Source organism: Bubalus kerabau, chromosome 1 (genome assembly GCF_029407905.1).
Source record: "Bubalus kerabau isolate K-KA32 ecotype Philippines breed swamp buffalo chromosome 1, PCC_UOA_SB_1v2, whole genome shotgun sequence".
NCBI lineage: Eukaryota > Metazoa > Chordata > Mammalia > Artiodactyla > Bovidae > Bubalus > Bubalus kerabau.
This window is the reverse complement of record NC_073624.1, coordinates 165401415-165471800: the sequence shown is the minus strand read 5'-3', so window position 1 is coordinate 165471800 and position 70386 is coordinate 165401415. Positions and strand designations below refer to the sequence as shown.

Below are 70386 nucleotides of genomic sequence, written 5' to 3'. Positions count from 1 at the left end.
AATACATCAGGCTCCACTGCCTGGTTCTGCCTCTTACTTAGAGCGAGATGTTGAGTAAGTCATGTTTACCTTAGCTTTCCCAGTCTGGAAAAGGGGTACCCTACTGCCTTACCCTCCATGAAAGGACTGAGAGTGCCCTCAAGGTAAGGGCTGAGGTGAACCACACGCGCAGTGCCATGGCACCAGTGATAATCCCCTGACTTCCCCAACACCTCCGTGTGCAAGACTCAGACACTTTTCTAAAGGGCTTGTCTTGAAGCACAGGACGCTCACACACAGCTGTGGGAGGCAAATGTGCTCCCCAGCTGGGATGTGAGGGTGCTGAGAAAGACTCGGAGGGCTGGTGATACAGCTGAAGAGTCTGAGTGTGAATTTGAGTCCCGGTCCTGCTCATCAAAGCCTATGCTCTGGACTGCAAAGCTGTATTTCCGCCACTGTGACTGCTGCACATCAATGGCACTACCCGCGGGGAGGCCCGTGGCCCCGCTGTGCACTTCTGGGGGGCCTCGCTGCTCCTTATGCCTGAGGAGCGGCCTGAACCTCCTGGGTCCACGACAAGCCACAGGGCCGCCTGCTGCTCCCACCTCAGTCCCGCAGGACCCAACAGGCTAGACTATCTGACAAGGGAAGACCGCTGTGTCCCTCAGGCCCCGTCAGCACACGGGGTAGGGGGCAGCAGCAGACACTGAGAGGCCTCAGCTCCAGTCTAAGCCAGAGCCTCAGAGCATGAGCAAAAGCGAGCTTCCCCAGAGCCCCTGCCAAGGAGGGCAGAAAGAAGAGGTCCTACTAGGCCCCAAGGATGGAACATAGAATCAGGAGGGGCCTCCTAGGATGCCCAGTTCAGTCTTTCTGCCCTCTGGGAAGCCTCACCAACAGCAGGCAAACACTCAGGTCTCTGTGGACTTACAGGCCTCCGGGGACTGGGCTGCACCATCACGCATGGAGCCAGTCATAGCTGGTCACCACTTGTAATGAAGCAAGATGACCAAAGGGCCTCTCCACCCAGCAGGACCAGACCTTCTTCTGGGGATTCCAGGGAGCCTCCTGTCCTGGGCCCTCCAAGGCCTGGGCCCACTACAGGCTGGACTCTGCTCAGCCACCCAGCCCAGGGCAAAAGCCAGCATCTGCTTCATGACCCAGCTCCTGATGCAGCTCAATAAAAGCCCAGAGAGCGTCTTGCCGGTGTGTCATGGAAGCGGAGCCACACTCCTCCTGGCTACTGCCCTGCTTATCCTCTGGGAGACCCTTGGAGCATTACCTAATTTCCGAGCTTATTCCCTCAGAGGCGCTGTGGAGTCAGCGAGATGGGAGGGCTGACAGCAGCTCATGGACTCAAGCTGAAGCTCGTGCTGTGGCCCCGAGGGAGGGGCCTCGGCAGCTGCAGCACCGGGACGGGCCCAGCGCTCGCTGGGCTGGGCTTGCTCTGTGCCCAGAGGTCCAGGCCTCGAGCCACACACCGTGCCACAGTGAACTCGGCTGCAGCCTCCTTGGGACAGCTTGGCAGGTGGACCTTCAGGCATAGCACAGACCCAAAATGTATATCCAGGGAGAGCACTTCGAAGCCAGACTTTGTGAGAAGGGAGGCCTAGCTGCAGTCCACACAGTGTGGATGTGTCATTGGAAACAGAGACTCTAGACCAAAACGTCATTTCTGTTCTCTGTCAGGCTCCCTGGGCTTTTGAAACAATCCTCCAGGACGATGCAGGGTAGGTGGGGTAAAAACACAGACAGCTCTCAGAAGGGCAGCCTCTGCCTGAAGGGAACCCCACCTACCCATCCCATGTCCTGACCCCTGAACTGGGTGACCCCAAGCAAGCTCCTTAACCATTCTGTGCCTCAGTCCTCTTGTATGATATTAAGCCAGTAATAACTCCAACCTCATGAATATTCAGCTCTGAGTTAAGTGAAATCTTTAGAACAGCTCCAACTATCATCTGTCTATTTATCCATCCATCTATCCATCTATTCATCCATCTATACATCTGTCCACTCACCCATCCATTTTTTTATCCATCCATCCATCTATCCACTCTCCCCCATCACCCTCTTTGAGAAGGGGCCAGATGCAGGAAACACATGGGTTCTAGCCCTACCAGGCTGTCCAGTCCCGGCTGAGTTGCCTGGGAAGCAGACTTTAAGAGAGAGTTAGAATGTAAAAGATTGGCAAGCAGGTACCACCTAATTTGGGCAAGGAGAGGTCAGGCTGTGATGTAGACATAATCAAATCTCTGCCAGACCCACTGAGCTCCAGAGCAGAACCATTAGAGGAAACCCACTGGGGAAAGAGCTTTGCCCTGATACCTCACCTTGCTCAGTTGTTGATGGAGGCTGCCCCAGGGAGAGGGTGATTAGGTTAGGAAGCAGCCAGTTGCTGCTGCTGCTGCTGCTAAGTCGCTTCAGTCGTGTCCGACTCTGTGCGACCCCCTAGACAGCATCCCACTAGGCTCCTCTGTCCCTGGGATTCTCCAGGCAAGAATACTGGAGTGGGTTGCCATTTCCTTCTCCAATGCATGAGAGTGAAAAGTGAAAGTGAAGTCGCTCAGTCGTGCCTGACTCTTTGCGACCCCATGGACTGCAGCCCACCAGGCTCCTCCGTCCACGGGATTCTCCAGGCAAGAGTACTGGAGTGGGGGAAGCAGCCAGTAGCCATCAGCTAACCACACCTCTCACAGCTGAGCAGCAGAGAAGCCCTCTCTTTAAGGCGGAACTGCATCAGGTCTCAGAGCCTACAAAACTCTCTGGGAGTCCTACAATGGAAGCTGAGACACAGTTATGACAGAGCTTCACGTACAGACAGGAGCTGGCAGGCCAGGGTGCTCTGAAGATGCCAGAGGAACCTAGAGGGATAGTGAGGCTTATTGTGAGTGACATAAGGGATAAATGGTGACTGACAGGTGCCTGGGAGGGACCGGGAAGGAGGCCACTGGCCTAGGAGCAGCAATTACTGGTAACAAGGCGGTGGCTAGACACAGCTAAGGCCTCGGGCTGTGGCTGCAGGACTGCTCTGGAGCCCAGACCTGATCCATTCCAGGAGGCTGCTGGAAGCTTTCTCCTTCAGGCTTTTCTGCTGTGCCCGAAACCATAAGTGCCTGGGGCTGTCCCACGCCCCCCTCCTCTCCATCCTATCACCTTCACTGGGAGCGGGGACCAGAGCACGCCAGCCCCACGGTGGGGCTCTTGTTTCTTTAAGACAGTCTTGACCTTGTCTTCCCGGGGCCCAGAGGTGCTGGTTACAGAGGCAGGGCAGGGCTGGCAACAGGGTGAGTTACCAGCTAAACCCAAACCGCTCTGCTAACTTGGAGCAGGAGGACCTATTGTTTTTGGCCTCAGGAGCTGGCTCAAAAGCCAGGGTTGATTATGGTCATATCCAGCCACCGAATACCCTCACGCTCAAGTTCCACGGGTCCATATCGGGTGAGCGAAGGGTCTGAGCGTCAACCCTGATGGGCAGAGTGAGGGTGGGCGGGGGGAGGCATCAGTACCGTAGAGGGCTCTGCACTTGGCCGAAATTCAAAAGATGCACCCAGCCCCTCAAAGGAAATTCTCCGGATATCCTTCCCCTAGAGTGTTATCAGACCCAGGCTGGCCCCAAACCCCGGATGGGAACAGTTCAACCCTGAGATCCTCCTGCCTTGGGCACAGCCAAATGTTTGCACTGCGCCTGGTTTTTCTTCTTTAATTTGATTCCCTCTGGTAGCCCACAAGGCTGGGGCAAGAGTTATTTTCAAACAAGAATCTCTTTTGTTTGCTGAGTATAAGCTCCCATTCCAATACAAAAAATATATATATGGCTCCTTCCATCAGATTTGTCTTGGAAACCTGGCCTCTGTTTTGAGGCAAAAGCATTTTCAGAGATTGAGTTCCCGAGACTCTTCCTGCTCAGCCCCGTTTTAGCAGACACGCAGCTGAGACCCCATGCAAATCAATGGGCCCATAGCAGCCCCTCGTCCTCTGCTGTGCATGTAAATCTCCAGGGGCTTGTCAACACTCACATTTTATTCTGGACCTGAGGTGGGGCTCTGACCCTGAGTGTTTGACCAGCACTTCAGTGATGCCCATGCCGCTGCCCCATGGGCCGCATATGGGTGAGAGTTGAAGATCTGGGTTCTGGTCAGAACTCTTCTCCAGAGGGTCCTCTGCTCAGAACTTAGAAGCCAGAATCTTCATGACACTCCTGGTAGAGCCATCAGAACGCCCCTGTCCAGCCACCACGCAGGGCAGGCCGCAACCCACACGTGGAAGGAAACAGACATCTCCTCCAGACCTTCCAGAGGAGACCTCACAGTGGACCAGGTGGCCCAGGGAGGAGAGAGGCACAGGGAGAGATGAACAAGGACAGAGCCGGAGACCCAACATCTAAGTCACCAGCAGGCAGGTAGGGAGCCTACAAAGGAGCTGGAGAAGGAGCCCACCAGGAGGGTGGGGAGCCCCAGGAAGGAAGTGTTGCCATGGAAACCGAAGAGGAAACGATCACCAAACTCCAGTGTTGTAGAGAAATCACAGAAGTTAAAGACTAAAAGGTAGTTCCAGGTTGGGTTCAACAGTAAGGCCCTCACTCAGCTCGTAGGACTACAACCCCAATCCTCACACACCAGAGGCACTGGGGGGATGGGTGGGTGCCAGGGAGCAGAGGCTGGGAAAGGACAAGAAGTTTAGTCAAATAGGGAGAGAGTCAAAGCAGTGATTGAGGGTTCATAGGAACAATCGAGTCTCTTTTCTTTATGAGAAGGAAGAGTGAGGCAGAAATCAGCAAAGAAATGATAAAGAAAGAGAGTAATGGGAGCAAAAATGGGCCCTCAAATGGCAGAGCCCTGAAAGCTGGTGCAAGGAGGTATAGAGGATACAGGGAGAATGGGGGGAGGACAAGTGTCCCCTGGGGCACCAAGGAAGGTGGTGGTAGAGGGGGCAGGAGGGCCACCTACTCAGAGGGATGGAGACGTGTGAAAGTGGCCACTATGGAGAGTGGACTTCCTATGGCTCTGACACACGATGCCGGACTGACTCTCTCCAGCAGCATTAAACTGCCCAATGTCAGCTCTCAGAAAGGAGTGCTTGGCTCAGTCCATGGCTGGGGTGTTGCCTGGGGGGACTGAATCCAAGAAGAGTGATGCAGGAGATGTGACCATACCTGCAAGAGAGAGGTGGCAGTGATGCTTTGTGGAGTCTAAGCAGGAGAGGCAGAGAGGAAAGCAGGAGGGAGCCCAGAAGCAGGGAGAAAACAGGGGTCTGGGATGTCCTGTGCTGTGTTTCCAGCATGATTGACTGAGATAGGCACAAGGGGAAAATTATGGAGAAAGTGAGAACATTCAATTCTAGACAATGACATACGTGGGTGGTAGAGAAACAATGATAATAATTAGAGGTGACTGGGTAAGGCAGTGGAATCGAGGATGGTGGACATCACTGCCAAGGGTGGCCACAAAAGATAATTATTTCCAAAGTCCCACCGCTCAGGGGAGACCCATCCAGCACCCTGTCCCTGGGATGTGGACACTTAAGAAAATTACATTCTCAGAACGGCACTCTCTTTGTGCTGATGAACAGCCAGAGACGTGGTGGTGACATCTGAGAGCAAGCCCCCCGCTAACTGGGTGAGAACCAGGGCTGGGACCACAGCCAGGCACTAGGCACTGTGGTCTCTGGGGAAAGCTCCAGGGCGGCAGCCTTGACTTCCCCAGGGCAAGGGGTATCTTTGTGGGCTGGCCTTGTCCATCCAATGACCCAGAAACAGAGGAGGCATCCCCAACACACACAGAGTGAATGGGAGTGGAAATAAGGCACAGGACTTTGCAGCAACATTGTCTCATAAACAAACAAAGGGAACATGGTACAGGCAAGCCAAGCTCCCCTGTAGGGAAGGATTCCTTACTTGTTTTTCCTGCTAACGAGTCTAATAATTTATGTCACCATCACACTGGGCTTCAGTGCCAACATTAGGTACCAATCAACTCTGCTATGTAAGTATTACATACATTATCTTATTTAATCCTTATGACAACTTTGAACTTCAAAAATGTGAACTGGCTTCCATGCAATTCTATGTGAACACTTCTGCTTACTCAAATAGGGAAATGCATAAGGACTTCGGCAGAAAAATCAGTTTAAAATCTCCTTTACTCAACCAAACATCTATTCAAGTAGGTCAACTTGACATCTACATGCAAAGAATGGATTTGGACACTTACCTCACAACATATACAAAAAATTAACTCAAAATCTATCATTGACCTAAGTATAAGAGCTAAAACTATTAACATGTTAGAAGAAAACATAGAGGTAATTCTTCACGATCTTGGGTTAGGCAAAGGATTCTTAGATATGACACCAAAAGTATGAGCAATGAAAGAAAAATTAAATAAACTAGACTTCATGAAAATTTAAAACTTATGTGTATCAAAGAACATTATCAATAAAGTGAAAAGACATCCTATGAAATGAGAAAATTTTCACAAATCTTATATCTGATAAAGGTCTAATATCCAGAATACATAAAGAACACTTACAACTCAATAATAAAAAGACAGACAATTTAAAAATGGGCCAGGGACCTAAGTAGACACTTCTCCAAGGAAGATATCAACAAATGGCCGGTAAGCACATGAAAAATGATTGACATTGTTAGTTATTCAGATCAGATCAGATCAGATCAGTCGCTCAGTCGTGTCCGACTTTGCGACCCCATGAATCGCAGCACGCCAGGCCTCCCTGTCCATCACCAACTCCTGGAGTTCACTGACACTCACGTCCATCGAGTCAGTGATGCCATCCAGCCATCTCATCCTCTGTCGTCCCCTTCTCCTCTTGCCCCCAATCCCTCCCACCATCAGAGTCTTTTCCAACGAGTCAGCTCTTCGCATGAGGTGGCCAAAGTACTGGAGTTTCAGCTTTAGCATCATTCCTTCCAAAGAAATCCCAGGGCTGATCTCCTTCAGAATGGACTGGTTGGATCTCCTTGCAGTCCAAGGGACTCTCAAGAGTCTTCTCCAACACCACAGTTCAAAAGCATCAATTCTTCGACACTCAGCCTTCTTCACAGTCCAACTCTCACATCCATACATGACCACAGGAAAAACCATAGCCTTGACTAGACGAAACTTTGTTGGCAAAGTAATGTCTCTGCTTTTCAATATGCTATCTAGGTGGGTCGTAACTTTCCTTCCAAGGAGTAAGCGTCTTTTAATTTCATGGCTGCAGTCACCATCTGCAGTGATTTTGGAGCCCAGAAAAATAAAGTCTGACACTGTTTCCACTGTTTCCCCATCTATTTCCTATGAAGTGATGGGACTGGATGCCATGATCTTTTTTTTCTGAATGTTGAGCTTTAAGCCAACTTTTTCACTCTCCAGTTTCACCTTCATCAAGAGGCTTTTGAGTTCCTCTTCACTTTCTGCCATAAGGGTGGTGTCATCTGCATATCTGAGGTGACTGATATTTCTCCCGGCAACCTTGATTCCAGCTTGTGTTTCTTCCAGTCCGGCGTTTCTCATGATGTACTCTGCATATAAGTTAAATAAACAGGGTGACAATATACAGCCTTGACATACTCCTTTTCCTATTTGGAATCAGTCTGTTGTTCCATGTCCAGTTCTAACTGTTGCTTCTTGACCTGCATACAAATTTCTCAAGAGGCAGATCAGGTGGTCTGGTATTCCCATCTCTTTCAGAATTTTCCACAGTTTATTGTGATCCACACAGTCAAAGGCTTTGGCATAGTCAATAAAGCAGAAATAGATGTTTTTCTGGAATTCTCTTGCTTTTTCGATGATCCAGCGGATGTTGGCAATTTGATCTCTGGTTCCTCTGCCTTTTCTAAAACCAGCTTGAACATCAGGAAGTTCACGGTTCACATATTGCTGAAGCCTGGCTTGGAGAATTTTGAGCATTACTTTACTAGCATGTGAGATGAGTACAATTGTGTGGTAGTTTGAGCATTCTTTGGCATTGCCTTTCTTTGGGATTGGAATGAAAACTGACTTTTCCAGTCCTGTGGCCACTGCTGAGTTTTCCAAATTTGCTGGCATATTGAGTGCAGCACTTTCACAGCATCATCTTTCAGGATTTGGAATAGCTCAACTGGAATTCTATCACCTCCACTAGCTTTGTTCATAAATGCAAATCAAAACCATAATGGGATATCACTTTATACCCACTAGGATGGCTATAATCAAAAAGTCAGATAATAATGAGTTTGGCGAGGATGTGGAGCCATTAAAACTTTCATATACTGCTGATGGGAATGTAAAATGGTACAGCTGCTTTAGAGAATAGTCTGGCAGTTCCTCAAAAAGTTAAACAGAGAATTACCATATGACTCAGCTATTCTACTCTTAGGCATATACCCAAGAGAAATGAAAACATCTGTCCATACAAAATCTTAAACATGAATGTAGCTGCATTATTCATAAAAGTCAAAATATGGGAGCAACTGAAATGTCCATCAGTGGATGAATGAATAAGCAAAATGTGGTTTATTTAGAATAGTACTCAGCCATAAAAAAGAAAAGCAGTACTGATCCATGTTACAACTTGGATAAATCTCATAAACATTTAGCTAAGTGGAAGAATCCAGACACAAAAGATCACATAATGTGTATTTCAGTTTATAAGATATATCTAGAATAGGCAAATCCATAAAGACAGAAACCAGAGTAGGGGGAGAGCAGAATGGAAAATGATTATTTAGTCTGTATGGGGTGTTTCATGGGATAATGAAAAATTCTGCAGCTCGAATGAGCTGATGACTGCCAAGCACTGTGAAAACACAAGAGAGCACCGAACTGCGCACTTTAGAATGGCTAATTCCAGGTTACATGAACTTCACCCGTCAGCAGTGTGGTGCGGGGCTGCACAAAGGTGGAAAGGGCGTGCCAGTTGTAAGAGGGACACGACCACTACTCTCTTCTGGGCTGGGGGCGGGTGGCTCCGGCTGAAGGTGAAGAAGGGCAAGGCAGGCCTCGTCATTTCTCCAGGGTATGGTGGCGAGTGAAACCTCAAAACAGTGCCCTGGGCTTCCCCGGTGGCTCAGTGGTAAAGAATCCACCTGCCAACGCAGGCGACTCAAGTTCGATCCCTGATCCGGGAAGATTCCACATACCATAGGGCAGCTAAGCCCGTACACCACAAACGCTGAGCCTGCGCTCTAGAGCCCGGAAGGCGCCACTGCTGAGCCGCGCTCTAGAGCCTCGAAGCGCCACTGCTGAGCCTGCGCACTAGAGCCCGGAAGGCGAGACTACTGAGCCGTGTACTGCAACTCTGAAGCCTGTGCACCCGAGAGCCTATGCTCCACAACAAGGGAAACCACTGCAATGAGAAGCCTGCACACCACAATTAGAGACTAGCTCTCGCTTGCTGGAGCTAGAGAAAAGCCCGCACAACAATGAAGACCTAGCACAATCAAAAAATAATTAATTAAATTGTATCTTAAAAAAAAAGCACAGTGCCCTGGTATCCTCTTCCTGTCAGCAGCTACTGGTGTTGAAGGTGACCAAATTCAGATCTCATAGTGCTGTAACCCTAGGCCTGCAGGTTTAGGGAAAAGCATCAGGAAAGAGAGAGCAAAGAAATTCACAAAGGAAAGGTAAAGTTTATGTTTCTTATCTTTCCTTAAATGGAATACTTTGTTGCTTCCTTTGCCAAGTTTAAACATATCCTCCTAATTAATAGTCTTCTACAGTTCATCTTCTAAACCCCAGACATTTCAGAACAGATAGTCTCTCTAAGAACATCTCATCAACTCCTCGTTTTAAGGGTGGGAGATGTGAGGCTCAGAAGGAGAAAGGAGTTAGTGACGAAAACAGGATGAGAATCCGGTGTTTTGTCGTCTAGGCCCTTTCATATTTACTGATGCACAAGTCATTGCCTCAGTGCAGAAGGTAAGGATGCTGGGAGGAAGGAACAAGGTTTCAGGAGGGTGGGTTAATAGAAAGGGATGAGTCAGGAAAACTCTTAAACTTGCAGGAAAGGGAAATGATGACATCTGTGAGTGTTTCTCATGTACCCTATCCGTGTGCTGGCTCAAAGCTTGAAGAGAAGAAGGCAGGCAAAGTGCACAGCGAGGAAATTACAAGACTTGGGGGCAATGTCTAGGCCTCCAAGCTACCCCCGAGTGATAGCACAGGAACTGTAGCTCATTTTAGCATCCTGACATGCCTTAGTCACCCAGGAAGGGCCAGCAATGGAGAGGCACAGGTAGGGTAGAGAATGACCTTGAAGACTGTGCCAGCCTGTCATCATCGCAGGTCTGGGAACAGGTTGATGGCATGGAGGGGCCAGACCATGTCCTCACGCCAGGCAGACCAGTCATGGCCACGGTGTTTCTTCCCATCTTCCCTCCTGCCCCTGTAGTGCTCCCACCATGGCTGACACCTTCCGGCACCATGGCATGACGTGTGGAGCCACCCTGCAGACACCTGCATGTCCCAGGTCTGGTCGGGAGCAGCAAGCTGGCCAAGGATGTGTTTTTCTCTGGCAGCCGGGAGCCCCAGGGGGGACTCACAGCTGGCAGGCCACTGGCCCAGTGTTATTTTGAGATCCGGCTCCGTGATGAGCTCTTGTGACAGCTTTGTTTTCCCGGGCCCCTTTGATTTGTGAATCTCCCTTTGTGGTTCACGGGGGACGCCCAGCCCTGCTGTTTCTGGGCTCTGGCATCCCCCTCAGCTAGGCAGGCTGGGCCAGCTGCCATGGGGGTGGCAGACAGAGGGTGGGAGCAGCAGGACTCGGAGCTGAGCAGCCGCTGGCTTGGGCGGCTCGAGGCTTCGCTTCTAGGCAGCATGGGGCTGACTGGGTGGTCGTGGAAGAATGATAAGTGCCTACTCAGAGCCAGTTCTGAATGGCCAGATCACAAACCACAGGACTGGACAAGGGCTGCCCTGCTGTGCTTGGGCCTTGGCCCAGAGCTCTCCGCAGAGTCTGTGAGGCTCAGGGCTGGACCCCAGAGAAGCCACCGGAGACTCGCAGGGCAGCCAGCCCTTGGGAAAGAGTATCTGGGGCCTGGGAGGGCTCTGCTAGCCAAAAAAGACTCCAGGCCTGTCAGACAAGGTCTGTGGGAGCCCATTTGTGGCACTTAAGTTCAAGGCAGGCTGCGTCACAGAGCAGAGAGAACGGCAGAGCTGAGGCCAACGGGGTGTGCATCCCAGCTCTGCTCCCAGCTGGTGCTGAGACCCTGGGCCCGTTCCTGAACATCTCATCTCTCACCTGTAAAAATGGAATTCCAAGATGCTCTTTGAGTTGTGAAGGCTTTAACTGAGCTGTAACACATACAGACGCGCTCAGCAGTGTACCTGTTTGGTAAGTGCAACCACACACACATACCCAGAGCTGCCTGTCTCCTTCTGTGATCCATGGGGTAGAGATGGCTTGTTTTCAGCTGCTGCCTGGCTAAGTGTTCCCTCCATACTCATGATTCCATGAATCCTCCCTGAAATTGATACATTCCCAAGTCACTGAGGGCCAGACTCCAGACACCAGACTGAAGGCAGCTGGATTCAGCATATCTTGACTGCTGACTCCCCACACCAACTCAGCAGACACTTCAGTCAACAGAGCCTTTTTTGGCAGCTGCAAATTTCATAGTCATGGGTATTCCTTCTAGCTAGACAGTCGACTTCCACGGGGCAAAGCCTCCTCCTATAGAATGGGTGAAATGTAGACCCCAGATCAAGGCTTGTTGACTGAAAGGAGGGGCCTGAGGAGTTTTCTATGTCCTGCAAGGTGTGACTCACCCCAGAATTTCAGGGTCTCATCCCCAAGGCCTCAGCCACCTGGAGGAAATGGCATGACAGTAACACCTTATGATGCATGTGTCTGGGTTGGAAGCGGGCTCACGTGTCCTCCTGCCTAAGCCGCATAAGGTGATGCACATCCCCACTGACAGCTAGATCAGCTTCCACTGGGACTTCACCAGGGACAGCATTCACTCCCCTTTGGATAGCTCACTGCATCAGTAAGGCCTCCCAATGGAGAAACCCTGCTGCATGCAGCCTGTATCAGTTGAACTTTATTCCCCTGCCTGGGGCTGCACAACACAGAGCCCCTCCTCCTTCCTCAAGACAAGCTGATGACACTGCAGATTCTGTGAGTCTTCTCATCCCCTCCCCAAACGCTGACCAATCATTGATCCATCTTACCTTTCAGGGAAGGGTTCCAAGAGCCTCATTCCCTTCTGCTTTTACCATTGTTGTTTAGTCGCTAAGTGGTGTCTGACCCTTTTGCAACCCCATGGACTGTAGCCCACCAGGCTCCTCTGTCCATGGGATTTTCCAGGCAAGAATACTGGAGTGGGTTGCCATTTACTTTTCCAGGGGATCTTCCCAACCCAGGGATCAAACCCAGGTCTCCTGCATCAGCAGGTGGATTCATTACAGCTGAGCCATTGGGGAAGTCCCTGCTTTCCCTAGAAAGGGACAAATGCACCTTCAGCTTTACACTGAAATAAGAGGGCTCTGACGATGTCTTGTGGAAGCCGGTGCTGACAACCCTTCCCTGAGCCACCTCTCCTTGAGGACCTCTTTAAAGCCTGGGCCCCCCTCCCTTTGGGGGCTGGGGAGCTCTCTTTGATCCTGCCAGGGCTGGGGACTGTCTTAGGTGTCTGAGAGCTTCACCCTCACCCCTAATCACACATGGCAGCTTTGATCCGGTAACTCTCAGCTTTTCCATCAGAATTCAGAAGGCAATAATAGTAACTGTTTGCTTGTAAAGTGCTTGGAGCTCAGAGGAGAAAAGGTGTCAGACAAGTGTGAAATGTTATTACTGGCACAGGTCAGAGAACGGAATGGAAATTCACCAGCAGAAAGTAGGAACTCAGAGGAAGCCATTCGTCAGCTCCTTCTGAACAAATGGATACAGGAAAGGGGGTCTCGCCTCTGCAGCTAGGCACACCCCAGGTCAGCCAGAGGGGCTGGAGGAGTGGCAGGTGAACCGAGAGGAAATTCCTGCTTTCTGGTGTCAACACCACCAAACTCATTTACTAGACATGGCTTCACCCTGAAGATTTGCTCTCCATTACATGCTAAGAGAGGCCGCCAGCCCAGCCCAGGAACCCAGAGCCCCCATGCAGCTAGTTCAACCAGAGAAGAAGCCTCCAGAAGAAAGAGGCCTTTGTACCCATCTTCTTGAAGAATCAACCTGATTTTCAAACAGGGATGCACCAGGCAGATAGAGCAAGTCAACGTGTGTGATGTGGAGACAGACAGTCCAATAGACGCCTTTGGACATACAGATAATTCAAAGAACAAAAGAAATTTTTAAAACTCCAACTGGTACTTTCAGAAATCCAGGAAAGAATATCTTCTTCGACACATAAAAGATGATCTACCATTCCATGTCCTCAAAATAAACCAAGATGTAAAGTCAAATCAGCCAGAACACACAGCAGAAAGACATGAAGAAGGAACTCTAATTGAAATGACCCATACATTTTACTAGGATGAGCGAAAAAAAAATCATATAATATTTTACAACACGAAAGATAAAGAGAAATTCATAACCATTGAAAGAGAAAACAGAAGCACCTATAAATGAATAAGACTGGCATTTTATTAACAATTGTTGGCAACATGGGAGATTTTTAACATATACTATGTTTCTTAGACCCCTGGAGAAAGAAATGGCAACCCACTCCAGTATTCTTGCCTGGAGAATCCCATTGAGGGAGGAGCCTGGGGGGAGCTAAAGTTCACGGGGTCGTTTCTTAGAGAGCTTCCCAGGTGGCGCTCGTGGTAAAGAACACACTTGCCAATGCAGGAAATGTAAGAGACGTGGGTTCCATCCCTGGGTCAAGAAGATCCCTTGGAGGAGGGCATGGCAACCCACTCCAGTATTCTTGCCTGGAGAATCTCATGGACAGAGGAGCCTGGCGGGCTACAGTTCATAGGATCGCAAAGAGTTGGACATGACTGAAGCGACTCAGTACAGCACACAGCACATGTTCCTTAGATGGGAAGGCTTCATGTTCTAAAGATACTGCTGCTGCTGCTAAGTCGCTTCAGTTGTATCCGACTCTGTACAACCCCAGAGATGGCAGCCCACCAGGCTCGCCCGTCCATGGGATTTTCCAGGCAAGAGTACTGGAGTGGGGTGCCATTGCCTTCTCCGCTAAAGATAATAATCCTCCTCAAATGAACCCAAATATCAGACTGTTCTCCCTAACTCCTGACAGCTAAAGCTTGTCGCTTAAGGATTTTGAAACTGTAACCAGGACTACGAAGAATCAGAGGACGGTTCTGAATTTAATGGCGGTGGTGATGGAGGTGGTGGGGAGAGGCGCTGGTGGCGGTGGGGCTCATGCACTGAGGCTGACGGTGGTGGCAGTGAAGGTGGGGTGTCAGCAGAATCAAGACAACAGCTTCTTGACAGCAAGCGTCCAGGCACAAGAGCGCCCGTGGCACCCACCGTCCAAGGGTTTCATTCCTTGTGTTCTTGGTTCTCCAGCCTTCCCCCAATCTGACCTTTTTGCAAAGCCTGTTTCCAAACACTCCCTCTTTTCACTAAACTATCCAGTATCCTTCTAATAAATCTCTTTTCTGCCTAAGTTAAATAACACTGGTTTCTATTGCTTGCAAGCAAGAACGCTGACTGGCACAAAGAGTTTTCTAATCCTGAGAAAGAACAAGATTTTATAAGCGAGGCATGGAAGCAGAAACATTATTTTGAAAATAAAAGACTGACTAATTGAACCACAAAGCTTGAAACAATCCAATAGAAAGAGTGGCATACCCCACTGCAGACCTAGGGACACACACACAGTGAAAGTGAGGGGATGGGAAAAAATATTCCATGCTAGTGAAAATAAAATAAAGATAAGAGATAAAATAGACTTTAAAATAAAAACTGTCTTAAGAGATAAGGAAAGACACTGCATAGTGATCAAGGAATCAATCCAATAAAAAGATATAATAATTATAAATGTTTATCAACATATGAGCACCTCAATACATAAGGGAAAGGCTGACAGCCAAAAAAGGGGAAATCAACAGTAACACAATAATAGTGGGGATTTTAACATCCCACTTACAATGAAAAGGTCACCCAGACAGAAAAGGTGACATATCATAGACAAAGAGGAAAGACTGATAAACATCTGATAAAACGCTCACTCTTTCTAGTAATTAGGTAGCTGAAAATTAAAATAACAAGATACTTTTGCCCTTCATGTCAGCAGAAATATAAACGATACTTAACATCCAAGGTGTAAGCGGGGGGAAAAATGAATTCTCTTACAATGCAATGGGGAAAACAAAGAATTACCTTGACTAGAAGCGACTTAGCAGCAGCAGCAGCAGAAAGTGAAAGGTACCGCCCCATACTTGATTCAGGAATTAAATGTTATTTCAAAGTTTGTATCCTTATGAAAATACTTGCACAAAACACACAAGTGTTAGTAGCTAGATTATTTTTTAAGATTCAAAAACTGTGGATAACCTAAGTATTACCAACAGGAGTGTGGTTAAACAAAATATGGAAAAACATAGGAGGTATTAAAAGGAATAAAGAGTTCAAATGATCTCTACTGATTTAGACGACCCCTTTGTGTATTGTTTAGTGGGGGAAAAAGCCACTGAAAAACAGTCTATGTGGTATGATTCCATGTCTCCTTTTAAAACTTAAAATTGCAAAAAGTCAGCTTAGATCAAATTTTTTTCCTTATGCACCTCTGTAACAAGTAATATCATACAATTATCAAGTTCTATTTTTGCAATTTCTTGGCAAAACTAAAAGTAGAAAGGAACGGCATCAACAGGAATATCCTTTCAGGGGTAAACCACCAGGAGGGTTTCACTATTGTCATGGTGAGCCTGCTATGAACAGGCTGGGTGAGGGGTGGAACTTCTGCTATGTCCTATGCTTCCTTGCCGTGGTAGATGGAAGAGGCAGAGGGTATCTGGTTTTATCTTATGGCCTCAGAAAAATTCCTCTGGAGTCTAGGTCAAGCAAAAGAAAGAAACATGGAAAAGAATGATTATTATATTGCTTAAGAACTACCCTGGCCACCTTAATATTCCATCAGAAGAGTGAAGTTAACTAGAAGAAAAGCCCCTATGCAATAAACGGAATCATAGACAGATGAAAAGATGTTTGTTTGACCCAGTAAGTACAATATACTGTGCCACAGCACATCCTGATTGAATATTACTAAGGGGCTGCCTGTATTTTTGACCCTAAAGTCTCTTTGATTTATGGTGCCAAAGTAAATGACAAGCAGGGCCAATAAAAATTCTTTAGAGATTCAGGCTTACTTTCCATTCCATTTTGTAGAGGAGGTGGAAAGACGTGCATGCTTGTAATGGGACTTACAAGCATGGGTTTCTTAGTGAAACTCATGAACCACAAATGGGGCATTTGTTCATCTATGTCGAGGGCATTTCTGTTGTCAGAAGGGGACTTCCGTCCAGGGCGGGTCCCAAGGCAGGAGTATAGCTTCATCTGGGGGAGGCCTGAGCTCGATAAACATTTTGTCCACTGCTGGGAGTCTACTGAGCAGCCTCAGGGGGACCCGAGGAACAGGGTTGTCCAGGAGTTGGGTTCCTGAAAAGCGTGATCCACAGCCACTGTTCCCAGTGGGTCAGCCTTCCTTTCAAAAGAACCTGGAGGAGAACAGACTTCAGAGAAGTGAGTGTAATCATGAATGAATGAATGAATGATCTGTTCCTTACCTAAGTGAACCCTCGGACAAAGCCTGAGAGGAAATACCCACGGAAAGTCACGAGAGGTAGCAGGCTTGAGATGAATCTGGGTTCAAACCATACTCGTGAGTAACTTTGGGTAAGTCATTTCTTTGAACCTTGTTTTTTCCTTCCATTAAATGGGCATGATACCGTCACCTTCATAGGACTGGTATTCATATTAACTGACCTAATATGTTAGTTTGCTGGGGCTGCCGTTAACAGAGGACCACAAACTGGGAGGCTTGAAGAACAGGAATCTACTGTCTCACAGTTCTGTCGAGGGAAGCCTGAGGCTTGATGTATGGAGGCTAGAAGCCCCAGATTGAGGTGTCAGGAGCTTTCTGGGGTCTGTGAGGGAGTGTCTGTTCCACACCTTTCCTCTGCCATCCGGTGGCTGGCTGTCAATCTTTGATGTTTATGGGCTTAGCAAAGACAAACTCCAAATTCTGCCTTCATTTTCAAGTCGCATTTCCCCTGTGTAAGTGAAAGTGAAGTCACTCAGTCATGTCCTACTCTTTGCGACCCACCAAGCTCCTCCATCCATGGAATTTTCCAGGCCCCTTTTGTATAAGGACACCAATATATAGGAGCCCACCTTAGTGACCTCATATTAACTAGTTACATTGGTAATGACTCAACAGTCAGGTAAAGTCACATTCTGAGGTAATAGGGGTGAGGACTTCAGCTTACATTTCTGAAGGACACAATTCAACCCACAAAGGGAAATAATGTAAAATGACTGGCATATAATAGCTCCTCAATAAACATAAATAAAATAATTGCATGTTGAAATACTAATATTTTTGAACTGTTGAGTTAAAAAAAAACATATTACTGGAATTAACGTCACCTGGCTTTCCCTTTTTTAATGTGGCTATGAGAACACATAAAATTACATATTTGGCTCCTATCTGTGGCTCGGATTCTGTTTCTATTGGACGGTGCTGGTCTAGACTCTGAAGCAGTAGACAAAGCATGAGCTTTTGAGTCAAACTCCGTCGTTAACAGCTTTGTTGACAAGAGCAAATGATTTACCCTCTATAACCCTCAGATTTCCCATACGTGAGATGGAGATAAGAATGGATTTCACTGTATTGTGGTGAGGATTACGTGGGATCAGGTACATGGGATGCCTAGCAGGAGTTTGCTACCTGGAAGAAACTTGGTACATATGTGTCTCCAACCCCCTCGTTAGGAGGAAGAGAAAGCCACACTGTCCATGCACTCTTAATCAACACCAGATGCAGACCTAGTGGCTTTGCAAAGATGGAGCTCTGAGAAAGCACGAGAGGGAGGGGAAGCTCAAGCATGCAGCCAAAGTCCTCCATGTCGCTCTGTGTGCAAAGCTTTCAGGGTTTTGGGGGAGAAGGTCTTCATTTGAACTTACCTTCTTGCATTTCTTTTGCTCTAAAATGTGGACTGTGTCCCCGCGGAACAGAGAATTGTGCTGCATCAATACTGGTGCTCCATGTCTGATGAAGTCACGGTGTGTGATTTGCTCCTGTTCTCACTGTCCCAACCCAAACCTTAGAAACTCTGGGGAGGTGCTCTCATCTCCTGGTTTTCAGGCCACCTCTATCTCCCAAGTGCTCTGGGGACTACACCTCAGAGCACTCTCAGAAACCAGTCCAAGATAACCAGCCTCAAATATAATAGTTCAGTTCAGTTCAGTCGCTCTCATGTCCGACTCTTTGCGACCCCATGAATCGCAGCATGCCAGGCCTCCCTGTCCATCATCAACTCCTAGAGTTCACCCAAACCCATGTCCATTGAGTCGGTGATGCCATCCAGCCATCTCATCCTCTGTTGTCCCCTTCTCCTCCTGCCCTCAATACTTCCCAGCTTCAGGGTCTTTTTAAATGAGTCACCTCTTCGCATCAGGTGGCCAAAGTATTGGAGTTTCACCTTCAACATCAGTCCTTCCAATGAACACCCAGGACTGATCTCCTTTAGGACGGACTGGTTGGATCTCCTTGCAGTCCAAGGGACTCTCAAGAGTCTTCTCCAACACCACAGTTCAAAAGCATCAATTCTTTGGCACTCAGCTTTCTTTACAGTCCAACTCTCACATCCATACGTGACCACTGGAAAAACCATAGCCTTGACTTGACAGACCTTTGTTGACAAAGTAATGTCTCTGCTTTTTAATATGCTGTCTAGGTTGATGCAATCACCATCTGCAGTGATTTTGGAGCCCCCAAAAATAAAGTCAGCCACTGTTTCCACTGTTTCCCCATTCTATTTCCTATGAAGTGATGGGACCAGATGCCATGATCTTCATTTTCTGAATGCTGAGCTTTAAGCCAACTTTTTCACTCTCCTCTTTCACTTTCATCAAGAGGCTTTTGAGTTCCTCTTCACTTTCTGCCATAAGGGTGGTGTCATCTGCATATCTAAGGTTATTGATATTTCTCCCGGCAATCTTGATTCCAGCTTGTGCTTCTTCCAGCCCAGCGTTTCTCATGATGTACTCTGCATATAAGTTAAATAAGCAGGGTGATAATATACAGCCTTGACGTACTCCTTTTCCTATTTGGAACCAGTCTGTTGTTCCATGTTCAGTTCTAATTGTTGCTTCCTGACCTGCATACAGGTTTCTCAAGAGAAACTGCAATTGAGAGAAGCCAAATATCCTGTCATAGAGAGAAGGGTCTTACCTTGGTTTGGTTGCCTAGATGTTCATGTTAAAGGATGGGTGTATGGGGGTTAGGGTGAGGGGGACGGTGTGTTTATTGGCTGTGCGTTGAGTCAAAGACCATGGTGGGCTGCTCGATGCATCAGATGGAGTCTGGAGGCACAGGGAGTCCAGAACACTGGTCCCAATGGCTCCATGTGCATGGGTTCATCTGAAGAATTGATCAGTTCTACAGACCACATTCTAAGAGGGGAAATTGATTAGTGGGGCTTGTCCTAAGGAAGATAAGCAAGTAGGAACCAGGTCATATGGAAACCATTGGCAGAATGGGAAGGTTTACTCTGAAAAGCGGAGACAGAGGAAGTCTATAAGAGTTGGGTTCCTTGCGTGTGAAGAAAGTTCTTGTCTCACTCTGCTGGCTCCTTTGGGTGTGACAGAGACCAGTGGGTAAATTCTCTGGGAGAGAGGTAATTGCCTTCCAGGAGGAGAGTGCATTTAATGATTGGTGCCTCCCCTTATTCCTAAAAAGATTTAAAATAACTGAAACAAACGGACGGAGCCCCAGTTCAGCAAGGTGTCTTGTGAGGCTGTGGGCTCCGCGTCCCTGGAGACATCTGAGTAAACGTTTGCTGCCTGTGCTCCCAAGCAGAGGCCTTGGTTGAGCGAGAGCCTCCAGTCCTGGACCTGGAAGTGCAGACAGAGCTCCTGAGAGCAGCGGGGTGTTCCCATGAGATGCAGGGGGCCCACCTGCTGCCTACCCCTCAGCATCACAAATGCTGGGCACTCTCAGGGCCATGTGCATGCTGTGAGGTTACGCGTGTGGCTTGGAACCTCCTTACCTCCTGAAAAATACACCTGCTATTTGTAAATTTCACTTTTTCGTACCCCTTCTCCAGGTTCTGGTAACCTCAGGCTCCTGACCCCACCATCAGGGTGAAAGAGACTCCCAGACCAGCCTTTTGTCTAATGCCCACATACAAAGGAAAATCCAAGCCAAGAGTGGCCAGCACACAGCTGGCATGGGTGGAAGAGGGCTGAGGCAGGTTGAAGGAAGCGTCTCCAGGGCTGAGGAGGAGCCCCCGGGCGGGGGTCGCCGTGTGTGCCCACCTTCGCCTGGCTCTTGTTGTTTTCACCGGCCCTGCCTACGCCCCAGGATGAGCCAGCCCTGGGGACGGGCTGCTGCTGGGCGGGGTGGGAGGTGCTTTCAGTGTTTTCCAATTGCAGTTGCCTTTGGGGATGGGAAAGAGTGAGTCAGACACAGTTATTTGAACCTAGGACCCCCGGCCCGCACTCTGAGGAGACAGGAAGGCACATGGGTTTGTCACTGAGTTGCTGTGGGCCATGTCGGGGTTGGGGCCTGCTCACGTGTTTTGCCATCACCAGCCTTTCCATGGGTGGGACAGGATGCTTGGGAGCAAGGGCTTCCATGGAATTGCCCAGGGCCAGCCAAGCACCCCAGCCTGGAATGCTCTTCAAGGCCTCTGAAGACCACAGCTTCCCACAGCTCTGGACAAGAGATGAGAGGTGGGGGGCGGGGAAAGGCCAGCCAAGAAGGGCCGCACATTTTTCAGGAGGTAAGAAGGTTCCAAGCCAAACGCATAACCTCACAAGCATGCACATGGCCCTCACAAGCATCCTCATGGTCAGATTGAGGCCAGTTGGCTGGTCAAGAACAAGTGGACAGGGGACTGATGCTGCTCCCTCTGGGCACACAGACGGTGGAATCCTCAGGTTGGCCTTCCACATGGGAGATCAAGAACCTGAAAGGGTATTCACACTGCTTCAAGTAGCTGTTCCACTCTGAGAACTGACTGTAAATAATTAATTCCAGATTTGAAAAAAAAAAAAAAAAATCTACCAGATGGCCACTGCACTATTATTTATCACAGTCAATGCTTAAAATGGACTAATTAACCAATAATTTGACTAAATTAACCTACTTTATGTTCTCAGTCACTACTTGTGGTGTTTAGGAAAATTTTGTAATTACATGGGAATATGTTTGTGTCTTTCAGTAAAAAACATAAAATCACAATACAAATGTATATAATTGTATAGCCCCAGCTGTGTGAAAAAGCAAAAACACACGCAGGAAAAGTCAAAGATGGAAGAGACCAAAATGGTAGTTGCTGCTGCTGCTGCTAAGTCACTTCAGTCGTGTCCGACTCTGTGCAACCCCATAGATGGCAGCCCACCAGGCTCCCCCATTCCTGGGATTCTCCAGGCAAGAACACTGGAGTGGGTTGCCATTTCCTTCTCCAATGCATGAAAGTGAAAAGTGAAAGTGAAGTCGCTCAGTCGCATCTGACCCTCAGCGACCCCATGGACTGCAGCCTACCAGGCTCCTCCGTCCATGGGATTTTCCAGGCAAGAGTACTGGAGTGGGGTGCCACTGACTTCTCCAAAATGGTAGTTAACACTATGTAATAGGAATGAGGATTATATTTCTTCTTTCTTCAGTATCTTCCAAACTGCTTCTGATGAGTGGATATGTTTGATCATTATTTTGATGTTTTTCAAAGTAACTTCAGGCTTAAAGCAAATCAGTAGCCCTTCCACGCGTCCACAAGTGGGCCCATGTATGGTAACCGAGAATAAGCTTTTTTATGCAAGAGGTTTCTGTACTGATGGAATTCAAAGAAACGTGAAGGCTCATGTCACAGAAAGTTGCCTGAGGATGAAAGTGCCCGTTCCACCAAGCAGTCACCAGCTGGTCAGGGCTTTCATCTTGCCCTCCCCCACAGATCTCCACAAGCCCCAGGGAAACCTGACCGTTTTTCAGGGGAGATTCTCGGTCCCCCACGAGGCCGCAGGGGAGGAGATGTCTACCTTCCCAGTGTCCCCGACACAGCCCAGAGATGGACAGACCCTGGGTGTGGACTGACTGTACGTTCTTAGTCTCCTGACACAATTCTGTCTCTCTTCTCATGCCGATGGTCACAAAGTGAACTATTTCCTCACTCTTCCCATGAGTCTGGCCCCAGGACACAGAGATACAATTGCCACATGTGTCCCGTTTACCAGCCTCAGAGGCTCTGACACTCACTGTGCCCGGGGAGGGATGTGATGACGCACACGCGGCAGGAACTGGCGCATGCCTTATGTTTCTCCATCACCACTGCTGCTTTCCTGTTAGCCCCACCAAATCAGGATGTTTTTCCCTTCAGTTGGGTGTGCTTCCGGACCCCACAGACTTGCGCAAAAATAGTATTATGGTCTTAAGAAGAGCATCTGTCCCTGAAGGGATTAAGGACTATCAACAAAGTGATTAACTATAAAAATCTCCTATTGGATCAACATGAAGTCTCTTGTTTCTGCCCCTGAGCAAGGGGGTGGAACAGCTGGCAGAGACCCCACCTGGGTGAAACGTCACTAGACTGCTGTGGACACTCATCTGGATCACAGACATGACAGAGCTAGAACATGTCTCTCCGTGATTGTGTTGAGAGTCCCCAGTTATGAGTCCCTTAAGGAAGGAAGATAACATAGAATGGGTTCAGGAGCTCACGGGCAGGACCCTGCTGCCTGTCCCCTGAGTTCCCAGGGGACACGAGCCTAGCACGAGCCCCGGCAGGAACTGGAGGAATGTGGCTGAAAGGGCCATGATGCTTCCTTGCTCTAAAACGCCTGCAGCCCTGGAGCTCCCAGCAACCCCGGGCTCCCAGGAACCTGTCTCTGCCTACCCACCTGACATCTGGTTCTATCCCCCTGCACCTGGCTCAACCCAGCCCTCCTGTGAACTAATGGAAAGACTCATCTCAGGAGAGGAAAGCTGCAGCCAGGAAAGCCCAGCCGCCCCTGCTCTGTGTCTGGGCCTGAGGGAGTGGGGTGGGGCAGTCCCCAGGGTGGGCCAGCTGGGGTGGCCGATGGCTTCTATTCTTGGGGCCGTCAGGAGCACGGACACCCCCCAGCCACCCACACACCTAGTGAGACACATATCTGCCAGGCTGCACCATAAAACCCTAACTAGGCACATAAAAGCTGCCTGCCAGCCCTCCAGTGCCTCTGCTGGCTCCACAGAGCCTCCCAAACCAGCCAAGACAGACGGAAAGGGTCCGGACACAGTGGCACCAGGGTACACAGGGTCCCCAGATACCTGACACCTCGGCACAGATTGTAGCCACAGCAAGGCTGTGGTGGCCAGTTTGGAGAATCACCTGGCTGCCCCCTCTCTCGGGAGTAGAAAAGACTTGGCATCACCAAAGTGGCTTAAAGAATGAAGTTTAAGCCTTGGGATCCACCAGGCAAGGTGAATATTACACGAGATGCAGACAGTATGCTTGGAAAGTTAAAGGTCATCCAAGGTCACACAGTCAGAGGTCAGGCTAGTCCTCTACCCCCTGCTGTCTGGGGGATAGCCACTCTCCGTTACTGTTCCCCTCCATGGACCAGGCTTTAGAGAACCACTTTTGGGTTGGCAGGAAGTTAGACCCTGTCCTCAGGGAGAGCAGAGAGCCACTGTTTCCAGAATCCCAGATCCAGGGAGGGTGATGGCTCCAGGAGATGGTGTGGTTGGCAACCTTAGACCTGATCCTGCTTCATGACTCTCTTAATTGTCTCACCTGAAGGGAGGCCCCAGGCCCCAGGCATCTGCCCATGAACAGTCTCTGAGTTTCTTAAACGGCCTTGAAGAGCCACATCTCTTATTCAGTGGACACCACATGCTTCTCCTTCTCTCCTAAAGACTCACCTCTGTTGTGCTGGTGGCTGACTGGGCAGAGTCTACAAGGGCCAGGGGTTACCTTCCACCCTACTTGCAGTTCTTGGAAAGACCATGCCTCTTCCTCTCCCTCTTACTCTGTATACTCCCTTGGCTGGAACATCCCTCTTTTCTCTCTCCTTATGCTATTTCACCACCTCCTCCAGGAAGCCTTCCTGGACCTCGCCACCCAGGCTCAACTAGGTCTCCCAGTGACATCTCTACCATGGCTTTCACTCTACACCTACCTCTCTGACCGCATCTTGTGACCCACCCCACCTTACTCTCAGGTCTTGGAAGCCTTGAACCCACCTGCTTTTTCTGCATTCCCAGGACTACCTGCCCAGCACTCAGCTCATCATAGATCCTCAAGAAACATTGTTAAATGGATTCTAAACAGGAAAAAAATTTCCATATCCTGCGGATGCAGTGCGAGTCCAGAAACAAGACTCGAAAGAGCCGTGTAAGTGGACTGGGATGAGAGCCAGCACCTCCCTGAGCTGCTCTTGAGGGGCGCCCTGGTACCTGCTCCAGTCTCCTCTCATTTGCACGTGGGACCAGGCCCCATGCTGGCTGGCTGACTGCCCTGGATAACGGCAGTGGGGGGCTGTTCAGGGGCCTATCAGTGTTCCAGAATGAGGCTGGGGTGCAGGGATGCAAAGAAGACCACCAAGGGAGGATGTGGGGTGTAAGGGGTGCCCCTTCCACACCACAGCCCTGCCAGTAGGCTCCTGGAACATTACAGCATTTCACATTTCCTTATAATCCCGGCTCCACCACGAAGGGTGCACAAAACCTGACTGATGAGCTCAGACGAGGGAAGGTGGCTTGGGAGGTGAGTGTATTCCTAGATTTTACACCCAAGCAAATTAGAAGCCAGCAATCAGAGCCCAACTACCTTACCTCACATGGCAGGTCAAAGAAACTGCACCCAGACCAAATGGCAAATGTAACAATGTATAATAATAAAACGAAATAAATAAACAGCATAGGACAAAACTGCCATTGCATATTTAATCTGTAGAAGAGGCTGTTACAAGGCTTAGAAGTATAAATGATATAAGAAGAACCAGACATGATTTTATAAAACATGTAAAACTTGATACATTAAAAAAAATTAACTTTAGTAATAAGCTCACTGGACAGAAGTTTAAGATACGCACATAAGTCCTGTAAAATATTCATACTCATTGATCAAATAATTTCATTTCTGAAAATCCGTTTTTGGTATTATTTGCAAAATTCAATAATTTTAAATGTGGAAAAAATATTTATTGCACAAAGATGTATCTTTTGGTATTGTTTATCATAGGAAAAATGAGAGTAATCAATAAGAGAATATTGGTTAATTGAACTATGGTAAAGCTACTCAATGAAATATGCAGTCAATTAAAATACACTTTTGTAAAAATTTTTTGCATTATAAATAAATATTTATGCTCCAAAGTTTACTGACAAATGAAAAATTGAAGCCTGTGAATCCAGAATGATGTCAACCATGTGAAAACAAAAGACATTCACAGAGTTAGAGTGGGAGAGAACTGAATAATCTATTGACACTGAGTTTGGATGGTACAAAAATAGAGAATTCTTTTCATCTCTGCTTTTTATATTTTCCATATATTCTTTAATGAGGTTGAAGTATATTTATAATAAGAAAGCAAATATCCTTCTGAAGCAAAGCTAAAATGCTTCTGCTTTATACTCTGACACTGTGCTGACTTGGGTGTGAGGGCCTAACACACTGGCCGCGGGCTCAGGGTCCCTGGTCAGAGACAGCACCCCCGGCAGCAGGGCTGAACTCTGCAGTATTTACTGCGCCCAGAGATGGGCAAACGGAAGCAGTAAGCCACACAGAGGAACACATACTGAGAAGCACCGCATCTTATGACTTTACCTGAAGCAGGCAAATTTAAGACATACTAGAATTCCGGATTGGGTTAAAAAAAAAAAATTCTCATAAAGAAAAAAAGCGGGAAAAACTCAATAGATTACCAACTGTCTCATACAGGGCAAAATTATCCCAGGTGAAATGTTAATCTGATTGACCTAAGTCTGAGACAAGAGCACCACTGCACGCTGGCCCTAGAGGAATGGACTATAGTCTAGCTTGCTTTCAGGGCACTTGGCTTTAAGTCCCTTCATCAGCTCAGCCTTGGTCGTAGGAGAACATGTACAGGCCAAGGACCTTGCACCCTGGTATCACGTGACACTCCTGTGCCCCTCAGCAGGCACCACGAACACAGGACAGAAGGACCACTGTCCGAGTCCTCAGGAAGCAGGTGGGGATGCGGCAGCCCCTCATGGCCTCTTGGCATACTCTCCAGGCCCAGCCCCCCACTCTTCTAAACCCCTCCCCATGTAGCCTGTCCCTGCTGGCAAGCCTCTCCAGGGCTCCCAGGGCCACAGAAGACATACACCTGCAGCCTAGCAGTCCAGCTGCCTTCTCAGTCCAGCCCTCCTCATCCTGTTTCATTTCATATTCCTCACAGCAAGTCCACCAAACCATTACATTTTCCCAAAAACAGCTAAACTTTGGGAAAGAGCCTAAACGGTATCATGAACAGGAGCCCCCAGGAGGTAGTGCCTGGCATGCAGAGAAGGAGGAGGTTGCACAGAGCTTGGAAAGCCAGGAGGGGTGCCCAATGCCACAGCGGAAGGGAGGCGAGAGCAGAGGATCCTCTGCAGACTGGCAGTTTTCATCGGCACATTTGTCCTTTGTCAGGCAGGCCTGAGTGAGTATCAGCACACATGGTGGAGCTGGGACTTGGGTGTGATGGACAGCAGGGCATGTCCCAGGCTTGCAGCAGGGCCTGAGTCCTCCTAGGATGGAACAGTAGGGAAAGCTGAGGCTGAGCCCAGCGTAAAGAGGACACTCAGAGTGGGGTATCATCCTGGGGTCTGAGCACAGCAGGAGAAGGAGCTGTTCTCCATGCAGCAGCTTAGGGAATTCCAAAGCTGGAAATGAAGGTGTATGAGGACATCATCCCCTGTGAAAGGGCCCCACTGGGAGAGGAGGAAAGCAGAAGTGATGTTTCCTACAGCATCTGCTGCAGTATTTATTTGCCCAGGTCTGAGAGTTTCCTGGGATGCAGGACTCTCAGCACTAAAACCAGGAAGGTCCTGGGTCAGCAGACATCACTGCCACCCTCACCTTAGAGTGAGTCAAGAATAGGGCTCACCTCAATCGTTTTACTTTTCACAAGCAACCCATGAGGTCCGTTCACTATTCTCTGCATTTTACAAAAGAGAAAGTAGAGCTTGCCAAAGTCTCATACCAGCTCGATGAAGCCTTGGGCCAGACCTTGATCCACAGATCCCATTGTGATCTCTTTCCACAGGATCATGGTGCTTTCCAGCGGACCAGACATTTAAATAGTGCATACTGAAGTCTAAGCTAAAGCCAGAGGTGAATGGAAGCCAGAGAAGGGAAGAGCAGCCAGTCAGACCATTCAGGCAGGTCCAAAAGGAAATTGGAGACAGGTGGGCTGATCCCAGAGGTGAGCTGGGCATGGGGACTTCGGGCAGCCAGGGAAGGAGGTAGAGGGTAGGGTCTCCTCCACGGTCTCTAAGGTGCAAAGCGACTCAGTCACTAGTCTGAATCTGTAGCTTGTCTGAGCTGGGATAGATGCCTGGGTTCGTGACAGGTTGAGCTGGGTTCACAGGTAGGGATTGAGGGGCTCAACCATCAGAGTCAAAAGTAGGAGGTCAGGGCACAGTTTTGGCCATAATGGGATCTGACCAGACAGAAGCCTGTCAACAGCCTCTAGAGTCTGACCTATTCATGGCAGGAGATGGAATGGAGAAGGGCTGTGGGGAAGGGGGACACATTAATAAGAAACCAGGTAGGTCCCAGGAGGCCAATATTCTGAGTCTCTCTGAGTGTAAAAATACCAGTTAGGAGACACATGCCAAAGCCTGGAGTGCATTTACAAGGATGGGAATGGATCGGGGACCAACTAAACTCTGAGTGGGTAACAATAGTGAGACATGAGAACATTTTTTTTTTAATCATGCTGTAGTAATAGACTGATTTCACAAAAGCTGAGCTTTATGACCGGGATCCATTCATGACCTAGTCCCATAAACGTCTCCTCTAACAGGAAGTTAGTGATGCTCTGAGTACCCCATACCAATGTTAACTTGGATCTTGTGTCCATCCACCCCTGAAGTTCTGGATGGTCCCCTTCTCCCAGGTATAGCTGTTCTCTGGCTGAATGCCATGGGTCCTCTGGGGAAGGCTGGGGAGTCGCCACTGTTTACCTTTGCTGTGCTTTTGCAGTCTCCATCCTCCTGGGGACCCAGCCTCTCTAGTCCATGTGTCCTGGGCCTAAAAACTGTCTCAGGGCCAGAAATTGGGCAAGACTGTGATTTTTATTGGGGTGGCTGTCCCAAGTCTCGCTCATCTACCCTTGATCTCATTTTGATGTTCAAATTAAGCAGTGCTCCCATTGGGTTGCCCATCTAAGGATTCTGGGTTCCTCTAGGGAGTCTGGGTTCTACTGAGCATCTCCATAGCTTCATGTGAGTCAGGCATCCTGGCTGCACTCCAATTATGCCTTCTTCTGATAATTGTTTTACCCCGAACAGGCAACTATTCCATTATCTGGGGATCCTTCTATCCCATGTCTACTAAGGATCCCAGTTCAGTAGTACCATCTCCTATCCCAAGCCCCAGTCCACAGAGAACAGCCATCAGTGAGCTCTTTATGGTGTTGATGCCCTACTTACCACCGAATTCCTTGTCACCGGTAAATGAAGAGTCCTCTGAACCCTTCCATGGAATATACAGGCTTGTAGTTCTCTGGTCCATAGGAGTCCTGGAGCCAGATGGTCCTTGTAGATGGCCCTGCCTTGGGGACAAGGGATCCTTCAGGGCATTCAACACAGCACTCAGACTGTCCTGGGGAGAGGGACAGCTTTGGGTCAGGTAATGCTTGGGATAGGAGGATGTTGGGGGGGGCGGGGATTCAGCTGTGAGTGATCAGCAGATTACTGTCCTGGCTGCCGGAGATGACGAGGGCTTGAGTCCTGGAAGGGGTACTGGTGAGGCACCATAGCCTGTGTGTAGGGAAGCATTGCAAGGGGAGGCTGGGATGTGTCCTGAGAGCATGTGGAGACTTCTAATTCTGCGGCACAAGAGGACTGGCAGGAAGAGAGAGACTAGAGCAAGACTCTACCAAGACGGATAAAATGGCTGAGCCAGAGGATGAGAGCTTGGATACCAGCACAAGAACTTCAGGCTTAGTCCCTCCCTCAAAGGTTTTGAGGAAGATTATTTGAGATTGTAAAGAGATGGTGCAGCCCCTAAGGGGTACACATTTCTAAAGTGTCCCTATGGCTGCCTCCCCCACCGACTTCTAACTGGCTTGTTCTGGCCAACTCACACACACCACCCCCCCTTCCCTCAAGTCGGCTCCCTTCAAATTGTCACTCCCCACAGTGCAGCATTCATGCATCGGCTCTAAATAGTCCCACTGTTCAGCTTTAACGAGAAGTAATACCAATTCCCATGTTTGCTCAGAGAGCACCATATTTCATCAAACCAGAGCCCATGCCAGCTCAGATTACTGGCCAAGACAATGTTCTGTAATCCTGGTTTATTCACATGTCACGGGTATTTTAGCAAAACAGAGATGAATGGCCTGAGCCACCCTAGGAAGTAACGGGAGAGTTGGGTTCCCGCCCGGGGAAAGTCATGCTTTCTCCTGCCACGGTTCTCCGAGGAGCTGACTTTGATTCTCTGAGTTTTTCCCAACTTTCAGAAAGAGAATATGGGCTGAGGAGGAGTCACAAAGTGGGTAGTTATTTCCCTATAAAATGTTAACTCCATGGATGGATTTTGCCAGAGCAAAAATAAAATCTGTCATTGATTATAAAGTCTTTTGTGCTTGTTATTTCACAGATTTATTACACTCGGGCCTGGCGGCCTGGGGGAGGCCCTGGGATTCTTGTCTCTAGCGTCCCAGCAAACCCTTCAGCCGCCTTTTCACAGCTCATGCCCCAAATGGGAAGAGGGATTTGCTCGCATTTCTTTTGTCCTAAGGGCCAAGAGCTTAGCAAATCTAGATGAAGAGGCATGAATCATTCACCCTATCCTTGGATGGAGACCCACAGATACTGATGATAAAGGCACGTTAGTTGAAGTCTATGACTTCTTAAATAAGGAAACATTCTCTCTTTTTCTTTATCTTTTCAGCTCTTGGCACTGTGCACTAAGAAATACTTTTCCTCTGCAGAATAAGGAATGAGCAGGCTGAACTTCTCATCAGATCTCCCAGAATCTGGAGCCATTTTAAACAGGCTACAACCTCTTTGAAACACATGATAAACAAAAAGAGTAGTTAATAAGGATCAATGCTATTCAGTACCACCTCATGTTAAAACCTTAACGATGATAATCCTAATAACCTACTTCTGTCCCCATTTTAGAGTTGAAGAAACCAAGACCCAGAGAAGACAAGTAACTTGCTTAAGGCCATACAACAAGAAAGGATTAAAAATAGGGCTACGAATCTTATCTCAATAGACTCTAAAAGCTCATGGAGATGTTCTCATTTCCAAGAGTGAGTTGACATGGACTCAGGCATATAGACTCAGGCATAGCGTGTTGGGGCCTTCTTGTTTAAACAGGAGGCACCCAGGGGTTCCAAAAAGATGATGGGGCTGTCCCTAGGTGACAGAGATAATTAGAGCCACAAACCGATTCTCCCACAAGGTAACTGGACAACATCATGAAACAACTTCTCAGGCACATTTCCTTCGGGTTTACTTGGGGTGAGGTTCCACATGAAACCAAACGAGCCTACTTCCCCAACTGTCCAGAGTTTGATTTCTCCTTTATTCAAGTGTAGAGTTTTATAACTGTGGAGCCTCAGGGTTTTCTGAGCCCAAGAAAAGTCTGCTATCCCAGAATATGGAGCAGATAGACCTGGGAGACACAGGGGCCCCAAACAATCTCTCACCACCCAAGAGAGAACATTTTCTACCCCCAACAGTAAGTTCAAGACTTCAGAGCCCTTGATAAAAATAGCGTCGGATGCTCCCAGGACTCGGACCATTTTGGTAACAAGCTGCAAGAAATCACAGCTCTGGGGACTTGTATCTACCGTCCGCCATCTCAACTCTTATTTTGAGCTGCAGCCTGAGCTATTAAAAACCAAACATTCTCATTGGCAAGCTCCACAATTAGCCTCATTTCCACGCTCGGAACACTGTTGTGCTTGAGCTGAAGTTGCACAGTGATTGTTTCTTGTCTCAGCGATGCTGTTTGCAGGCGATGCTGGGAGCCAGCGAGGATGTGACCCGGTGGTAATCTGAATTGCTTCACCAAACACATTTTTATCCCATCATCTCGGCTACATGAAAGGGGGCCATAGTGCTCCAGTGTTCAAGACTTTACAGTCCCGCTGTTCGGCAATAAAATGAGGCAAGAAATATTAGCCGTCCCCGGCTGATGCCTTAATTCTTCCCCAACAATGTCAGAGAATCTGTACCCTCCAGGTTTTAGTGCCGTCTAAAGCCTGACCCTCAGGCTGGCTTGAATGGAGCGGGAATGAGTTAAGGAGAGCAAGGAGGCTTTAATGGACACAGACCCCAAATAGCCCAGCTTGTCCCGGCCTCCTGCGGACTCACCCTCCTTTTCACAGGCCTCGATTGTGTATGGCCCCAGCAGAGACAAAACTACCCATGAGCAGAGGTTACCCCCAGCCGGTACAGGTCAGAGGCATTCTGGGGGAGAAGAAGAGAGGGGGGCGGAGGGGAAGTAAGGGGCACACGAAGAAAGAGGGAAGTGAGGATGGGGGTGGGAGAATGGAGTAGTAAAATTTGGTGTGGATCATTTATGAGGAGAGATTCATCAAGTCCAAGACTGTGACTGGTCACCTCGCCTTCAAGCAAATCGCTTTCGAAAACGGTTTCACTGGACGAATGGGAGCTATACTAATGGGGAGTTGAACATGAAGTGTGTGAATTATCAAAAGAAATAAAATGCTTCTCTATCATTCTTCCAAAATATATAGGCCTAAGGTTCTGAGGCTTTCAATGGGATGGCCTCTAATTTGACACTACAAGATTTTGAAAAATTACGAATGGGTTGTGCTTTACGCACCAAATGGAAGATTTCTCCAGCAATTTTTCAATTATTGAATTGTGAGCCCTCCAAGAAAAGTAACTATTTTGGCTCACGCAACCCAGAGTTATCAAGGAATGGGAAAAGCATGTTTGCAAGTTTGCAGATAGTCCTTTAAAATGTAGTATGGTTAGCATCCTGGACCTTGCTGGAAGAATATGAGTTTGAAGAGGTCCTTTCCTTCCCTCAGAAGGGTTCCTAAACCTTCTGTGACTCCTAGCTCGGTCCAAAGAAGCCTATAGACCCTTTCTCAAAAGACTGTTCTTACTATGCAGGGTTACAGAGGAAGCCAATCATGTTCAAATAGAGCTATCAAAATGTTTTTTAAAACAACTTTGCTACATAGTATACATTTCTTTTAATGAATTCATTAAGTAAATAGCAGCAGAATTAATTACTTTAATTTCAGAATAGTGATGAGCAAGAGTGATAATCTTGAGAACCCTGAAAACATGATAAGAAAATGTGATATGAAAATATCTGTGGTTGGTGGCCATTGGTGACAAAGTCACAGGGAGGGTTAATACCATTTTGGTTGTGTTTACCTGGGTTTTTTTACATTACAGAATGTAAGCTTCACGGAGAAGGCAATGGCACCCCACTCCAGTACTCTTGCCTGGAAAATCCCATGGACGGAGGAGCCTGGTAGGCTGCAGTCCATGGGGTCTCGAAGAATCGGACACGACTGAGCAACTTCACTTTCACTTTTCACTTTCATGCTTTGAAGAAATGGCAACCCACTCCAGTGTTCTTGCCTGGTGAATCCCAGGGATGGGGGAGCCTGCCGTCTATGGGGTCGCACAGAGTCGGACACGACTGAAGCGACTTAGCAGTAGCAGCAGCAGCAAGTTTTAAGCTTCTCTGGTGGCTCAGTTGGTGAAGAATCTGCCTGAAATGCAGGAGACCCAGGTTTGATCCCTGGGTCAGGAAGGTCCCATAGAGAAGGGCATGGCAACCCACTCCAGTATTCTTGCCTGGAGAATTCCACCAACAGAGGAGCCTGGTGGACTACTGTCCACGGGGTTGCAAAGAGTTAGACATGACTGAGGGTCTAACACACACACACACACAAGTTTCAGGTATAGGTTAGTGAAAATACAGATGGAAGCTTTTTCCATCCAAGTTCACAGATGCCCTAAAATTTTATCTCTGGACAAGAAATCCAGCTAAAGGCAAGATGAAGTTCAGGACCTCCTGCCCTAGGGCTAAACTGAGAGGCAGTGGTCCAGGATTCACTGTACCCTCACTGTGGAACTTTCTTGGGAAAGTCAAGTTTTTTTCTTCTCCTGTCCTGAAGCTCTGGAAACGTTTTGTAAAACAATTTAAAACCATGTCCTTTTTTCAGGACAAGCCTGATGTCCAAAGATTAATAAGCGCCTTTGATGTGTTTCTTCAACAGGAATTTTTGTTGCCAAAAAAAGGGTCAGTTAATCGACTAATTATGAATTTTAATCAGGATCTTGTTTCAGTTACCCTAGGTTGGTTGAGCTTTAGTGTCAAGGTTTTTCTTTTCAAAGGATGCCCAGGGAGGGTTTGTGTTCCCCTCACTTTTGCATTTTGGATGCACACTGGCTCAGAGACACCCGGGCGCACACACATCCCCCTTCCCCTCCCCAGCCCGCCTCGGTTGCTCACGGGGGAGCTGTCATCTTGCAACCACAATCATCGCATGCCATTGCAGGGGCAACCCGGCAGGAGGGCCCCCCTCTAAATGCCTCCCAGCCCTCGCGCAGTCCAGGCCAGGCCAAGGCGCCGACACACAGGAGCCGGGCTGGGTCCCCGGGTCTCCGGTTCTCCGCAGGGGAGCGACGAGCGCGCCTGCCTACGCCCACGCCCCCTATATTTTGGGCGCACACTCGGGCGCACACCCCTGCGAGCGCGCGCCACCACACTCAGGCGTAGGCACACCGCTGTCGGGCCAGGGATTGCCGTGTCGGCGGCGGCCCGGAGTGGTCCGGGGCGCTCAGCCCGGTCTCCCTCTAGGGCTCCGCCGGCCGCCCCGCCCCGCCCCGCCCCTCTAACCCGCCGAGCCGAGCGCGCCTGGGGCTGCAAAGTTTTGCCTTCTGTCCGCCAAGGCAGCGCGCAGGCTTGGGCTCGGCTCGGCTCTGCGTGGCTCCGGATTGCCGTGACCGCTGGCCTTACCGTGCGCCCGGCTGTGCGCCCCGCTCTGCCCCGCGCCCCGCGCGGATCTCGGCATCCCGAGCCCCCGCCTGCGTGTGCAGTCTGCGTGCCCTCCTGCCGCAGGGTCTGTTCTCAGCCTCCTGTGCGTCCTCGATCTCCTTTCTCCTCCTCCCCGGCGGCTCCGGCCCCTTCGCCTCCGCCACCCATCATGGCTCGTGGCCCCGCTCGAACCAGCCTGGGACCCGGGTCCCAACAGCTGCCGCTGCTGTCGCTACTGCTGCTGCTGCTGCTCCGGGACGCGGACGGCAGCCACACGGCCGCCGCTCGGCCTGCCCCGCCCGCGGCCGCCGACGGCCTTGCAGGGGACAAGAACCCCCAGCGGTCTCCAGGAGACGTGGCCGCTGCACAGAGCCCAGGCGCGCAGGACATGGTCGCTGTCCACATGCTCCGGCTTTATGAGAAATACAGCCGAAGGGGCGCGAGGCCGGGAGGGGGCAACACGGTCCGCAGTTTCCGTGCCCGGCTGGGTAAGTAGAGGGGACCCCCACTCCCCTTCTCCTTATCCTCCCGCCCTCCTCGCTTGTCCATCCTCTCACATCCCTGCACCTTTGCTTTTCCTCTTCCTTCTACTCATTGACCAGTTCATTCATTCTTTCACTAACTATTCTGCCTTCCCCCTCCTCGCCCCTCCGCGCTCGCAGCACTCTAGGCCAGGCCCTGAGCCTCCAGTGGGAAGCCAGAGTGACACAGAGTGACAGATTTCCTGCCCCTGGGGTGCCGCTAAGCCTGCGAAGGTGGAAACCTTGCTGGATACAGACCACCTCTCCCCCGCCCACCCCCCACCCCCCACAGGCTGTAAGCACAGAATGAAGATGGCACTGGGCTGGCAGAGCTCAGGGTCTCTGTGTGTGGGTAGAGTGTGAGGGTGGGGGTTGCGGGATCCAGGTAGCAGGGTTTAGTTGTGTGGACTCTTGACAGATGAGGCAGGCGCTGAGGAGCGCCCACCAGGTGGGTATAATGCAGCCCTGACGGAAGAGCAGGCACTGGGCCCAGGCACATACAGTTGGGGCATTTAGTGGGTATGGGGTTGGGGAAGCAGGGTGGACTGAGAATGGGCTTGAGTGCCCAGCCTTGGGTACATGGGACTGAAGTCTGCTGAGCACTAGCATGATGTTTCAACCATGGTGGCTTGAGGAAAGTTCTAGAAGCTTGGGCAGTGGGGGTTCCCCTTTTCTCTCCTACCCTTGCCCCTCTTGGGTTGATCCTTTCCCTTCTCCCCACACCCTGGATGAAACTGGACAGAGATCATTTGCAGACCCCTACCCGCGCTACTTTCAAGAACCCTTCAGAATCCAGCTTCCGCTGACTGCCCGCCCAGCCTGGGCTACCTCTGCAGGCCCTGAGTGAGCAGAGGGGAGAGGTGCAGCCTGGTGGCAGGGGCTGAGGGAAGACCCTCGTTGTCATGGAGATTACTCATGGTCTCAGAATGCCATTGCAGAAAATGTAGGTAGGGGTTCCCTGCAGCCCTTGTGAAGGAGGAGGCCATTCATCAGGAGAAAGATCATTGATCTGTAAGGCCCCCTTTTGAAGTAGAGGGGAACAAGCCCAACACTGCACAGCCAGACAGCCTGGGGTCAGATCTGCCATCTCCCTGTTGATCACTGGCTGTGTGACTTGGGGTAACACAGCCATGACCACAGAGCCAAATTCCAGAAGCTTGGTCTCCCATAAATGTATACTGGGAACTCCTGCCACAGAGAGACCCCTCCCCCACCCCACTCCCATCACCTACTGGACAGACTCACTAGGTCAGAGTTCCTGGGTTCCAAGCCAACCAGATCTAACTCTATCCTCCCTGGTGCCTTTAGTTACATCTTGGGACACATTTCTGGAGTATTATTATTAAGCCACTGAAGACTCATCTAGCATGACTGTGACCTTGGGCAAATGGCTGAAATGAAGGTCTGTGGACTTGAGTGTACTCATCTCCAAACTGGCAGGTCATGGCAGCATCTTCCCTGTGCAGTTGCAGGAAAGATGACATGAAATGATACGTGTAAGCCCTGAGCCCAGCACTGTCTGGGTTAGGTGTTGGTACATTGTATTTCCCCATATATAAAACATTTGTGTTCACAACGGTGTAGACTTGACCTTGCATCCATTAATTCAGTCCCTAAAGCCTTGCAGCTGAGGAAAGCAAGGCTGGCAAGGTTACTGCTGCAGTAAGGGGTGAATATGACTGCTGAGCCCACGTGACTCCTACAGGCCCAGGCGTGAAGGTGCACGATCTGTTTTTCTGTTTTCGCAGACTGGGGGTACAAGTAACAGTGAAGTAACAGTTAGCCCTGAGAAGAGCGTGGTGGCAGCGCTTCAGGTCCAGCCTCTGATTTTACAGATAAAGAGCCCAGGCCAGGCCAGGCAGAGCGCTGCACAGCAGCAACGATTGGCACTGTCCGCTTGTCAGGATCAGGCTGTTTTCACTGCTGGCCCCTCTGCAAACTTCCATCAAAACCGAGCCCAGGACTTAGGAGACAGAGAGTGGAACAGACAATTACTCTGTTAGGCACATCAGAATTATTCTGGACCAGTCTTGGACTTTCTGATAAATCCAGCACTCTTGTTTGGAGCCATCTGGCAGCCATGGGTAGAAGCCCCAGCTCCGCCAGCTACTGGCTGTGTTCCGCAGCAGGTTTTACTATACCTCTCTGAGCACTGGTTTCTTTGCACATAGAGGCAAGGTGAACATTCAGTGGGACGAACTAAATTTTGTGTCTGACTCAGGAAGCTTGGTTTCTCGTCCCCTCCCTTGATTGCCTTAAGTTGGGTCGTACCCAGCTACAGCCCTCAGAGGTGCCTGCTTCATGCCCAGTGACCCTGCTGTGAGGAGGTGTGAGCCTGGGCAGGACTCCTTATTTTATGAATGAGGCACAGATGCAAGGGTTTCAGCTCTGGATGATATCAGTGCCAGTCTGCTCCAGGACGGTGGCCTCTGCTGTCTCAATGGGGTGGTCCCCGCAGCCCATGTTGCAGTGGAATCATGTCCTCTGCCTGCCAACAGGCAGCACAGCTCAGATTCCAAGTGCAGGCTGGGAGCTGGACCAAATCCTGAATCTGTGACCAGGGCCGGGGACTGGACTTGTCCATGACTCGGTTTTGTCACTTCTAAAATGGAGCTAATCATGTTCTCTTCCTTATAGGGCTTTTCAAATGAATTGCAGTAAGTCCCGTGCTTAACACTGCCTGGCATGTGTAGGTTCAGTAATGTATTAGCTCTACTATTAATATTCCAGCCACCTGGCTCCTTCCCTCCCTTCCATTGCTCTCTGAAGTATGTCTTGTTCCCTACAAGTCCACATCAATGGAGAGAGCTTCTGAACCTGACCATAAAGGTTAAAGGTTAGACACCTCCAGCCCCACACAATCTGCATTTAAGTCTAGGCCTTTCCACCTTCCCATAGGATACTGGGCAAGTTACTTAACCTCTCTGAGGTTGGTGTCATCTCTAAAATGCGAGTAATGATACATACCCATCTATCAATAATGTCAAAAGTCACATTCAGTTGCCGAAGTCCTTCCTCAGCACCTCATTCAGTGGCAGATGCTGTAAGCCCAAAGGACACGAAGAAACAAAAACTATTGGCCCTTTCCAGAAAAGCTCACAAGCTGGTCGAGAAGGAAGAAGTAAACAGAAGAATATGAGCAGTGGGACAAGTAGAGCAATGGACTAAGAGCGGGTTGGGACTGGGCTTCAGGAGCCCCAAGGGACAGCACTCACCTGGCAGGGAAAGGGCTGATGGGGAGGGGCTGGGGAAGCCTCCACGGAGCAGGGGGAGCACCAGACAGATTCTGAAGAGCAGAGGGTGTTAGCCAGGTATGGGAGTGAAGCATACCCCCGTGCACCAGGACCTCTGAGGAGTTTGGTTTCCATGAGGAGATAACAGGAGGAGACAGTTAGGAAATGGAAGTGGACCAGTGGTCCATCAAGGCCATCAAGAGCTTTGAGTGTGATGAATTTGCCTATAGGCAGTAGGGCAGTGTAGAGTGTGTGTGCGGGGGTGGGGGGTGGAGAAGAGAAGAGGAGAGGGGAGAGATTATAGGAGTAATGCGTACTATGCAAAAATCATGGAAAATCACAGTAAGGAAAAGAAATTATCCCCAATCACAACCCAGATATAACCAGAGTTAATAATATTTTGTGGAATATTACATATAGTTTTTACCCTAATGGGATTATATTTTCAACATGTATGTAAAACCTGCCATATTTTCATTCTTATTTGAAGTTACTAGGGTGCTTTTTCATTACTGGTCATCCTGAATTTTTTTCTTATGCTTTTTTGGCCATTTGCAAATTTTCCTGTGGAAATCACTTCATCCACTTGGGGTTCTTATCTTTTTCTTAGTGATGTGTAGAGCTTGTGAAGGATGTTGACTCTTCATCTGTGACAGAGGATTTCCTTGTGAAGGGTGAGTGTGGGTGTGAGGGTGACTGGTGCTGGGTTCACACTGGCAGTCGAGGTCAGGTTGTAGGCAAAGACAGTGGTGGAAAGATGCAGAGTTCAGGGTGGTTGTGGAGAAACAAGATGCAGCAGCTGGGATTGGTTGGATGCAGGAAGGAAAAGAGGCTGTGAAAATCCTCAGGCTCCAGGTGGAGAGAGTGGACAGGTGGCAGTGCCTCCTGTTGGGCAGAAGGACAGTGGTCAGGGGAATGGGGTCCTAAGTGTAGCAGAAGCTTGTGAAACCAAATGACCTTGTGTTCTGAGCACGTGCTGTGTGCCAGCCACCTTGTGGAGAGTGTGCAGGAAGCATGCACACATTCTGCCTAGTTGACTGAGGCACAGAGAGGCTGAGTGACTCGCCTAAGGCCCCGCAGCTAGTCAGTGATGAAGCAGGGTTTCCACCCTGACTCTGGAGCCTGCCTCAAAATAGCCACTCAGTACACATTAGTCCTCTCTGCTTCTCTGCACCCCACTGACTGGCCACCGCTGCCTGCTTCCAGCTTATTATGTTGGTGCTTGCGTCTTCAGTCTGGTGTTCGCATGCTGGTCTCCCTGACGGCTGTTTCAGGGGCAATAGGTGAGGGGACAGATCGCCAAATGGATTCTGTTTCTATTGAGCAGAGCAGTCTGAGGGTCCTGGCCAGCAGGGAGCCTGGAGTGACCACTGGGCTAGAGCCCTTTCCCTACCTTTTTCCCCTCCAATCCCGTCCCTAGGAAATCAGGAGGAGGTTGAGTGCCCAGTAGAGTGGACCTGATTAAGGTTCTAAGACTTCCAAAGATCCATAGAGAGATCAACTTGTCTAAATCAGGTCCTTTCTTTCCTGGAGAGTCAGAATGCAAAATCATCAAAGTAATGACTTGAGTTTGCAAAATATTTTAAGATTTCACAGCACATGACCTTTGTTAATCAGCTGTTAGGCAGATCCAGATTCTATCCAAGGTACCTGGTTGGGGAGGATGGGGAAGTGCGTGGGCTTGGGGTCAAACAGGCCTGGAAGCATACTCTGACTCTGCCCCTTACCAACTGGGGAACTTTAGGCAAGTTACGTAGTCATGTACCCTCTCTAAAGCTCCATGCTTTTGTCCACTTGCCATCTCTGCTGCCCTGATTATGAACACAAGGAATCAAGCCTGCATATATGCTTGGAACTTTCAGTTTCCTGACTGGTAAACAATGCAGCAGCTGTTTATATATATAATATATATATATATTATATATATATAATATATATATAATAAACAATATTATTCCCATTTTAAAGATGAGAAAACTAAGGCTCAAAGGGAAGTAACTGGACAAATGTCCTGCCATGCAGTGCCTCCAGCTGAATTTGCATAATTGGCTGTGTTTTTCCAAAGAAAGAGACTTTCTGGACTTCTTTCAGGATGTTTGCTGAGCCCCAGGGCAGCAGGCCAGGAACCGTCTTTGTTCAGTGAAGCAGATTGGTCTAGCAAAGACCCCTTCCTACCCTACCATTCAGCATGCATTTCTGAGCAGTGACAATCACTTAGGCTTTGCACTGGGATCTGGAGATACAGCAGTGTACTCAGCTGCAAAGCCCTGCCCTCTTGAACGCTGTGTTCTAGGGGGAAAGAGAAAAAGTTACAATGAAATATATATCAGCGTGTCCCAAAGTGATGTGAAGACAGATGAAGCCCAGGACAGACAGAGTGATGAGGCTGCTCCTCCAGCCAGGGAGACTAGTGGTGCCCTTTGTTAGGGATGCTGCTTGCGCGGAGCCCTGCCTGAGAGAGGCACTGTGATTCCTGCGGGAGAAGTGATAATGGCAGAAGGAATAGCTGGGACAAAGCCCTGAGATGGGAGCTTCACGTGTGGAAGGAGAGGATACCAGGGCGACTGGGGCAGAGATAGGGGTGCGGAGGACAGATGGAGCTGGGGACGTAGGCAGGCCAGATCATAGGGCCTTGGTAAGAGGTTGAGTTTTTTTGAGGGGGCGCTATGGAGGGCTCTGAGCAGGACGGTGACCTGATGCTGAGAACACCCAGCCCACGGGGGGCCTCACGTGGACAGTGTCCTATGAAGCTGTGACAGGCACTGCAGCCGCTCCCAATCATTGCCATCTGTCTCATCCCGGCAACGAACTCCTCTGAGTACCTCTGTCCACCTCTGCCAGGACCCTGATTGGCCCAGCACTTAGCCCAAAGTAGAAGTATCCCAAATATTTATCTGGAAAAGAGAGGGAGGCAGGGGAGGGTGCAGGAATGGAGACAGGAATCATAGGAAGGAGGAAGGAAGGCTTTTTTCTAGCTTCCATGAGACAGGAGCCACGGGCACCAGCATGGTTCACAGGAAACAGGGACTTCTTTTCGGGGATTCTCCTTTCTAGCCGGGGCTAATCCAAGCTAGGAGACTTCAGGTGGGTGGCCTTTCTCTCAGTCTGGAGTTCCCTGCAATGTAGGGATGCAGGCACAGTCAGAGCTGGGCCAGTCTGTGGCCCTTCAGGCCACCGGAGGCTTGGGGGTTACCCACCCACACGGTTCCCAGCAGGGAGGGTCTTCATGTAGCAGGCTGCCTAGTGAACGCCAAGCTGCCTATGGCCAAAGGCATTCAAGCCAAATGGAGGAAAGACTCCTGCCTGCCCTGAGTGTAATTGATCAGGCTGCCTGACTGCTAAGATTCCTCCCTCTCTGAGTTCCTGAGCATGCTGTCCCTGGCTCTCCGTCCTAAGGGAGGGGCCACATGCACCATTCCCCTGCCATACCCCATGCAGTAATAACCTCCAGGGCAGGCCACACTCTCCTCCTCTACATCACATCTTGCCACCCAGGGGACAGTCCTCCCAGTACCTTCGTCTGGTCATACACGCCTCAAGTCAAGGTTGTTGTCCTGACCTTGGTGGTCCCAGTTATACTTCTTTAGTCCCTCTCTCGCCCTCTACTTTGTTACTGGAAGGGGAGCCAAGGTGCTTTCCTCTAGAAAGTCCCATCTTGGTTCCCCCCGGTCTGCTGTTTTCCTTCTCATCACGCACTGCAGATTTCTAGGCCAGAGATGCTTGCATCCTGCTGTGAAGAGCCAGCTCTTTGGAAAGAGTCAGAGATGTCTGCCCTCAAGCCTCTTAAGCATTCTCCAGCAAAGAACCTGTTAGCAGAATGACAGAGTTGAATTGGATAAAAGAAACGTTCTTCCTCAGCTGTGTTAGCTGGACCACTGCGTGAGAGGGGCCTGTGTGGGTGTAGGAGGCACTCGCTCTGCCAGCCTGGGTCATTTGGGTAAAAGTGGTGAGGAAGCACATTTGGGGGATTCCTCCTCTGTGCCTGGCACCTTCTATATGTTCTTTATTTAATCCTCCAAGCATTCAGGTGAGACAGAGATTCTAGGTCCCCCTGAGGCAGATGAGCAAGGTGTCGTCCCACTAGGGCCTGGAAGCCTGGTTCCTAGGGTTTTTCCCAGCTTGAAGGGTGGGGCTGCCTTGTTGGTGAACTTGTGCAGGTCAACCCCAGATGTGTTTGAGGGATCCTGGTTCTTAAGGTTCTGGCCTCTGGAGAGCAACCTGATGTTGGAGGTTCTATTGAGTGACCTGCTGTGACCCTGATAGTGTTCTTTCTTTGTAAAACAAGTTTAGAAGGCCTTGGGCAGAATAAATAGCAGACACTCAAATAGCTGTGTTCTTAAGTTCAGTTTTTCTCAGAAGCCACTCAGAATGCAGGTACAGTGTGAGGCATGCTACTTCATTTACCTCATTTGGTAAATTGAGGACTGCATTTACTGTCTATAAAATAGAGGGCTGTGCAAATACAAGAGGCCGCAGAGGCGGGGTCGGGGGCACCACTGTCAGGGGGGCTTGGACCCAACCCAAGCTGTCCCAGAGACCTCCTTCTAGCTTGTCCTGTGAATGAAGGTGGTGGGAACACTTGTTCATTGAGAGGCATCAGAGTGCAGGGGTGGGAATGGGAGCTTCAGCGTGCAGCAACCCGGAGCATTTACCCTGTCTGCTGGCTTTTTTTTCTTCCTTTCTTTGTAATGAGATGTGGACAATCTCCCTAACCTCTCTGACCTTAATCCCTGGTACTCATCTGGTCACTGAAAATAGCAAAGGGTGCCCTCGTCAGTTCAATGTGAGAATTACAGGGGATGCGGAAAGCCTGGCTGGCCTGGAAGTGCTCCCATCGACAGGCGTTCCTCCTTGGTAACTTGAGGAGGAAGACCTTGTAAACATGGGGCTTATCCAGGAGACAGCCTAACAGGCTGTGGTCTGTCCTTCCCTCACAGAAGTGGTCAACCAGAAGGCCGTGTATTTCTTCAACCTGACTTCCATGCAAGACTCAGAAATGATCCTGACGGCCACATTCCACTTCTACTCAGAGCCACAGTGGCACCCTGCGCGTGAGGTGCCCTGCAAGCAGCGGGCCAAGAATGCATCCTGCCGCCTGCTGCCCTCTGGCCCACCTGCACGCCAGCACTTGCTCTTCCGCAGCCTCTCGCAGAACATGGCCACTCAGGGGCTGCTCCGTGGGGCCATGGCCCTGCCACCCCCGCCGCGAGGCCTGTGGCAGGCCAAGGACATCTCCCTCATTGTCAAGGCGGCCCGCCGGGATGGCGAGCTGCTCCTGGCAGCTCAGCTGGATTCTGGGGAGAAGGACACGGGAGTACCCAGGCCCGGCCCTCACGCACCCTACATTCTCATCTATGCCAATGACCTGGCCATCTCAGAGCCCAACAGCGTGGCAGTCACACTGCAAAGATATGATCCCTTCCAGGCTGGGGACCCGGAGCCTGGTGCAGCCCCCAACAGCTCAGCAGACCCCCGAGTGCGCCGGGCCACACAGGCCACCGGGCCCCTCCAGAATAATGAGCTGCCTGGGCTGGATGAGAGGCCAGCACATGGCCCCCATGCCCAGCACTATCACAAGCACGAGCTGTGGCCCAACCCCCTCCGTGCGCTGAAGCCACGGCCAGGCCGCAAGGACCGCAGGAAGAAGGGCCAGGATGTGTTCATGGCCTCCTCACAGGTGCTGGACTTCGATGAGAAGACGATGCAGAAAGCCCGGAAGAAGCAATGGGATGAGCCACGGGTCTGTTCCCGGAGGTATCTGAAGGTGGACTTCGCGGACATAGGGTGGAATGAATGGATCATCTCACCCAAGTCCTTCGACGCCTACTACTGCTCGGGAGCCTGTGAGTTCCCGATGCCCAAGGTAGGGGCCGTCAGGGTCGCCCTGCTGTGCTCCGCTCACTGTCACCCCAGCTCTGCCCTTGCAGGCAAGTCCTTCTGCCTCCTGACTCTGTTCCCTGTCTGTAAACAGGGGTGATAACACCTCCCATCCATTCAAGCCAGGGAGTAGCTAGACAGAGATGCCCGAATGGCAGCCTGTTGGGTGGATACAGCCCACAGATGGATGCTGTCTGGCTGTCCTTTTGAAAGTGTTGCCTTCATAGTGTTTGAATTTTAAATCAGAACCTTTCTGCTTTGGCAGAGCAGGAGAGCCATCCTTTTAGGCATGTGTTTCCACACAGCAAAATCACAGAGATTCGTGGACACTGGCCATCCCCCCATGCGCCCCCCCACCCCAAACCCACACACAGGTCTGGTGTCTTAAACCCCTTCATTGCCAAGGCTCTTCTAGAAATCTGGTTTGGATTTCAGGGCATGGGGTCTGTAACCAGCGGTGCTGGCCTAAGTGGCTTCCCGGTGAGCCTCTCCCTGTCCCCACCCTCCCCGCCCCCACTCAGGGCAGAGGCTCACGTGGCACCTGGCTCTCACTGTTCACAAGTCTGCAGGACACACGTGGGACTGTTTGCGCCATTGCGCTGACCTGGGTTTTCAGATGCTCACCTTCCCTCTGGGCTGGGCCACGGCTCTGTCCATCCATCTCCCCACAGCCTGCACTGTCGTGGGATGGCTGCCAGAAATGTCAACCTCGGCACAGAGCACACGCTTTCCTCCTACTTAGCTCTTCCGCTGAGTTCCAGGTCATGCCTTCCCCTCCAAGAGAGGAAGTCAGTGCGTAAATTCACTGTGAACGTAAATAAATCAGTCAGCTGGGGAAATCCCAGACCCAGACCTAGGGCCGTATCAACCTGTTTGGGAATTAAGAGGCTTCTCCTCAAAGCTGTGCATGTGCAGGAGAGAGGAAGGGAGGTGCCTGATAGAGAGACAGGCGTCTGCTGGAAGGATGCAGCCCCAGCGGATGCAGAGTGAGTATGCGGCAGCCCCCCGCCCCCCTCCCCGACCCTGCTGGCTGACCCAGCACTTACCTTATCAGTCTACCTCACTGTCTTCCCACCTTCCCTGACATCAGTCTGAACTCCCCAAATGCCGGAGTCCCGGCTTCGCTTCCCACCTCCCACCTCCCCACCAGAGGCACAGGACATATAAAACTCTGGCTGACAATGAGCTGAAGCACCTGTAACGTGGTCCTGTTCCTCTTAGGGGAGGTGCTTGAAAAATGGCATTCTCTGTGTTTGCAGCTGGGACCCAGACACTCCTGGATATGAGAGGCTGCCTGGAGAGGGAGGGGGAGAGAGCTGGAGTGGGCCCAGCGAGTGTGGTTTCCAGGCCAAACTACTTTCTAACTGAGGGTTCTCGATCAAGTTATTTAGTCATTTTAAGCCTCAGTTTCACCAATAGAATTAGAATCATGCCCACCCCATAAGACGGATATGAGGACAAGATGGGGCGATGCCAGTGAAGCAACACCCGCTGCCTCACAGGCAGACCCGCCTAGGAACTGGGTTTCCAGCCCCGTCACGGTGGCGCACGTGTGCCTGCTGGCCTTCCCCTCCTGCGTGGACAGCACGTGTCAGTGCTCGCTGGATTCTGAAGGCTGGGTGGCTGTGGCCCGAGGTGCCTTCTCCAGTCTTTTCCCTGGCCAGTTCCAGGTGCTCCTTGGGGATGTGTGACTTGCAGCTGCCCTCAAGTGGCCAGTGCCTTCCTCGATGCACCTTCCCTCCAAGAGCCCAAGGTTTGGGGGGAAGGGGGTGGGAGGACGCCTTTTGCAAAGGTCTCTAGGACTCAGCCTGTAAGTGATTTCAGAGGAAATGTATACCCAGCCCTGGGATCTCATCTTGTTTTCTTTCTCACTTTTTCTTCTTCACTCTTTTCTGTGTCCTCAGTCAAGGACATGCGGCAGCATGGTGGGTGGTGAGGACTGTGGGGTGGGCAGAGCTCGGAGGTGACCATGCTCCCTTCCCCCTTGTAGATGGTCCGCCCATCCAACCACGCCACCATCCAGAGCATCGTCAGGGCCGTGGGCATTGTCCCGGGCATCCCAGAGCCGTGCTGCGTTCCCGACAAGATGAGCTCTCTTGGGGTCCTTTTCCTGGACGAGAACCGGAATGTGGTTCTGAAGGTATACCCCAACATGTCTGTGGAGACCTGTGCCTGCCGGTAAGACCAGCTGCTCTGGAGTGGAAGGAGCCTGCCCTGCCCACACACAGCAGGGTAGTATTCTGGGAACCTTCTGGAGTGAGCGCTTGACTCAGGGTGCAGCTGCAAAAATAGGGCAGAGCCCACAGACAGCCATCTGTCACCCCAGGGCATCGCTCTGGGGTCTTTCATTGCTGGTGATTCAGCCTCCTCAATGCCAGTTCGAATCCTTTAAAGGGATCTGGGAATTAAACTTGACCTGATGGCTGCTCACAGCCCATCCCTTCTGCTCTGAAGGCCTGAAAACCAGACATATCCATATGTTGGGTTTTGTGACCATCATCTCATAACCTGGAAAGAAGACTACGAACTTGAAAATGCTCACTCCCTTCATATGGAAAGAACCTCTGTTTAAATAATCAGTTTAAAACACTTTGGGCCACAGAGTGATGCTGGAAAATGGATATGGAATATGGTATAAATGGATGTTTTCTCTCAAAACCCACTGCAGATGCTTTTATACATACAGTATGCACATATAACCAATTTTGGTTTCTTTTTCTTAATATATATTTTATTTTAAAACAAAAAGGAGGGAGTTGACACTGTTCCCCCACAGAGGTAGTCATGCTGGTTGCGTGTGCATTGTTTAAACATGCTTATTGAAATAACCCACACAGCAATATGTTGGAATACTAAAACATAACCAAGATTCTATATTTTTGTAAATTATACTTTCTATACTGTAGATTGTGTATGGTATGTGTTTTTATGGAAAGCTAATAAATTAAAGGGACAATGGTATCTTGAAAAACTGAATGTCACCCGTTCCAAAATATGGATGGATCCCCCTGCATAAGTATGACATCGGGGTCATAGCCTTCTTTAGGAGCCGAGGCCCCTGTAAGTCATCTCCACTCTCTCATCTTTAGCCTAAGCTCCAGACACTGGCCACTCCTATGCCTTCCAGGGTCCTACTCACTTATACTGCACCTCAGGTCCCCACCCTGGGCTTGCCCAGGTAGAACACAGCCCAGGCACATTTAGGGGTCTCACATCCTTAACTTCAGTGGGGATATCAATTGATGGGGAGCTGCTTGAGACACTTAAAGGAACATCTATGGAAGCCTGGTCAGAGGTCTTCTCGGAGTAGTTCAAGCAAGAGACTCAACAGGAGTCAGGGATCTTTCCAGAGATTCGGGGACTGCTCCTGAGGGACTAAAATGTCTGCTCCTCCCTGCCGCCTTGTCAGCATCTCTGTCCCAAACAGCCTCCCCCAAGCGACTCCCTTGTCCCCGAGTTGACATTGCCTTTCAGTTGTAGAGCCTGAAGCTGACTGACTGGCATTTCTGAGTGAAAGAAAAAGTGAAAGTGAAAGTCGCTCAGTCGTGTCCAACTGTTTGAGACCCCATGGACTGTAGTCCATGGAATGAAACTGGGTCCAGTTGGGGGCAGATGTGTAACAGTCCCTTGGCGGGAAACTAAAAGGATGCCATGGTCCCCAGTCTTAGAGAAGACTGAAAAACTATGAGCAGTTCTCCAAGAGGGAACTTAGAAGGAGAAAGGAGCCCAGGCTCCCGAGGTCAGGGTTCCTGGGCGAGGGACGTACTCCCTTGTGAAGCAGGTGAGGCATGGGTGGAGCGGGACAGGAGGGCAAGCAGCCAAGCATCTGAACACTGCTGGATCCTGTGGGAGCTCTTGCATTTAAGCTATACCTCCATGTTAGTCCAGCTTTGAGGCCAGGAGGCTGGACGTTCAGACCCCCACCCCAGCCTACCGCGGGTGGAGAGGCGGAAACTCCCAGTTCTCTGGCCCTCTGCAGAATCAGCCACGGTGGCTTAGGAAGCCCAGGGAGCCTCTGAAGAAGGCTGCAACCACAGCCACTGGAGACAAATCGACCTACACAGAAGAGAATACAGGGAAGGTAAGTAAGTGGGGCTGGGGGTACCTGGGTTGGGGTCTAAGTATTTTCCTCATAAATATCTTTGCTGCAAGCAGTTTCTTCAAAAGCATTTTTGCTGCACAGCCAGTTGGTCATGAGGCCATTTTGCCATAGAAGATAAACTAGCTGGGGGCAGTTCCATTACAGTAAATAGTAGGTCAGTCTGTACAGAGCTTCTGTGAGCACTCATACCTCTCACCCATCAAAACCAAAAGCTTACTCTGCGGAATCCAGGGAAATGGTACAGATGAACTTATTTGCAAAACAGAAATGGAGTCATAGATACATAGCTCAAACCTATGGTTACAAGTGGGGAAGGGGGTGGGCTGAATTAGCAGATAAGTATTGACATATATACACTAAATGTGTGGACACTGCTATGTATAAAATAGGCAACTAATGAGAACTTATTGCATAGCACAGAGAACTCTATTCAATGCTCTGTGTTCACCTAAATGGAGGGAAATCTTAAAAAGAGTGGACATAGGTATACATGCAGCTGATTCAGTTTGCTGTACAGCAGAAACTAACACAACGTTTAAAGCAGCTATACTCCAACAAAATAAAGTTTAAAAAACCTGCAAAAAAAAAAAAAAAAAAAACCACACACACACACTGCAAACAAAAGTTTGCTAAGCTTTCAAAAATATAGAAGAGGCAGCTACTAATTCACAACAGTCTTCAAGAACATTAATGATGGATTCTTTAGCTAATTTAGATATGGCAGTTTGTTCTCTCGGGCCATCTTTACCAAATTTATCATGCAGTGTTAGAAGTTGGAGGTAAAAGAAGAATGAAGCTCCTCCAATCCCTCCTCGCAAAAGAGATTTTTATGTGATTCCTGATGAGTAGAAGTTTTTGGGAAATGGTGAAAATTTTTAACAAAATCTGGCTTAGATTAATTCAACCAAGTGTTTGCAAAAACCGATGTGTTATCATTTTCTAGTGTAATATAACTGTCAAGCAGTTGTTTTTTTTTTTTAAGGCAAAATGGCCTTACGGCCAATTAGTTGTACTGCAAAGCTGCTCGCGGCAAAGATGTTTACTAGTGAAAATACTGGACACACCTGGCTGGAGCCCAGCAGCATCTGCTGAGCATCCCCTCCGAGGTGCTCCAAATGGCCGTGGGACATGTGTGTGAACAGCTGCCCTGGGCACATGGCCTACCTCTTGGCAGAGATCAGGTGAGGCAAGGGGGGTGGTCCTTAAGGCACACTGCCTTATTCCTGCAGGACTTGTACTGGGACTAAATGATTCATTCATTGGATGGCTGGGATGTCTCAAATTGGTCTGCAAATTGGTTATGGCTTGGTTTGCCATGTCTAATCCTTTTTGAAATATGACAGGATATAAATTACTTGCAAAATAAGTAAAAACATTAGGGCTTGATAAAGTTCCAAATGCCTTTTTTTTCCTTTCAATATTAGAGTCTTCCTTTTCCTTTGTCCCCCTCATTTTTTTTTTTTTCTCATCCAACTGCTCCCTTTCCATTTCTTAGGAAAGATAGGGTGTTCTATACCATTTCTTAGGAAAGTTGGGGTATCCTATAATACTTCTATCTTATTCTCTCTGGCATTTGCTGTTTCTGGGAGATCTCTGAGGTCACTGTGAAAGCCTGCAACTTCCCCTGTGCCCTCAATTCTGGATTACAGGGGTGGAGGGAGAAGGCTGGGAGGCTCAGCCCTGTGTCAGCCATGGACAGGGGCGTTGTGCTTGAGCTGGGATGGATGGTACCCAGTGCTGATGATTTTGCTGTGGGATGAAAGGAACTAGTGTCAGCAGGGACCCTCGTGTTTAGAGTGCCATGCAGCTTGGAGAGGGTATCTCCTTCAGCCACATAGCAACCCTGCAACTGACTCCGCAGTTGGTGCTCCAGAAAAACCGGCTCAAAACAGGTAAGTAATATGGCCACCAGTGTCTACCAAGACCACAGGTAATATAGGCTTTGATATGCAAGGCTGACCAGAGAAGGCAATGGCACCCCACTCCAGTACCCTTGCCTGGAAAATCCCATGGATGGAGGAGCCTGGAAGGCTGCAGTCCATGGGGCCACTAAGAGTCGGACACGACTGAGCAACTTCACTTTCACTTTTCACTTGCATGCATTGGAGAAGGCAAGGGCAACCCACTCCAGTGTTCTTGCCTGGAGAATCCCAGGGACGGGGGACCCTGGTGGGCTGCCGTCTATGGGGTTGCACAGAGTCGAACACAACTGAAGTGACTTAGAAGCATGCAAGGCTGACAGGTTCAAGGCCAGTGTGGTTGCTGCTGCTTCCCAGCTTCCCAGCCAGTGATGCCCCTCCGCCCCCCACCTCCAGCCTACTAGGGTTGTCTCAATGGTACTGAGTGCCCTTACAATAAAGCAAGGTTTAAAAAGAAATGTAAATATGAAACAACTTTTCCCCCCTCTCTCTATATATATATCAACATCACATGATCACAGGAGCAAGAGGTCCTAGCACACAGCCCAGACACGCACAGCCCTTGAATTCGCTTAGCCACACCTGGGTCTGTCTGGAGGGAGCAGGGTGGTGGCCTGCCAGCCACTGAGCCCTAGTCCTGAAGTTGTGCTTCCTCTGAAAGAGGAGAGCCTTAGTCCACGTGCAACTGGACGACAGTGCAGCCGTGAGCTGAAAATAGTAAGGCTGGAAGAAACCTTTGCAAAACTTCTGGTGCAACCCTTTTATTCAAAAAGAGGGGAAACTGAGTCTGGATACTACCAGATGTCTTGCTTGAGGCATCCCATCAGGTGCCTCTGTATGTCTAAATCACTCTTAAAATGTCATCAGAGCTATAGCCTGTAACTCAGGCTCCTTCTGTGGCCAAGGTAGAGACGGGCCCATGATGAAAGAGGCTGAAGAAGTCTGGGGTGAGGGTGTGAGGAAGAGCTTCCAGGGGAAGAGGAGTGGAGAGAAGCAGAGATGGCTCCCCCAGGATGGAAGAGCGGGACTGAGCCAGTGGCATAAAGCCGCTGAAGGCCCCAGCTTGTGCAAAATGTGTTTGATGGCAGCATGTGCCAAGGAAGGCTGGAGTGGGTTTCTGTGGGAAAACAAGGAGGGCAGAACCACTTTGGCAGCTCTGACTCCAAGCTGTGCACCAAAATATTGAAGTTAGAGCCAAAGGCTATTTCCTTTTACCAAAGTCAGGAAACATAAAATCTCATTCACTGATAAACTGGTGCTTCTGAGATTTCCAAATCTCCTCCTGTCTTCTGCTCCCTAAGATGATGGTGCTCTTTCAAGCTTTGTACCACTTTTCCTTCTTACTCAAGTCTAATCCAATCCTAGATTCGTCCAATCTCTCCTGGAAGTCTTGTTTGTATATGGAGAGGGTGGGCGAGCAGAGGAATGAACGAACTGTTCATCCGTTTGGTTATTCAGCATCTGCTACATGCCAAATGCCGTAACAGGCAGTATACGCATACTCGATCTCTTGGAAGGCTCATATGAATTTCCTCTTTTATCAAAGCCAGTGTGCAAATTTGAATGATCAGAATCACCTGGAGAGCTTGACTAGCTTGCTGGGCTGAATCAGAGTTTTTGATTTGGGGAAAGACTTCACATTTTTAAACCAGTTCCCAGGTGCTGCTACGCAATGGTCCAGGGACCACATTTTAGGAACCACTGTTCTAACAAACTTGCTGACCACTTGGGCACAGTTCAGAGACAAAGTGCCAGGAGTAAGCAGGATCTCAAGAAGTTGAGGCATGGAGCTGGGAAGTGACAGATCTGCTGCTCTGCCTGGTTCATGCTCTCTCCTTAGAACCTCAAAGTGGGGCTGTTTCACTCCTCTGAGCAATAAGTGCGTGAGTGCGGAACTTGAGAGGTCAAGCCTCTTGTGATGGAAGGGGCTCCTGACCCGTGGAGGCAGCTGTATCACAGTCAACCACCCCCAGCCCCTGGCAACCACCATTCTACTCCCTAATCTCTATGCATTTCACTACTCTTAAGTACTTCATATAAGTGGGATCATACAATATTTATCTTTTTGTGACTGGCTTATTTTATTTAGCAAATCTTCAAGATTCCTCCACATCATGGTATGTGTCAGAATTCTCTTCCTTTTTAAGGCTGAATAACATTCCATTGGGTGGATGTACTACATTTTGTTTATCCATTCATGGGTCAATAGACACTAGGGTTGTTTCTGCCCTTTGGCTACTGTGAGTAATACTGCTATGAACATGTGTTTACAAATATCTTTTTGAGACCCTACTTTCGATTCTTTTGGCTATATATACAGAAATAGAATTGCTAGATCACAGAGTAAACTGCTTGGGGGAAGAGAAAAAGGAGAGAGGAGTAGGAAATAACATCATTGTGGTGCAGTTAAGGCAGCCCTTCCCTGAGGCAAGCAGGCGGCAGGAAGAGAGGGAGTGCTTTGACACAGGAAGAGAGGATATAATTGACAATCCCAGATTGTCATCTGGGAAAGACAGAACAAGACCCAAACCTTGTTCTCTAAGACCCAAAGTCAAGGGAATCTGTCCAGAGGAACCAAGGCCTGTTCATTCAGAGAGGTAGTAAGGGCTCTAAGTCACCTTGAGGAAAATGGGAGTCCAGGCTGGTAACTCGGAGAAGGCAATGGCACCCTACTCCAGTGTTCTTGCCTGGAGCATCCCAGGGAGGGGGGAGCCTGGTGGGCTGCCGTCTACGGGGTCGCACAGAGTCGGACACGACTGAAGCGACTTAGCAGCAGCAGGCTGGTAACTGAAATTCCCCATAAGAACCTAGAAATCTGTGGGAGAGGGTAGGATGGGATCAGCGTGTGAGCACAGCTGGTCTCTTCTCTCCACCCAGCCACCTGCCCCCCCCCAGTGCCTTCTGGAGAAAGGGTAAGCCTGGGAGGATGTTTAAGAAAACTGTCACCTTGGTGCCCAATCGGAAACATCGTGGGGACCTGAGCAGAAACGTGGATCTGCCAGGCCATCCCAGCAGCTGTGCACCAGCCAGCTATAAACTGTGTGGGACTCACCCCAACAGCAAAGCTGCATGTCAGTGAGAAGCAATGGCCGGGGGGACCTTCCAGGACCTCTATCCCAGCCTTATTTCCCTTTCCAGCCTTAAAATTTGGACTGATACCATCCCCCCTCGATCTCTTTTGGAATAAATAAACCTCTAGAGCTCTTGGACAATTCAGGAAAGGGATGCTCTAAGAAAGAAAAGCAGACCTTCCAGTAATATGGATCAGGAGGTCTCATACAATTACTTAAGAACAATAAAGGAGATATGGACATATTGATATTCTGAGTTTGTGGCGCAGATCATTGCACACAGAGGCACAGGTCTGCAGGCGCCATCCTCATCACAGTCCATGTGGCCAGGACCTCCAGACAGTGCAGCTTCCATGACCGGATGTGATGACCCCATATGTAAACAGGTCTACAGTCCGATATCCGAGATGACCAAATCCAAAACTATTAGAAAACCTGAAGTTTATTTCAATTCATTTCAAGACAAAACCTGACCTGAAAGGAGATTTGTGTTTTTATTTGTTTCACTGCATAAATACCAATATGTTGTCCCCACTGGGGATATGACAGTATACACTCCATATACTGTATAGTGAAGTCGCTCAGTTGTGTCCAACTCTTAGCGACCCCATGGACTACAGCCTACCAGGCCCTCCGTCCATGGGATTTTCCAGGCAAGAGTACTGGAGTGGGGTGCCATTGCCTTCTCCGTTAACAGCGGCTAGGTATATTATATTTACCTGGAGCTGGTATACTTGGTGACAGCCTTAGTGCCCTCAGACACGGCGTGCTTGGCCAGCTCCCCAGGCAGCAGCAAGCGCACGGTGGTCTGTATTTCCCTGGATGTAATAGTCGAGCGCTTGTTGTAATGCGCCAGGCGCGATGCCTCGCCAGCGATGCGCTCGAAAATGTAGTTGACGAAGGAGTTCATGATGCCCATGGCCTTGGACGAGATGCTGGTGTCCGGATGGACTTGCTTCAGCACCTTGTACACGTACACGGAGTAGCTCTCCTTGCGGCTGCGCTTGCGCTTCTTGCCGTCCTTCTTCTGGGCCTTGGCTACAGCTTTTTTAGAGCCCTTTTTAGGGGCAGGAGCAGACTTAGCTGGTTCAGGCATGTCTATAATGACAACACCCAACAACACAGAAAGATCCTTCCCCAAATCTGAAGCTTCCTGAACTTCAAAACCCTCCTGGCCACAAGAGTTTTAAATAGGGGATTGTGGAGCTGCATATATCTCAAAATGGTGAGACTGCAGGTTATTTTTACATTCTTTCTAATGCTTTGCATTTCCAAAATTATCTGCACTATATATAGTACTCTTATCATCAGAATAGCAATCTGTCATGTTTTTAAGAAAACATCGAAGAGCAGCTCCTCCGGCTTCAAGAGCACATTCAGCCCACCCCCGCCCCCTGAGTCCCCTGGCTCCACCTCTTGAACATGACAGGCTTCTGGGCTGCCTCCAGGGACTAGAGAACCCTGGGGGGGGGGGTGCCTGCCTAGTTCCCCAGCTCCTCCCAGCCCGCTCCCTGCTGGGAAATTGCAGCCCCACTTCTGGGGGCCATGCACCCATTCATCTTTCCCCTGCCTCAGAGTTCTTGAGTTGAGTTGGCTCAAAGCCCAGCATGCTTCCCATCCGCTCTGCAAGCAGCCCTTCTGAAGCAGCACCCTTCCCATCCATCCTCCTTGGCAGAGTCCCCAAAGGACAGGGACAGCAAGTTCTGTCCAGGCCTGGCCACTGGGGATTCCTGGTTCCAGCCCACCCTCACTAGGGGTGGGGAAAAGCTGGATGCACACCCGGGATCTCTGACCCTGCCTGTCCTGGCCCCTTGTTCATCTTCCTGAATCTGCTTAGCTCACTGCACCCCCCACCCCCAGAAGCCTCACCAGCTTGAAAAAACCTCACATTTAAATCCTCCTCACAGTAGACTCCCAGAATATTTTATGCTTATTCTTTGCTACGGTCAAACCCACATGCAATGGAAATGTTCAGATCTAAGTGTGGGTCTGCCGTTCTTAAAATAACGCAGACCCTGAAGCCCAGCAGGGCTCAGCTGGGCCACAGTTTCTCAGCTTCTTCCGGCAGGTGAAACATCTCCTGGGCATGCCCTGGGTTCAGTGCTTCCCTGCTCCATTGTCTCCCAGATTACATGGTTCTCCTGACTGACAAGTGTGGCCCAGGCAACCGCCCGGATGACATGAGTCAAGACCTCACCATCACCCCCAGACCACTGACAGAGCTGTACTTAGGTGCCAGGGCCAGGAGGCCTTGGTGTGTAAGTGATGTTTCTAGAGAGCAGGCCAGGCAGGTGCAGGGCCTCTGGGGATTCCCCCCAAGCTCCCATTCAGTCAGACCCAGGGTAGAGAAGCTGTAGCCAGAATGCAACCACCCAACCGACTGAGGCTTGCAGTGACTGCCATGATGCACTTATTACCTTAAGTCCTTACTGCTCTCTTCTGAAGTGGAGGCCCGGAAAGGTAAATGACTTGCTCCGGGTCATGCATGTAAGGACAGCTGAGTGAGCTGGGATTTGAACCCACATCTGGTCTGACTCCAAAGTCTCTACCACCTCACTAAATTATATGTGCCACCTTTACCCATGATCTCTAAGACTCAGGAATTCACTTGACAGATGAGAAGCCGAGGCACCAAGTACTTGAGCCACAGACGCACATTCCAGTTCCAGGGAACCAGGCTTCTTACTAACCCCCCATCCCCACCCCAGTGGTCAGTCCATGGGCTTCTGGGAGTTTTGTGCTGTTGTTTCCATATTTGGAGGACTTATGGGTCTTATTTCTTTCCTGGATTCTTTGTTTCTGTGGCCCAGGAGATGGAGCATATGTCACCCTGCCTCAAGATTCTTTTGAGAGCTGGCAAGGAAATGAGAGAGGATCCATCCTAATTAGGGGGCGATAACCCCAAGGAGAAACTCGGATTCTTTGCAGCAGTCTGTGTCCTTCCCATTAGCCCTGCGCGTTTGTCAGATGTTTATAGAGCCTTCATTAACAGAGAGCCCCCTTAGATAAGAGGCCTGAACAGCATCAAGGGCCAGATAAGAACAAGTGGAGGGCACTTCGGGGACAGCAGAAGGGTGAGAGCCTGTGAACTGGCCCGGGTGCGCCGTACAGAGCTGTGGGCAGGACAATGCAGGCCGGCTCCTTCTGGGCTCCTCCCGGCACCCGCTAACACACCGCGGCTGCCGCAGTCTCTAGACTGGGGTGAGAGCATACCAAGATGTGCTGTGGGGTGCTCTGGGTGGCCCTGCCTGTGCTCTCCCTGCTGGCCTGCTCCGCCCTAGGGAAGCCACTGGAGAACCGGGGGCGGCCGTCCACTGGGGCAGATGCCCACCGCCTGCTAGGGGGGCCCGGCGGTGAGCAGGAGGGGGTCACCTTCGACCTGAGGATGTTCCTGGAGAACATGAAAGTGGATTTTCTGCGCAACCTCAACCTGAGTGGGGTCCCTTCTCAGGACAGAACCCGAGCCGAGCCACCGCAGTACATGATCGATCTATACAACAGATACACCACCGACAAGACGTCCACCCCTGCGTCAAACATTGTGCGGAGCTTCAGCGTGGAAGGTAGAGGCGGCTCCACGGGGCGCCCCGGGTGGGGGCGGGGGTGCTCAGTGGTCGGTCCACGGCTGCGCTGCCCAATATGGTGGCCACTTGAGACGTGGGACTCTTTGTTTCAATTTAGGTTAATTTAAATGAAATAAAATTAATAATTTAGTTAGTTTCAGTAGCTTGGGTGCAAGTGCTCAGCAATCACGCCTAGCTACCCTATAGGAAATGGAGACTGTAGAGCAATTCCATCATTGCATAAAGTTCTACCAGACAGCTCTGCTCTAGAAAATTCTCCCTCTCTGGGCCCAGCACCACATTAACACAGTAGGTGCTGAAGGAATGCTGCTCGCTTTCTTCCATCCCTTCCCTACCCCTCGCTTCCCATCCTGTCTCCTTCCTACTTAGACACAGACAACTTATTTAGCCTCTAACTAACAGGCGTCTTTTTAAACACTGAAAGACTGCATTTATCACTCATCAAAAGGTGTTTAAAATTCAGACAAATTCCTCTGAGAAACACTGGAAGACAACGTAATTATTTTCTAAGTATAAAATAATTTCCCTGATTTAGTAGGACTAGAAGAGAACGAATGTCAACTTAGGGCTTATGTCCTCTAATTCACACCACGTAGGTGACATGATCTTGTGAGCAGTGAGCCGAGGCTTGCAGACCCTGAGGGAACTTTCCCAGTTCACATATTAATTAAGCAGCTGGATTCTGACCCAGTCCCACCTGTTTGCACAGCTCAGGCTTTTTCTGCAGTTGCAGCCTCTAACCAACCAGGCCCACAGGACTTCTTCCCTCCTGAGCTTGAGGCCTGCAGACTCCTGAGCATATGCCCTGGCTAAAACATGCTGTGGTCATGCCGTGTGCCTGGCAAAGCTGTATTTCCAGTGGCCCCTGTGCTGTGCTTATTTGCTCCCTCATGTCTGACTCTTTGTGACCCCATGGACTATAGCCTGCCAGACTCCTCTGTCCATGGGCTTTCTTCAGGCAAGAATACTGGAATGGGTTGCCATGCCCTCCTCCTGAGGATCTTCCCAACCCAAGGATCGAACCCAGGACTCCTGCATTGCAGGCAGATTCTTTATCATCTGAGCCACCAGGGAGGCCCCTGATGGCCCCCAAGGAAAACAAAAATCTAGATTTAATGTGGACCTGTCTTATTTCTAAAAGATGGGTTTAATTTTTTTTACATGCAGTCTGCAGGTAATATAGATACTGCCAGCATCACACTACGCCCATGGGACATGTCTGTAACCCCTGCTTTAGGCAAAGGCTGAGCTTCTTTGGCTGGCCCTAATCACCAAATCCTATAGTCTGGGAGTGCAATGTTGGGAGCCATCTCGGTGACCCCTCCCTGCTCCCCTACCCCCAGCATATTCTGTGTCCTGGAAGCAAGTGCTCTGATCTAATCCCAGCTCTGCCTGTGGCCAGTACTGCTGTGGAGGCAGTGATCATTATCACAAACAGCCTGAGTGTGGCTCAGGCAGAGAGAGCACTTGTTCTCTAGATACCTGATGTGGTCCCTTGGCAATTTTCAAGGCATGCCGCAGAGCACAGCCAGTAGTTAATGCACTGCTCGTGGATCCCACTCACTACCCGCATATGACACAGCGGGCTTAACAAATGGTACGGAAACCTGAACAGCTCATCCAGGCTGGGTGAGGGCGCGCAGAGAGCTGTGTGAAAGGCCACGAGCTTGGGGTAGGGGAGCAGGCACAGGTTAAGTGGGGTGTGCACAGTTTCTGGGAGGACATAGAAGTACTGACTGAGCACCTGCTGTGAACCAGGGACACTGTTGGGTAGGCTTCATGTGCCTTCTTGTCAAAGCTTCACACCAACCCTGGGAAGGTGGTAGGATGGAGCCCCATTCCACAGATGAGGAAACCAAGGCCCACAGAGACTCAGGACTTCTCCCAGTTCATATGCCTAGAAGAGGGAGAGTAAGGATTGGAATTTTAGGCTGCCAGATGCTGCCAGGTTCCATGAAGCACACAGTCTCCCCTCATGTTGGCACATAGTAGATGCTCAGGAAACACAACTTGTCTTCCCTCCTGTGACCAGGCCGTGGTATAATAGAGATGTGCTAGTGAGATTCGGCCAGGGAAGTGGGAAGAGAGACAGTTGTGTGGCTAAAAGGCAAGCTCCATATATCTGTCTAACATATATCTGTCTCCATATGTCTAACATGACCAAGCCATTGAGATTAATCTATTTTTTCCTCACACACTGAAAAAAAAAAAGAAAAACCACCTTCATTTTGCTCATAAGTGACCATTCTGAATGATTTTCTATGTGATTTAGGTGATATTTTTAACACTGTAGTAACAAAATTCCACCATCCCCTCCCAGGGTCTCTCCTTTAATACTGGACGCTCAGGATTTGCACTCTGAGGCTGAGAGTGTGCTTTGCCGTTTTGTTTACTTGGTTCTTTTTTTTTTTTAAGTGGGGATCTTTACAGGATATGTGCACTTTGGCAGCTGCACACGCTAAATCCAAGTCTCCACATCTGTAAAAGTGTAGTAATAATTACATGTTCCTTGGGTCAATGTGAAGAGAAAAGTAAAATATAGTATGCAAAGGTGGCACATAGTAGACGCTCAGGAAGCAGCTGGAGCTGCCAGCTTCAATGCAAGACATCTCCTGCCTTTGTTTTTCTTTGGAAGATGTCAAATGTATCTTTTAAATACCCTACTACATTAAGGTCTTTAGTGAAACCAAAGAGAGACTTGTTAGAGATAAACAGTGTCATGCCCAGTGCCCTTTCATATAAACCATGAGTCTCAGGTTTGGTATTGTGAAAACAGACCCTCCCGGCAGATGGCTGTATATTTGCATTTCAGATGCTGTCTCTATAGCCACCACAGAAGACTTCCCTTTCCAGAAGCACATCTTGCTCTTCAATATCTCCATTCCCAGGCATGAGCAGATCACCAGGGCCGAGCTCAGACTCTACCTCTCCTGTCAGAGTCACATGGACTCCCCACACGAGCTGAAAGGAAACATGGTCATTTATGACGTTCTGGATGGAGCTGAGGTCTGGGACGCTCCTGGGGGAACCAAGACCTTCCTGGTGTCTCAGGACATCCGGGACGAGGGCTGGGAGACCTTTGAGGTGTCCAGTGCCGTGAAGCGGTGGGTCCGGGCAGACTCCACCAAGAGCAAAAATAAACTGGAAGTGACGGTGGAGAGTCACAGGAAGGGCTGTGACAAGCTGGATATCAGTGTCCCCCCGGGATCCAAAAACCTGCCCTTCTTTGTCGTCTTCTCCAATGACCGCAGCAACGGGACTAAGGAGACCAGGCTGGAGCTCAGGGAGATGATCAGCCACGAGCAGGAGAGTGTGCTCAGGAAGTTGTCCAAGAACACCGTGGTGGAGGCAGGTGAGAACAAAGATGAGGAGGAGGAGGATGTGCGAAACCACATGCCCACGGAATCGTCTTTGGTCAGACGGAAGAGGAGTGCTGCGGCCAACAACCACTGTCAGAAGACCTCCCTGCGGGTGAACTTCGAGGACATCGGCTGGGACAGCTGGATCATTGCGCCCAAGGAGTATGATGCCTTTGAATGTAAAGGTGGCTGCTTCTTCCCCCTGGCCGACGATGTGACCCCAACGAAACATGCCATCGTGAAGACCCTGGTGCATCTCAAGTTCCCCATGAAGGTGGGCAAGGCCTGCTGTGTGCCCACCAAACTGAGCCCCATCTCCATCCTCTACAAGGATGACATGGGGGTCCCCACCCTCAAGTACCACTATGAAGGGATGAGCGTGGCAGAGTGTGGGTGTAGGTAGTGCTGGCCTGAGGGCGGGGAGGCAGGGTGGATGGGCTCCTAATGACAGGTCCTGTGTCCCGCTGGGCATGACAGGGACCAAGTCCACCTGCATGCCAATCTGGAGAAGGAAGGGGAGCCACCAGGTCCCGGAGGTAAAGACCTGCTCTCCCTCTCAGGGCCCACCCCAAGCACATGCCACTGGGTAAATTACAGGGGAGGGGATGCCAATGGGCAGTAGGGTTTGGGGAGAAGAGGGAAGCCTGGAAGGGTTGCTGGGGTGGGAGGGGAGATGAAAAAACGGGGACAAGAGAAAGAATAATCCAGAGTCAGCAGAAAACTGAGCAAAAAAGAGGCCAAGAAGCCTAAACGGGAGATGCACACAGATTAATGGAAATTAAAGCGAGTGAGAGGACAGGATTGACTCCAATAACCACAGTGAATAAAGGGGAAAGGAATGGGCCGTGTGCACACCCACTGCACATTATTCCCACAACTCATGAGATGGGCGTCATGACTCCCAATTCACACATATGGGAGCCAAAACTTGGGCTCAAGTAGCCCAAATAGCAACAGTCAATGGCATGATTCCAATCCAGGGATCTCTACGGGTCCGTCGGTCACCAAAGCCAAGGGCTCCCCAAGTACCCTGCTGCAGTTTAGCAGGTCGTCTGGTAACTGAAGACAATTAGACTTTGGGAAGTGGGGACTGGGGGCAAGCTGGACTAAGTCTGACCAGTACCCAGCAGGATGACTGGGCCACTTGTCACATCTAGGGTACATTCTGACTGCTCTGTGCCTGTGTTAACTCAGTGTCCAAGTGCTTTTTAAGATACCCCTGAGTCACAGAACTATCCCTTAAACCAGCTGCAGGATGGAGCGAATGCAGGACAAACGCCCTCAGGCTGCAGTGCACGCTGTGGCCAGAGGAACTTTGACCCACTGGCACAGAGCTTGTGTGACCAGTGGTTCATACAGAGCCACTCGCTGCCATGCACTCAGACTGCAAGATGGTTGGTGGGGGTGCACTGAGTTTACCCTGAGGGATGGGCAGCCCATGGCCTGTGTCTCTGCAGTTACTTAGCATAACCAGCTCACCACCATCACACACCCATGGGCTCCCATCCCACAAGGACTCCATGGATGACAAGACCTGGATTTGAATTTGTTGAAATAAAGGCATTCTTGCTTTGGTATTTGCAATATCCTTGTTTTTACTCCAGTACTCAGGTGATGACATCCAGTCTTCCTGGGTGAGGGCTCCCGCCATTGATGAACTCAGGTCCTTATTGGCCACATTTGACCCTGGCTGCACGCACTGGCTGTTTTGAGTAATGTGCATCCAGTCCTGGTCCTGGGCTTGGGCCTTGGGACCAGACTTCATCCCCACTGACCGCAAGAGAGGACCTCTGACTCTCAGAGTCACACATGGAAGGGGGTCCAGTAGGAAGAGTCTGGAAGTGGCGAAGATTCGACTCCATGGCCCTTCTGATCGCCGGCCAGAGCAGATCCCAAAGAAGGCCTGGAGAGACCCAGGTCGTTCCCATTGGTTGAAGTTCCCAGATTATTTTTTTAATGGCTTGTGTTAAATGTTTACATGGAACCAATGAACAGCTTTAATACCAAAACACAATAAAACATTATTGTTTAATTACTGGAGTTACAGAAAATACTAATTCGCGGTATGACAGTATTGCTCAATCATAAGGATGGATGACAGACATCTTTTAGTCCCTGTGGGGTGTTTCTGTGCCTGCATCAAAATTTCACTTGGAAATAAAGTCAGATGTCTAATATGTGGGCTTTCTTGTGTGTGAGACCTGGGCCTGATGGTCCCCTAGCCCCACACCCTGCCCATTCCTCCCTCCAGGCCCTTCTTTCCCTGGGGGGAGGTGGAATGGAGGGGCACAGAGACGGGTGGGCGTGTGCGAATGAAGTCTCTGCTGGACAGTGAGTGTGTCAGCTCCATGATCCTCTCAAGACCCCAGTATCACGCTTGCATTCTGGGGGCCATGCAGGGCCCCACCTCCAGTGCCTTCGGGGTCATCCAGGTTGGTGCCCAGACTGTCCTTCCTTTGCCTGGAAATGCTCCTGCCAGATGCTGCTTAACCAGCCTTTTCCTCTGGCTCAGTGACCATCACCCTGGTTTGCCTGGGATGGTCCTGGTTAATCCATGTTGTCCACATATAACTAGGGCTCCTGTTTGGATGAAAGGTCATATGGTATCCACAGTCAGGGACATCTCAGGGCCCAATAATGGAGGACAGTTAGGAGCAGCAGGTTGGCTGGAAGCACACCAGGTGTGGCATTGCCTACCCTGGGCTCACGTCCTGACCAGGTCACTCACTGGTTCACAGTCACATCAGTGGTCACTGAGTCTTTATGCCCTTGCTTACAACCCCCAAAGTGCAAATGCTTCCCAGTGCTTAGAAAAAGTTTATTGAGGTCTTGCTTCTCTTTCTGAATAATGCTTAGAAAAATATTAGAGCTACTCTGTTACCTTCTATTATTCTCTTTCACCCTGAAATCTTCATTTCTTTCCTCATTATCTTTTTGATCCCCCCTCTTCATTTTTCCCCATGCTCTGCCAATATCTTTGGCCTTCCTACCTGTACCTGGGTTGGAAGCAAGAGTCACCTCTGCCAGCATGTCCCCTTCCCAGGCACACACACCAGAGGTCCTCTGGCCCTGGGCATGCAAACCTGAAATGTAACCATATATTGGGAACTGAAAAGACAACTCTCTACTTCCTTGATTTGCCTGGACCCGGGGGTTTCATGGAGAAAATCCTGAAACCTGTTAACTATTGGGGTTTATGCATGTAATGACATGACTGGTGGGCCTAGGAGAAAAATGCAAGAATGGTTAAGTCATGGAGGGAAAGTGAGGTCAGCATCTGGAGGGCAGGCCTTGCTCACCAGCAATGTGCTGATCACTCCAGACACAAGGTGAGGCCACCCCGGGCAGGATGTCCCGGGAAGGACAGACTGCAGGTAAACCAGGCCAAAGAGCACCGTCGAGAGCGAAGGCTGCTAGGGTTGTGAGATGACGGGTGCAAGCTCCCAAGCCTTCCCGGAGAGAGCTGAAAGGGAAGTCTTTGCTAAGTGGCTTGGGAGGGTGATAGAAGGAGAGAGAGAGAGAGGGATGAACAGGAGAGGGCAGGAGGCAGCCCTCTTTGGGAACAGATATGCTCAGGGAACAGCTGAGCCTAGTAACCTGAGCAGATCCCCAGGTCCTCCAAGGTGTGCCCTGCAACCTGTTCCCAGGCCTGCCAGGTGGATCTGCTCTTAGATTTCCAAGGCTATGTTCCATTCACCGTTCCCATTCATCTATGTCATCCCATCTTATCCTGTGGATTCCCATGGAATAGGGGATGGTGATCCCCCTGCTGGGTCCAAGCTTCACCCAAGCATCCAGCAGACTGCCCTGGAGTTACGGAGATGTGGCATTGTTGGCGTTACTAAAGCCAGAGGGAATCTAGGCCTTGATCGTGTTCCTACCCCCCACCTCCCACCACAAGTCCACGCCTGGGATTATGACACATAGTCAGGGACCAAAGCCCAGGTAAGTGTGTGCAGAATCTTCAGAGGATGACAATATCCTCCCTGCCTTCAGTCAATCCACTGCTCCTCAGCTCTGTGATTCTGGGCAAGTCCTATTATCCCGCCAAGCCCCAGCATCCTCACCCATAAAACAGGAGAAAGAGTGGTTTAGGAGAATTCGTCTTAGAAGCAGGATGTGAACAAGACCTGTGAGTGAAGGCATCATCATGAACAAATACTGCACAAGGCCTCGCCGACTGAGGGCAGCAAGAAACCCACTTGACCCTTGGTTATTACTCTTACGGTTTTCTCTCTCTGGTAACAATGACTGCTTAGGCACAAACTCTCTCCGGATTTAATTTAAAATAAATCTTATTTATTTGCAAAAAACAAGAAAGAAAGAAAAGCATTCATTCCCAGAACCTCTTTAGGCCCTGCACAGTTTCTAGGCGGGTTCTGGCCACAACTTACTCTCACTGTCTATAAACTTGAATTTCTGCCTGCACTGCGCAGAAAATATTTGATGCAGGGAAGAGGCTAGACAGCCTTGCTTCATAGAGCTTCCCTGCCTGCAGAGAAAGCATGTGGGTGATATTCCCACTGCTCTTAGGACCTTGGTCACTCTGAGAACCTTCCGCTCCCACCGCCCACACACACCTCGGAACTGATTCCAGTTCAAATCACCTCCCCCACCGCACCTGGCCCCGCCAGGCTCATAGCCTGACACACAGCACCCCCTGGAGGTGACAATGGGAGCTGCGCCCATAGTTACTTAGTTCTCTTCTGCCTTCCCATCAGGCAAACGATGTTGTTTGGGGGCAGTGAACACTTCTTAACGCGAGTGATTAACAGCTGGAGTGATTATTTATTCTGGGACTTCAGTTATAGTTTTCCTGTCATGGCACAAAACTGTGAGAATGCTCTGTTGGGAAGTAGGGATAAGGAATAAACAGAACCAGCCCTCCTTCCTTATCTAGAGAAGTACTTCTTAGAGCCTTAATTACTTAAAATAATACCAATACTACATGAACTGTTCCATAAAGTATAAAAATTAGGAACTAGAAATGTTTTTCAACTCATTTAATAAGGTCAGCTTTGCCTAGAAACCAAAGCCAAATAAAAAGGGCTACATACGGAGATTCTTCATGAATGTGCAAAAATCCTCCAGAATTGAATTCAACAGCATATAACACAATAACACATCATGACCAATGGAGGCTTATCTACAAACACAAGGTTGGTTAAATATTAGAAAACCAATCAGTGTCCTCAGCAAACCACTGGTTTTTTCAGTGTTAACAAACTAAAAAAGGAAAAACACGGTCGTCTTAATAGATGCATCTGACAATATTTAACATCTGTTCATTATTTTTTTAATTCTCGAAATACTAGGAATATAAGAGAGTTTTCCTAATCTCAGTTCTCCTCGATGGATATATACCATTTTCATAGACGGGAAGTCTCAGTTTTGATAAGATGTCAATTGTTCCCCCTACTGATTTATAGCTTCAATTCAATTCAGATCAATTGTCTGATTCTTTAAAAAAAAATATCAGAATCTAAAATTTATATGGGTAATCAATGGAACTAGAATAACCAAAATAATTTTGATGAACAATAACAAAGTTACAGGGTTTACAGCACGTAATTTCAAGACATATAGTAACCAAGACAGTGTGGTACTGGTGAAAAAGACAAGCAAGTGGAGGCCACAGAGCAGGGAGGACAGAAATAGACCGCACACATGTGGTTAATCACTTTTTGACCTAATGCCAAGGGAATTCAATGGAACAGGAAAGGTTTTTCAACAACTAGTGTTGGATCAACTGGATATCAACATGGAAAAAGAATAAATCTTGACCCCTTCCTCATACAACAAAATTAACATACTCTACCAAAATATTAATTCAAAAAGGATTATAAAGGTTAAAACTTCTAGAAAATACTGAAGAAAAACTGGTGACCTTGGAATAAGCAAGGATTTCTTAAATATGGCACCAAGGGTAGGAATCATAAAATAAAAAATCGATAAATTGGGATCTATCAAAAATCTTTTAATCTTCAAAAGACACCGTTAAGGTCATGAAAAGGCAAGCCACAGACTAGGAGGAAAATTTGCAACACATACATCAGGCAAAGACATTTAGAATCGCCAAACTAATTCTTACTTGATCAATAACAAGACAAAGAACAGCCCCCTTGACTCCTTTGTTACACATGCTGACAGTCAGCACTCACAATGCTGTGAGTCTCTTCTTATCTTATTTCCCTTTTGAGGAAGCTAGGGCAAAAACCAGTCAGTTCACCTAATCGGGGTCTATACTTTAGAAAGCAGTAGGCTTTGGGGATAACTCCTGACCCTTCTGCTCACATGGGTGCTGTACAAGTGAGAGGGAGGCAGAGGCTTATAACCATCCCAATTCCAAACACAGCCCTGGAGATCACCTCCAGGACTCTCTGTAGCCCTGGGGCCAAAAGCTGGGAGGGGCTGGATGGGAAGATCCTCCTGGCTCCCACATGCTCACCTTAGCCCACTACCACCTGCTCGTATCCCCCTTATCTGGGGGCCAGGGCATCCCTTCCTCTTGGAGAGTTCTGGGGACAGAATTATCCCACTGGCTTCAGGCCACATCCACGGACGACACATCACGTCCCCTCGCAGGCACTAACTCAGCACTTCAGGGACTTGCCACAGACCCTGCTCTGCTTCTACATCCTCCCTGAGGCTCTGGGCCATCTGCACAAATCAAAGCCCGGCACCAGCTCCAGGTATCCCATTCTAAGACTTGATTTTAATAAGAACTCAGAGAAACATTTTCTCCAAAGAGGTTCTTATTTCTGCTCATCATCCCCACCTTTCCTAGTCCAGAGGCTCTGCCTGGGCTCAAGCAATGATAGAAAAGTGTCCTCAGAGGATGAGGCTGAGTTGTGGTTCCCCAAGTGGAGGTGGAGCAGAGGGCTCAGCCTTCCCAGTGGGGACTAAGGAAGCCTTATTATTATAATAAATCAGTCTCACTTGATTGGCTGCAAATGGTGGAGTGATGTGACCATATGTCACTTGGGCATTAAACAAATCCTCATGAGCTAAGAATATGTTTGTTTAGCTAATTGACCTCTTTGGCCTTCATCAACCACTGGGTAAACATCCTCAGATAATGATTTCCAGAGAGCGGATTGTGGCTTTCAAGTGTGCTGAGAAGGGCCCCCAGCCCCAAGACCACCTCCTCTGGCTGCCTGCTGAAGCACATACATGCCTGGTCCCAGGAGGGTACCCTGGCGGTAACAGGGCTAAGGGAAGAGAGTGGAGCCTGGCAACTCTCCTTGGCTATGTGGACCACACTCTGAGCCATAATCATCCAGACAGTTATGTGAAGGAAATGCCCACGCCCAGAGCGATGGGGACATAAAGCAGGGGTTCCAGAGTCTAGGCTCTGTAGTACGTATTCTTGGAAATCTGTGATAAATCAGTCAGAAGATGGACCCATGTCACTTCTATGCAAAGGAGCAGAAGTCCAGCTGTTTACTGGGGACTAATGATTTGGATACCTGTGGGGCCTGGACCTTAGAGACCCAAGTCCTCCAACTCAATTCTCCTTGCAAACAGAGGGTTGTGGGCTGGGCACTCAACCAGGAGGGGAGTCTTCTCTAGTCAGGAGAATGGATACTTGTTATATTCAGAGCTAACTTCTCCTGCCCTGGAATCACCAATCCCATTCCCCATGCCCCGTGGTGAAGTCCAGACGTTTCATTCCCGTCACATGAAAGCTGCCATGGGCACCATTTCAGTTCCCTATGGAAGGGAATAACAAGCTGTGAGGCAGATGGAAGCTTAGACTCAACCTCGGCATGATCTGAGTGACTATGGCCCCACTGGTTTCTTCTGGCTGTCACATCCCCCTCACACCTAGGACGGTGGGCTTCTGGTAGCTACTGAACTCTTTATTCAGCTGCAAAATAGACTATCTAACACGGAAACCTTATCAGTAATTTAGCGCTTCCTTCTTGCCTGATGCTAAGCACCTTACACATATTTTCTCACTTAGTCTATACAATAAGTAAGACACTTCCCTAAGGCCACAGAGGGTGGCAGAACCAGATCTCCAGTGAGTTCTCCCTAATTCCAGTGGTGTGGGCCATCCAGTGTAGAGGGGAAATGCTATTTACTTGCACGTAAATAACTCTCCTTTGCAGGATGAAAACCATCTGCATATAAAGTATGGAGCACAGAGCTTGGCATATGGCAGGAATTCAAATGGAAGTTATTCATGTCATTCTACCAGAGGTGGTGCAGCCAGATGAGACCCCAACATACCTTCTGGGTCAAGCCACTTCCGCCCCTTCTCCCCAGTCCTCAGGGCTTACGAGCCTGAATTAAATAGGATTAAAGGCTTATCGGGGCTGGAAGCTACACCCCAACTCCTGAGTTTAGCCCCAGACCTTCTGTCCGCCAGCTGAGAAGGACGAGCGAGAAAGGCAGCTGCACAGGGGAGTTGCTGTTGCCTTGCGCACGGTGTCAAGAGAGCTCCTGTGCAGGAGCCAGCCCTCCCTCCGGATCCCCATGGTGAGAAAATGGGCCCTGCTCCTGCCTATGCTGCTCTGCGGCCTGACTGGTCCCGCACACCTCTTCCAGCCAAGCCTGGTGCTGGAGATGGCCCAGGTCCTCTTGGATAACTACTGCTTCCCAGAGAACCTGATGGGGATGCAGGGAGCCATCGAGCAGGCCATCAAAAGTCAGGAGATTCTGTCTATCTCAGACCCTCAGACTCTGGCCCATGTGTTGACAGCTGGGGTGCAGAGCTCCTTGAATGACCCTCGCCTGGTCATCTCCTATGAGCCCAGCACCCTCGAGGCCCCCCCGCGAGCTCCAGCATTCACGAACCTCACACTAGAGGAAATCATCGCAGGGCTGCAGGATGGCCTCCGCCATGAGGTTCTGGAAGGCAATGTGGGCTACCTGCGGGTGGACGACATCCCAGGCCAGGAGGTGATGAGCAAGCTGAGGAGCTTCCTCGTGGCCAACGTCTGGAGGAAGCTCATGAACACCTCCGCCTTGGTGCTGGACCTCCGGCACTGCACTGGGGGACACGTCTCTGGCATCCCCTATGTCATCTCCTACCTGCACCCGGGGAACACAGTCTCGCATGTGGACACCGTCTATGACCGCCCCTCTAATACAACCACTGAGATCTGGACCCTGCCTGAAGCCCTGGGAGAGAAGTACAGTGCCGACAAGGATGTGGTGGTCCTCACCAGCAGCCGCACAGGGGGCGTGGCTGAGGACATCGCGTACATCCTCAAACAGATGCGCAGGGCCATCGTGGTGGGTGAGCGGACTGTCGGGGGGGCTCTGGACCTCCAGAAGCTGAGGGTAGGCCAGTCCGACTTCTTTCTCACCGTGCCTGTGTCCAGATCCCTGGGGCCCCTGGGTGAAGGCAGCCAGACGTGGGAGGGCAGCGGGGTGCTGCCCTGTGTGGGGACACCGGCCGAGCAGGCCCTGGAGAAAGCCCTGGCTGTTCTCACGCTGCGCCGGGCCCTGCCAGGAGTCATTCAGCGCCTTCAGGAGGCGCTGCGTGAGTACTACACGCTGGTGGACCGTGTGCCCGCCCTGCTGAGCCACCTGGCCGCCATGGACCTGTCCTCGGTGGTCTCCGAGGAGGATCTGGTCACTAAGCTTAACACTGGCCTGCAGGCTGTTTCTGAGGACCCCAGGCTCCAGGTGCAGGTGGTCAGACCCAAAGAAGCCTCTTCTGGGCCTGAGGAGGAAGCTGAAGAAGCTCCAGAGACGGTCCCCGAAGTGCCCGAGGACGAGGCTGTTCGGCGGGCTCTGGTGGACTCCGTGTTCCAGGTGTCTGTGCTGCCAGGCAACGTGGGCTACCTGCGCTTCGACAGTTTTGCTGATGCCTCTGTCCTGGAGGTGCTGGGCCCGTACATCCTGCACCAGGTGTGGGAGCCCCTGCAGGACACGGAGCACCTCATCATGGACCTGCGGCAGAACCCTGGGGGGCCGTCCTCCGCTGTGCCCCTGCTGCTCTCCTACTTCCAGAACCCTGACGCCAGCCCCGTGCGCCTCTTCTCCACCTACGACCGGCGCACCAACGTCACACAGGAGCACTTCAGCCAGACGGAGCTGCTGGGCCGGCCCTACGGCTCCCAGCGTGGCGTGTACCTGCTCACCAGCCACCGCACCGCCACCGCAGCCGAGGAGCTGGCCTTCCTCATGCAGTCACTGGGCTGGGCCACGCTGGTGGGCGAGATCACTGCGGGCAGCCTGCTGCACACACACACAGTATCCCTGCTGGAGACGCCCGAGGGCGGCCTGGCGCTCACGGTGCCTGTGCTCACCTTCATCGACAACCATGGCGAGTGCTGGCTGGGGGGCGGTGTGGTCCCCGACGCCATTGTGCTGGCCGAGGAAGCCCTAGATAGAGCCCAGGAGGTGCTGGAGTTCCACCGAAGCTTGGGGGAGTTGGTGGAGGGCACAGGGCGCCTGCTGGAGGCCCACTACGCTCGG

General features: G+C 49.9%; 4 protein-coding genes across 4 annotated transcripts in view; 3 read left to right on the top strand and 1 right to left on the bottom strand.

Moving 5' to 3' along the window:
• The first annotated feature begins 34224 nt into the window (after nucleotides 1-34224).
• On the top strand, nucleotides 34225-46803 carry GDF10 (growth differentiation factor 10). Its single transcript, XM_055566451.1, has 3 exons — nucleotides 34225-34774; nucleotides 42978-43903; nucleotides 45908-46803. The coding sequence occupies exons 1-3, from the start codon at nucleotides 34456-34458 to the stop codon at nucleotides 46097-46099; spliced, it is 1437 nt and encodes a 478-aa protein (XP_055422426.1). The 5' UTR covers nucleotides 34225-34455; the 3' UTR covers nucleotides 46100-46803.
• Nucleotides 46804-53724: 6921 nt separating this feature from the next.
• LOC129641865 (histone H2B type 1-C/E/F/G/I-like) lies at nucleotides 53725-54105 on the bottom strand. The gene has a single exon (XM_055566449.1). It carries the CDS (start codon nucleotides 54103-54105, stop codon nucleotides 53725-53727), a length of 381 nt encoding a protein of 126 aa, XP_055422424.1.
• A 2121-nt stretch (nucleotides 54106-56226) lies between these two features.
• Nucleotides 56227-60355, top strand: GDF2 (growth differentiation factor 2). The gene is made up of 2 exons (XM_055566448.1): nucleotides 56227-56572; nucleotides 59406-60355. Exons 1-2 carry the CDS (start codon nucleotides 56227-56229, stop codon nucleotides 60353-60355), a joined length of 1296 nt encoding a protein of 431 aa, XP_055422423.1.
• Nucleotides 60356-68433: 8078 nt separating this feature from the next.
• RBP3 (retinol binding protein 3) overlaps nucleotides 68434-70386 on the top strand; it is a 9509-nt gene continuing 7556 nt past the window's right edge. The window contains exon 1 of the mRNA XM_055566447.1: nucleotides 68434-70386. This exon is cut by the window's right edge and continues 1095 nt beyond it. Within this exon, the coding sequence (XP_055422422.1) occupies nucleotides 68434-70386 (1953 nt within the window).

Excerpts from the sequence above, each read along its gene's own strand:
- LOC129641865 (XM_055566449.1), bottom strand. The coding sequence starts at position 54,105 with ATGCCTGAACCAGCTAAGTCTGCTCCTGCCCCTAAAAAGGGCTCTAAA.
- GDF10 (XM_055566451.1), top strand. The coding sequence starts at position 34,456 with ATGGCTCGTGGCCCCGCTCGAACCAGCCTGGGACCCGGGTCCCAACAG. Across the intron at positions 34,775-42,977 it reads CAGTTTCCGTGCCCGGCTGG|AAGTGGTCAACCAGAAGGCC; the intron begins GTAAGTAGAGGG and ends CTTCCCTCACAG. Across the intron at positions 43,904-45,907 it reads GTGAGTTCCCGATGCCCAAG|ATGGTCCGCCCATCCAACCA; the intron begins GTAGGGGCCGTC and ends TCCCCCTTGTAG.
- GDF2 (XM_055566448.1), top strand. The coding sequence starts at position 56,227 with ATGTGCTGTGGGGTGCTCTGGGTGGCCCTGCCTGTGCTCTCCCTGCTG. Across the intron at positions 56,573-59,405 it reads GCGGAGCTTCAGCGTGGAAG|ATGCTGTCTCTATAGCCACC; the intron begins GTAGAGGCGGCT and ends TTTGCATTTCAG.